The sequence below is a fragment of the Bidens hawaiensis genome, unplaced genomic scaffold (genome assembly GCF_021521415.1).
Source record: "Bidens hawaiensis isolate Kalapana, Puna unplaced genomic scaffold, B.hawaiensis_p1.1 tig00010382_1, whole genome shotgun sequence".
In the NCBI taxonomy this organism is placed as follows: domain Eukaryota; kingdom Viridiplantae; phylum Streptophyta; class Magnoliopsida; order Asterales; family Asteraceae; genus Bidens; species Bidens hawaiensis.
Window position 1 is genome coordinate 171843 of NW_027491787.1, and position 64986 is coordinate 236828.

A 64986-nucleotide genomic window follows, 5' to 3' on the forward strand; every position below is an offset into this window, starting at 1 on the left:
ACTCGCCAGCAGTACTCCTATCGTCGGCTACAGCTTCAGCATCATGAGAAGACATTTTTGCAGAAAGAAGAGTGATTTCGGGAAAATGCTTGCCTGAAAAAGGGGAGTATTTGCCGGAAATCACTAAGAAGAAGAAGAGAGGTGAAAGTGTGAATTGCAAATAACCCTCTCCCCCTTTATATAGTAATCGCAATTAATGCGGTGAATTTAATGCGGAGGAGAGAGAAATCGACAGTGCAATGAAACTATGACACGCGGCAAAAAGCAAGCTGGCAACAGCTGTTGAAAGGACGTGCCAGTAACTTTGCGGCCACGCGCCCGAAAAAACACGCCCACGCGCCTGAAAAAGCGACTGGAATGACCATGTTCTGTCACGTCACCATAACTTCCTGCACGTCCTGACACAGTCAGAAGAAACCGTCACACGACGTTTCAGATGTTTGGATTGTTCTTATCCTCACCAACCTTTCGAATTTCAAAATTCAAAATTCAAAAAGATTCAAAAGTAAGCGGGAAAATACCCCTTACCTTGGCAACCAAGTAACCATAAGACGTATGCGGGTACAGTGTTAAGGCAAAACCTTCCACATACCTAGCACCCGCAGGGAATTGAAGCCAAGAATACCCCGGCAACAAAGTAACTATAAGACGGGTGCGGATACAGTGGTGAGGCAAAACCCTTCACGTACCTAGCACCCGCAGGGAATTGACGCCAGGAGTACCTTGAAAGTAAAGTAACCGTAAGACGAGCGCGGGTAAAGTGTTAAGGCAAAACCCTTCACATACCTAGCGCTCGGCAGGGAATTGAAACCAGGAAGGATCTTCTGGGCAGTGCTTGTGGAAACGGAAATAACATCCCCGCATAGCGGGAACGTCGAGAACTACATTGTTTGAGGCTCCAGGATGGAATTGGTGGTTTAAACATAATTGATCACTATGTTCAAAACCACTAAAACCTCAGGGAGAATCCACACAAGTGGGACTCAACGCTCCTGACTTGCGAGAAGGTTACATACCTACCCGCATCATACCCAAAGATCAAGCAAAAAAATCGGGAATTTTTGCAAGTGACATTAGGAAACCCGCGGGAAGAATCCCCACGGAGAACCTTAAAACTAAACCCTTTTCAAAACCCCTTGCTTAAAGTCCAAAAGTTCACCTCACTTTATTAAACATTCGTGAGAAGAACATTGGACTGGGGGGACTTGAAGAGGTAGGTCCCAGCAGAGACCAGTTGGTCCCGCAAGACTCACCTTGAACAGGGACGTCTGCGCAAAGGCCATCTGCTCCCGCAGGACCCACCATGCTCATAGAATCTTACGCGCAGTACGCAAGCTGTACACGCAGGGAAAGCCTCCCAATGGTGAAGTACCCCGCCTGTTCCCGCAGTTGCGGATACAAGCCATCAGGGAAGGCTACCCGCAGACAGCAGGGCTACACGCACAAGACACTAGCTACTTCAGCAGTCACGTGAAGGAATGAGCAAGGCGGGAACAATCCCGCCCAAATGAGCCAGTCTGATTCTGAAAGATCTTTTGTACCATACCTACCAAGGTATGGATAGGACAGACGATCTGACCAGAACAGCCCATGAGCCAATCACAGGGTGACAGCTCACCGACAACAGTGCGAGGAGGAGCACCCTCTAGTACTGTTTCACTATTAGCCGCTGCCTACTCACCAACCCTTACTGTGGAGCATGCGCAGCCTACAGTTGGTGGAATAGTGTTACTGTTGGCCGTAACCTATTCACCAACCAGCATGGCCTGCGTTCAATCCACAGTAAGTGGAACGTGCATAGTCTACAGTTGGTGGAATAGTGCAGCCGACTTTGTTACTGTTGGCCGTAACCTACCCACCAACCAGTATGGCCTGTGCGTAATCCACTGTTGGTTGAACAGGAATACTATTCACCCGGCTATACCTTCTAGAAAACCTACCTTCGGCTATAAATACCCCAACATATTGGAATGGTAAGATCATCTGCGATCCAGTTATCTAGCAATCTCTTAATATACACTTATATTCAGAGCAACCTAGTCTGATTCTCACGCCGGAGGGTGGTCACAAGGAGGAACCCCCCCCTTCTCAGTGACGAGCTTACGGTGTTTGTTTTGCAGGTCTCCTGAAGAACAGCCTTCTCAGCTAGACCTCATTCGTGGGAAACATTACTTAACCCCCCAGATTATCTATAATCTGTACCGGGTCGCTTAGTGTTTCTTCACTCTTAGATGCTAATTCATTCTTAAAGCTTCAAAGACAGATGATTACAAGTCCAATCAAATAGAAATTAGAAGGAAAATAAAATAATGAAACCAAAAGATTTTATACCATCACTTCATATTTATTATGTGGTGGCATGTTGCGTTAAGAACTTGAAATACAACCAATCAAACTAGATAAAAAGTAAAAACTTGAATAAAGTCTACTTATGTCACATATACTTCAATTATAAGAGACATGTTGCGTAAAGAAAACAATCACATAAGTAGAAAGTAAATAAAAACGTCATAATATCAATTTTGGGTTGAAATTGTACCTTGTTGATTTCAATAAACACATTAGCGCGTCTTTATGACGTTATGAGATGCACGTAAGCTGGCAAAACATACTACTCGGGGTGAGTTGTGTGTGTGTGGGGGGGGGGGGGTAAACTAAGTTTTATGTTTACTAAAGTAGTAGATTTTTTTTAGCTTATAAGACTAATAACTTTTTATGGCTCGATCTTTCTCTAACTCATCTTCACTCATCACGATTATGTTAACTAATCCCACCAAATTAAAATGTGATTAAAAAAATAATTTAAAAACACGTTTCAACACATAGCAAGTTCAACTACAAGTTTGTTGTCCGTTTATCCACCTCTCTATAATTAAATCTTTTTTTTAATAAAAAAATCAATAACAGTTATTAAAAAAAACTACAAGCTAAAATGAATTTTTAAGGAAAAAAAATTATGTATAGTATTGTTACCAAAATCTCAATTTTCCAAATCAGAACATTTAACTTGTGGTATAAACAAAAATCATTTGAGTTTGAGACCATCATATGAGAGTACACTCAATTAACTAACAATGTATTTCAAATCATATGTTTGTGTTAATATATGATTTGAAATATATAGGCGATCAAGTTCAATGGTGAGTTAAAAGGTAGGGGTGTGCAAGAAACCGAAAAAACCAATCTGAAACCGAAACAAAAACCGACGGTTTGGTTTTATGTTTTTGTAAAAACCGCACTAACGGTTCGGTTTTGCATGTAACAAAGACCGCGAAAACTGAACCGAACTGAATTCCTAATTTTTTGTTTTTTTTCATATTTTATATTAAGTTAAATTTATAAAAATTTAATAAATATGTAACTCCAATATTTTTGATCAAATGTATAATAGTATATTATTTAAAAATTAACAAAATTATTTATACCTAAATTCATTATTTTTTGTCTCCTTTTTTTCGGCCTAAAATTTTCAAACTCAAGTGGCAAAAACCGAACCGAAACCAAAACGAAATCCGAAAAACCTAAACCGAACGGTTTCAAAAACTCCAAAAACCGAAGTTTTGGTTTTAGCCGAAAACCGCACCAAACAGCACCATGCGCACCCCTAGTTAAAGGACACGAGTTAATATGGAAAACGAGGTACATTTTGCAGTTTTCGAACTCGAGTTATATTTGGGAAAAGTTTGTTGTTTTATCTGCTTACGAGTTTGTTTGCCGAAGGGGAGTGGGACGAGAGGAAGAAACGGGTTGCGTTGGTTGCGTGTCGAGTGTTTGATAGAACGTCTCTTAAAGAGTGTTCGGTTAGGTTCGCGTTTAGTTTTGCTTCAAGTTTTAGTTTAAAGCGTAGTAGTAGACTAGTAGTACATCTGCAGAAGGTGTGCATAATACTAGAAATGGTGTTATATGTATGGTAGGTTGTAAGCATACGCCATATGACAAGTTTCAAAAGAAAAGATCATTAGACTGCGGACTCGTGGTAAACATTAACTTCTCGCATTGAACTCGAAAGACGCGGGAATGGTTCACGGGAATATTAAAAGCACCCGACCCGCTTATACAAATCCGTTTAATATATAGCGCTGTGAGAACCGCTTAAATGTTTGTATTGTTACTTTGTGTACGGTACAAAAAATGTTAGAAGTTGAAAGTTGGTTATGTATTAAACACGTTTGCCCAGTTTTCCTCATTGTTGTGTATCGATCGCCATATAAAACATACAATCATTATGAAATATACACATCAAGAAAAAGATGGCATTTGGGCTGTACTAAATAGAAGCCAAATGATAGTTCACCAAAAACATACCATTCACAACATCGTTTGCCATTTGAGTTTGATTTGCATTCATCATAAAACTCTCCCTTGATTACCATGGTTGACTTGAGGTGCTTGTTGTGGATGTGGAGGTGGTGCTTGGATTGCTTGGATGGGTTGGATGAGTGGTGCATTGAGTTGGGGAATTTGGGGTTGATAGGTTTGGACTTGGTAAGCTTGGGTTTGGTAGTAAGGTACGGTCATGGTTTGGTTAGCAAAGGTGAGGCGAGGGCAATTGTTTCGGAAATGGTTTGGATCTCCACAATTGTAACAAGCTCGTGGTGGTTGGGGTTGGTTTGGTGGGTAGGGTGCATATCGGTTTTGGGAATTTTGGGGAAAAGTTCTTGGTTGGTTTGGTTGGTTAGGTTGGTTGGGTTGGGTTCGTTGGGCGGATCGGCAAGTGGTGTTGAGATGGCCAAGTCGGTTACAAATGGTACATTGGCGACAATGCGAGTTTGTTGGGTGGTGAAATTGGCAAGCGTTACATAGCGGGTAAGGATCGGTATAGGGTCTTCGGTTTTGGGGAGCTTGGGTTTGTTGTTGAGGTTGGGTAACGGCAAAGTTGTGGTAGTTGTTTTTGGGTTTCTTCTTGTTGTTGTTATTGTTGTGTCGGGAGGAGTTTGAGTAGTTTATGGCTTGTGGTGCGGGGTTCAACCTTGGCTTGCGGTGCGGGCTCGGTCTTGTCTTTCTCACTTGCTTTCTTGAGGGTTAGGGTACCCGCCTTCACGTGATTTTCCGATAGCCAACCGGCTAACGTGATGGCTTCCTCAAGGTTCGCGAGCTTGCTACTCATGACCGAGTCCCGGATTTTCATCGGTAAACCCCCAATATATTTGTCAATTTCACGTTTGGGTGGGGTAACCAGGTGAGGTACAAGAACGCTTAGCTCGTGGAAACGGAGCGAGTAAGCGGCGTTATCACCACTTTCTTGTTTTAGGTTCCAAAATTCTTCCTCAAGCTTTTGGAGCTCGTGTTTGGGACAAAATTTCTTCTTCATAAGTGCCTTGAGCTCGGCCCATGGAATAGCCATGGCCAAATCCGTACCTTGGAGGTGCATAACACTACCCCACCATGTTAGGGCGGTTCCCCTAAACATGCTTGAAGCGAAGTTTGTCTTTTTCGCTTCGGGGCATTCGCTGTGTAAAAACACATTCTCCACAGATTCGAACCATTGCAACAAGGTAGTCGCACAGTTGGTTCCAAAGAATTCGGACGGGTTGGCACTGGTAAATTGTTTAAGCAGGTAGGATGCGGGTTTGGGTTCAATAGGTGCAACAACGGGTGCGGGTTGGTTTGCTTGTATTTGGGTCATAAGTTCGGGAATCACCGCGGCCATTTGCTTGGCGACGAGAGCGGCCATACGACGGGTGGAGTAATATCGCGGTTGGCGTCTTAATGGAGGCATGCTAACATTTACAAAGAAAATGGGATAAGTTTTGGATGAAAGGAAATGAATATAAAGGTGTATAAAATAAAATGAGATTTCGATTTTTGATTTGTGAATCCTAGAGTTAGTATGGAGAAGATGTTAGTGTTAGATAAAATATAAAACTTTGTTTATAAATAACAAAACCGTAAACAACACGTATATGATTTATTTTTTTTTGAGATAGTTAAGGCTTGAAAATTTGAGATTTTGAGATTTATAGAGTCTGAAGAATTGCACATGAAATCACCATGACTTGATATTCCAACACTAAATAAAAGGTTTTATAAAACACCACGTTGGAGTCCAAACATGTGCACGTAACCACCGCGACTTTTTCATGTTTTAGACTCAAATAACAATGATAACACAATAAATCGAGATACAACGTCATGCCAAAACACTAGTCCACGAAATCACCGTAACCCTATTGTTTTAGCACCGAAAAATTAGGATGGCGACCGGAACGCTCGCATTCGACTACTTAAAGAATTAACATTTATAACACGGTTTATGGCCTAGAAAACGAGCATTATAACTCAACCATCCCAGGTAAGTAAATCATCTTCGATCCTTGGAATCTTTTTATCAAATGGTCATTTTATAATATCTCGTTTTCTGTGATGGCTACAAACCGATATAAACGCAACCTTTAAGGGATTTGAAACAATGGGATCCAAGTTAATCTTGTAATCCATAAAACACAATAAAAATCTACTTTTTGTGTTTTAAGGTAAGGATACATTGGAAATACTATGAAAGTGTGTGTATGTGAACATTTAGGATATTGGTGAATTTTAAACAAGTTCATAAATAAACATGCGATATGAACAATAAAATAGAGTAAACACGTATGAACACACGTATAGGACCCTAAGCATAACAATTCTAGGTCGTTACGTCTAACCACCTATCTTAATTGTCATGGCTCTGATACTAATCTGTCACACCCCGACCAAAGGCGGCGGAACATACCGAGGTGTAACGATTGCCCATAAGCGTATGACACTATTTAAAGCGACAATATTTAACAAACTCATTTCATTTCACAACATCGAAAATGTCACATAACCAAATATTCATAAGCCAAATACAACAAAATATAGCAAAATATAACAAATCAAATATTGTTCATTTTTGCTAATATCCTAACGGTATTTGTGTCATTTTCTTCACCGAACTCCATAATCAACCTAGATGCAAACCTGTAACATTTCATAAAATAAAGTTGTCAACACAAAGGCTGGTGAGTAATTCATAAGTTTGAACAATAGATATATAGTATGAAAAGCCACAAAACTAGTATACAAAACCATAAATAATAGCTATAAACTTGGATAAATTGACAATCGCTAATAGAATTACGTTAGCGCCACCTAGCTACAAGGGATTGCCAAGTAGTCTAGGATTTAATAGAATATCGTTAATTGCATTACGTTAACGACACCTTGCTACAAGGGGATGCCAAGTAGTCTAGGATTTATAGATTCCACCAACCGAAAGCGATAAACACATAGGCATATAAGCATAGAACACCAAATCGAGCAATTATTCAAGTAAAGTATACAACAACGTTTGTGGTTTAAGACTCAAGTATAAAGCATTTGATTTGAATGAGTATGAAATGTCACCCCAAAACAAAAGATAGAAAACAGGGTATGAAGTTACTCACGTTCAAGTATAAAACTTGATCGGTAAAAGATGAATAACCGGATGGATGAAGTTTAACGAGCAAGGCCTAAATGACAATAAAATCTTGGATTTAGAATGGTTGTCTTGAAGATCTTTAAATAAAATAATTGTTGCAAAAAGTAAACAATTAAAGTTCAAGGTTTAAATGTAACTATTTAAGAATTTATAATAACAATCCTTTAAAAATGTAAGTTTGCTCGAAACCGGGTTAAAGTATCTAACCTTAATATTTACTTAACCAATGTTAAGTAATAAGGTGGGAAAAATGCTAAAATGCAAGTTCCTTTGGGACAAATATACTAAAACGGGTTTTTAACGAGTGTTCGGGTTGTCGATTCGGGTCTTGACAAATAATCAAACCCAAAGTCAACTTTCCAACATATTAATTGTTATGAGATAACTCATTAAAATATACTAACACTTAACCAAGTATGTAGATCTATTGTTTAGAACTAACAACGCACGTTAAGCGAGTGTTCGGTTTTGTCGGTCCAAACTACGTGATGAGATCAAGTTGGATCCAACAATTCCAAGTACTTAATAAAATAATTAAAATCAGTTTGTAAACTATTTTTAAAGAAATATACAAGTCTTGATAGCTAAAAACACACTTGTGTGTCTTAAGCGAGTAAAAGTCGGTATAGTTCGGTCTCCATCTCACAAATAGTTCAGAGATGGTTTCTACATGCCCAAATATCATAGAACTTGTATATTGGTTTATAAATGAAGAAAACTTAAATTTTACAACTAAAAAGTTAACTACAAGTCTTTTAAGCAAAAGTTTCGGTTTAGTTCGGTTTCCATCTCCCAACGAGTTCATAGATGGATTCCATATGCTTAATATCAAAGAACTTGTAAAAATGATTTTTGAAACTCAAATATAGCAATAAACATGTTTAAACAACTATTTTAACAAAACTAGTAAACAAAAGTTCGGTTTCCGGTTTGGACTAGTTTCGGTTAAACCGAGGTTAGTCTTATACAAACCCACACCATGGAACTTGTAAATAAGATGAACAAACTAAAAGGGTTAGAAGTTAGTCATAAGTGATATGTATAATAAGTTATGTGTGTGTGTATATATATCAAGAACACGAAGTCCTCCATGAAGCCTTGCCTTTTGACATTCGAAACTTAACCAACCGGAGTCGGTGAAGTAACAAATAAAGGAAACAAGGGGTGTGTATTATATATATGTTGTACCACCATATTCAAGTGTTAGTAATATTAGATGAACAGGTTAAAATGAAAGACTATAGTTAGTTGACCTTAAGAAATCAAAATAATAAAATGTTGAAGATAAATACTTGGATTTGAGAGAGATTTTGGAGAAGATGAACAACCAAAATGGTGTATGGAGCCTTGCTTTTATAATGGTAAGAGTATGGTTCATACAAATAGGGTAAAGATGCATGTGATGGTTGAAATGGTCGAACAAGTTTTTGGTAAATGGCAATAATAGTCCCCAAAGTTTGGTTTAAGTCATTTTAAGGAGTTTTAAGGACCAAAAAGAATGTTTTCAAGACCCAACAAGTGTAAACAATATTGTAACATAAAATCCATCATTTTGATTATATCATAAGCTTTGGTTTACAAAATGGGTCGGTTTACATGATAAACGAATACAAAAACGAATCACGATAACTCTTGACAAAAACTCTTCCTTCCTTCCCGGAACCCATGGAGATGTCGGCATAGATGTGAACGCTTCGCCTCTTCATCGGAATCTGTGGCCGTGATGGAGCGATTAACAGGTCCTGCCACCACCGGATTTTGGACTTGGCGGAGCGGCTAATAAAACTCGAATACCATCGGTTGATTAGGCCTTACCCTTAGAGCTCACAGAACCGAACGTTTACCATGCTCTAGCCCTTAACCTAAAATTTTTCAGGTAAGTATTTTATTTCCATCTTACTTTTATGATTGTTTTCTCTGTTTGACAATCAATTACTATTTGTGTTTCCTTTCATTCAGTTCAATATTTGTTTGTCGATTATATGAATTTTAGCGGTAAATTAATGATGCTGTGAATAGGGACTGATTTTATATATTAGCAATGAAAACTAATTAGTGATTTATGAACATGGGTTGTTTGATGTACATTAGAAATGATAATTAGTTAGTGATGCTATGAATACAAATTACTTCACTCAATTTTAATCCAATTATAAATATACAATCTTTATATATTCCGTTCAAAGTCAAACTATATAGTATAGTCAGGTAACACCACTTAGGTTTCGATCTCATAGATTTTGCATTTAATAATCTAAATGGTATGTCATGAGGGCTAATTTTCAGTTTACTGTAGCAATTTAAACAGTAGTCCATCTGATTGCTCTTGGATAGTTTGGTGAGGGTATCTTTAAGGTAAACACCTTTTTTTTGCTGGGATTTTTGGTATTTTAAGTTTAAATTTCGCCAACAAGTTTCTTTTTTGTTGGGTCATTGGGACTGTGAATTAGTCAAAACATGTAGTATTTGGAATGGGTTGGCTTGGATTGATCTGAAAGGCTTTTGTGTCGATTGACTTCATGTATATTTCTTTTGAATAAACTGGTTTGAGAGCTTATACACATTTAAAGTATACCTTAGTTGACTTTCAACCCATAACCCTTTTGACCCGTTTGGTATATTGTACAACCTAAATTGACCTGTGCAAAAGTTGTTCTTTAATGTGGTTTAATCTCCTCATCCAGCATGTTGTTGGTATTTTACAGAGAGTTAATACCGATATGTGGAGGGCACATGCTCCCCTATGGCTCCTATTTTGGTGAAAAGAAATATATATAAAACTGGTCATTGTTGTATTTTTTATTTTTTTTTTGGTTTATATAAAAACAGTGGTTTCTGCTTGCAGCCAAAGGCCACAGACAAAATATCACTGGCTGAACGTTGTCTTAAATACTTTACCCCTAGAAAGGTATGCATATTTTATAATCCAAATTATTATATTAGGGTGTAGCGTAATTCATATCAAACGCAATCGAAATTTCTTAGCTATATGTCTATGGCGTGAAGATGAACTGGTTGCTGGCGAAGGCGGTGAACATGCTCAACGGAAAGTATGACTCTGGCAAAGCGACCGCCATGTTCTTTGTCACTCTCGCCTTTAATGCCGGCAATGTCGTTGCTAATTCTTGAGGTTGGTATTTAAATACATGAACAGGAAGGTCATTGACTGCCAAATCATTCAACTTTTAGCTAAATATTGGCCCTCTATCATACAAGTATTGAACTTTATGACTCATATTCATGTGTTTTGCCTCTCCACTTTAATTCAAAATACCATTACAAACATATAAGTTTTGAGTTGTTATGCAGGTGGACTTGATGGATTGTCATGACTCATGGTGGATTTTGACCAATTAACCTATCTGATGGGTGCCATGAACTTGAAAGCTTAAATGACTGCATTTAGTTGTAAACTTCAACATGGTTATTAATTGTGAATTCAAACAACTGTTCAAAGTTATTGAAAATATGATGTTTCAAAATTGTTTGCCACTGAGTATTTGTTATCTTTGTTATCAAAATTCTCTCCTATTGGACTTTTCAATGATATTAAAGTTAAATATTATATGGTTTGTGGGTTGCTAAATTAGACTTTTTCTTGGTGCACACCGTGTTTTGTTTTTGTATTCGGCTATGGTTTCACAACCCCCGCAACGCGGGCATTTGAAATACTAGTTTACCTTAATAGTTAAAGCAAACTAAAAATAAAAATAAAACAATCCAAGCGGATTAGAGGGATTATAATATAAATAACCACGACCCAAATGTTCAGACATTACAACCAATGTTTTCATAATCAAACCGATCATCTAACTAGTTCATTAATCAGACTAGTAGGACCAAACTCGAAGACCGAAAGAGAGTTAATTTCTGAAAATATTAAAGTTATTACACCAACTGAGATTTTAATTTAAGCATTTTGTTATATTAGTTAAACTTGTTTCTTAAAAGAAAAAGTAATATGTAGAATAATATAGTAACTCTTTAAAAACAAAGGAGATTATATGAATTAAGAGTGTATATTTAACTCTTTACAACATCAATATTTTTATATTAGTTAAGCTTGCAAAAAATAAAAATTAAAAACCGATTCAACCCACCGGATCGAACAAGGGAATGGTTACAGGTAATATTGTAAGGTCATGCATAATTGTTAATGTCTCTTAAGATCATTTTCGATCACATCATCGTCACTCTTTTTAGTAATAAACATGTATAATGGGCTACGCCCGTTCAATCATTAACACTTCAAGACACAATATGATTATATGAAATAGAAAATCTCTTTACCGCCAGCTAACATGGTTGATCCAAAATAATGTATGACTTTCATTGCATAACGTACAAATCACTATAACGTAACTCTAGTGAATAATATAACATAAGACACAATATCCCCATAAGAGGAACAACAATAACTTGTAAAATGAAACATGTAAATCTTGTAACAAGAGTTTATGACTATGTATTGTAGTGAAATAACTAAGCTTTAATAGAAACCAAATGAAGAACGTTGTTAAGGGAGCAAAGTATGAGCAAAAAGTAAAGGATAACCGCTACGAAACCAGAGATTAATGCTGCCGTAACATGGTGACAGAATTTAGGAACTTGGCCACATATCGGTAGCCACCCGGCATGTGTGTTCCCTTCCTTCCCCAGTTGCCCAACTCCAACCGCAGCCGAGAAACTCGATATTAAAAACGCCATGATAATCTACATAGAAAAAGAAGAACAAATATTATACATGACCATTAAGTGATTTGAAAGTTTTCCAGTAACGAATTCTCATGATTAAAAAAAAACAAAAACAAAAAAGAGTTTTAAATACCACATCCAAAACAAGAACATGACGGCCCAACTTCTTTGGAGGAACAAAGAGTGCCCCGAAACTATAAATTGTCGTGATAATGCTAACGACCACAAAGTACCTAACACCAAATATATTCAAGTCAGTATTATACGTTATACAACGACATCAATAACGTATCAAGTAAACATAACAGAGTCGATAAATATTAACTGAAAGACCACGATATATTTTGTTACATTTTTTTTAAATATTATGTCACAAGAGTTTTAAATGTCTAGAGAATTTGGTCACTTAAAGGTCCCTCTAGTTTCATCAATGCATGTAAATGCTAATATTTACTATATAGAACATATAAGTGTAACATCTAAGCTTGTAGCTTTAAATGTTTAATTTTATTCTAAGACCATGAGTAGTCAAAACTAGACACACTAGGACATTTTATGTCATGTGGCGCTTAATCAGTTTTTGGACATTTTACAAAATGTGGGTGTAGTGGGAAAAAGACCCCAAAACGCCTCCCCCTCTCTACCTTTCACTCACAAAACCCTCAAAATTTGTGCCATATACGTTTTGTAGGAAACGCCTAGCCAAAATGAGGGGGGGGGGTTTGCCTCCCGCGTTTTATTCCCAAAACGCCAAAACGCATGCCGGGTACGCATGGTCTAAGCAAGTTAGCCAACTCATTGTGGGCTACCAGGCCTAATCTTGAATGACTCTTGTATCATCTTCAACAATTATAATTTTCAAATGCGGATTCAAAAAACTTGGAAGATTAAAGTTTTAATGAACACCCAAAAAAAGGGTTTATGTTGAGAGACCCTCGGCTCTAAAAAAATATGTTTGAGGGGATACAGGAGGAAATTAAAGTTTAACAATAATATAATTAGTAATAGCCTGGAATAAAATTAGAACTACTAATAAATAAAACTATATAATATATGACATTAAAATAGCATAATGGTGTGCGACCAAGATAAGGTAAACAGTAGCTCCTTTAATAATTCATATCGCCCTAAAAATCCTTAGCTTATTATTCTTATTCTGTCAGTGAAATATTGTCAGCGATACTCATTTTTCTAGTAGTGACGGAATTGACTTACTTGAGTGTGGGTGAGTTGCTATACTTGGCTTGAAAGGTCATGCCCAAGACTTTAGCCGAGTCATGGCTAGTGACCATGAGAACCGCGGCTACAAAAGTCGAAACCATGGCTATGACCCTTAGGCACACAACAGGGATCCATTGAGACTTGTTCATGGAGACAAACACACCACCCCTATTAAATCAAAAAGATTATGAGAGTGATATTATAAAGAGAAGACTGAAATTTGTTAAAAGATTCATAAAATGTGCATACATGTTTAGTGATCTTTATAATAACCTTTGGTTGGTCCACTTGCTGGAGTCAAAACTGTTAAATACAGATTAATATACAATTTATGATGCATAAAGTACAAGTTTTTAATAATATTATTAATGCTTATTGTGAATCGAATAAGGTAGATGACAGGTAGGCAAGGTTGGTACGTGTGTTGATCTTTGGTGACCTAATAACTTGTTTAGTGCACACATATGATGTTTGCTTGATGCTTCCATGTGTTTTATGAAAGATATTAATAAAAATCTTAGTATATAAATTTTGTTGCTATTTTATAAGTGTGAGTCTCTCTGTCTCTTTTTTTTAACTAATGGGTGGTGTGCTATTGACAAACGCGAAATATTTATAAGCGGGAGTCTCCCTGTCTGTTTTTTTAACCAATGCCCTCGTATGAATTATCAATACGCGGTAGTGGTCTTCTTCTATGTTTCTCCGTGTCATAAAATACCAATATGTGAACAAAAACAATCATGTGTAAAAACAGACAACTATGGTTCAAATAATTTTTATTTTTCAAATACATTGTGTGAAAGAATAAAACAATTTATTGTTCTAAAGTAAACTATGTAACATATACGACATGTTGCTGCTCTTTTTAACCAAACGGTTTGTTATCGTTGGGATTGTAGGGACTTGAGCCACCAGCTCTTTTCGCCCAAAACAACAACAACGTCAACAACAACACCAGCAACAACAACAATAGGAACATCAACAACAACAAAAGTGTACATCAATTGTTCGTTAACTTGCATATATAGACGGCGGAAATTAAAAGAAATTTGTTATTAAAAAAATTGTGTATCTTTCTCATAAAAAATTAAATATGTGTTGAGTATGTGTCAATTGAGATATTTAGAGAGAACCCATCAAAAGTTTTATACGTTCTTTCGGCTTTATTTTAATTATGATTGACATAATTGTCCATTACAATACATAAGAAAGAGAAATAAAAAAATAATAATATATTTTGAGGTTATGTACATAATTTTTTTAATACAGGTCAAAGTAATGAAGAGATTAATGTTTTTTTTCCTTACATATCTTTGAGTTTTGAACTTTTGTGACATGATAGCATGAAATATTTGGATTAAAAGAAGAAGAAAAAAACCCTCCTATGACGAGGCATTTTTTTTGTGACACACTAAAGTTTTCATATTTTGTGCATCAAACTAAATGTTCATACATATATACGTAATTAGTGTATCTGAAAGCTTAAATATATGGGGCAGATATGCCTCAAACCCGACCGGTATTGAGTTGGGTATAGAATTAGATTAAAAAATTATCACGTGCATAGGGAGGATATGAGATTAGGTCGTATTCGACCCGATTACTCGAACCATATACCCAGATTTATAAAAAAAAATATTCCCTTAACCATGTCTACCAATACATCATTTTAGTAGGTTCATCATAGTTATTTACTTCAATTTCCGACCTTAAATTTGAAAACCGCTTGTTTTGAGTTTTTTGTGTTTTATTTCCTTGTTGCTTGCAATCCTGACATCCCGACTTTACGTTTTAAGATGGTAAAACTCTCATTGATAAAGTGAGTTTGGGGTATCAAGCCAAAGATGGAGATACATCATAGTTAAAGTCCCGGCCAAGAACACAAACCCATCCTCTTGTATGTTGTATCTTGAGGGCCTGCACTCACTCCGACCTCAGTTGGTGACAAGGCGACTTTCTCTATTTCCTGAAGCCGTCATTTTTAAGATATGATTTTTGGTTGTAAATCAATGTAAGTAGCCTTACTTTCCCCGCTTTTAGCTATCTTTCTATTAATAATTATTGATTTTATGGGCATGTATTTATTGATATTGCTTATATTTTGTATGTTGTAAAGTATAAACATAAATTTATAATGTATCATATTTTAATTTGCATAGTTGATATATAAATATAACGATAAAAATGTACTTGAAAATTCCAAAGGGTATACCCAATACGGTCGTGGTTATGTTCAATAACTGACGAGTAATTACCCAAACCGATGAGTAATGGATCAAGTATGAGACATGATTTTACACTAAGTATGAGACTGAGATTATCAATACCTGACCCGAGCTCAGCGTATTGTCATCCCTAGCTACCATGCATTTTATGATAGATTAAAAAAATCTAAATATTTAAAATTTTAAAATGTTAGTCTTTTAACTCTTTTTGTTAGTGTATTTTTTTAACAAAACTTTAAAACGTAAATAAACGACTTTTGTCTTAGTCGACATATTTAAAAAGTATATTAAACTTTCTTCCTTTGTCAAATTGATAAGAAAAATAATTTATTTTACTTATCACCTCAATACGAGAACGAGTAAAAAATATATTAAAAAAGGCCGTCATAATGTATTTAAATAATTAAATGTTATGGGTAAATAGAAAATTATTTTTTTTAACGGCGGGAAATAGAAAATTAATTGTTGAAATTAAACAAATTACAGAATATAAAATTAATCGTCGGGTACTTTTGTTCATGTCAAATCTATAAAATGATAGGTGTTGAGGACTTTTTGTATATAAAAATAAGAAATTTAGATCACAGCACACAATACATGCCTAAAATATTATTGAATCCTACTAAAAATCGGTCTAGTAGACACTTGAAAAAATCTATAGGATGTTAATGTTTATATTACTAGAAAACTCCAATAAAAAAATATGATTAGAGAAATCATCAGGTGTCTGGTCTATTGGTACCGGTCTGAGTCTCTAGAGCGTCAGACCAATAATTGATGGTTGAAATTTCGTCTCAGATCTCAAACTCGAGTATTGAGGATTGGTAGTCCTAAGGCTTACCGTAAACGCCATAAAAATGAATGAACGTTTATATGTATTTACTTATTTCATGGTTGTTGTCATGAAGCAGCTTCTGTTCAAGTCTTCCAACTCGTTTGTTTCGTTTGTTATGAAATGGAATAACTAGGTTTCGATTAAGGTCAACATGCATGATTGGAATGCGGAAATTGATAGGTTGTTAACCCGGTTTCCCTTACAATTCAGAATATAGACGTGGGCCCAGGGAATTGCTATGTTTATGAAGAATACGAGGACACTGGTGGCCATCTTTTCACCTCGTGTAGTTTTGGCAATTTGTTAGCAATTGGTGTCATATACCTCTAATTTTCGCTTTCTCGGTCCGAGACTTGCTTAAATCAAGCAATTTTGGGTTACAAGAAAAACAAGGTGATATACACGATCATCTTCACGACGTGCTGGTGTATATGTAAGACATGTAACGAAGTCCTCTTTCAAAACAAGTCGGCTAGCTTTTCCAAAACGGTGGATGACATAAAATATTTGAGTTTCCTTTGGATTAAAAAATTGTATTCCTTTAAAAATTTGCTTTGGAATTATTAGTGTAATTTCAAGTTGTATATCCTTTGTTGTTCGGTTTCTCGCGTCTTGCTTGCTTTTAAAGAAATTTGTTGTTAAAAAAAAATAAAAAAAACTCATTGGACATTCTTACTCATGGATTGAGAAAGTTGCACCAAGTAATATCTACTTTCATTGCATTCCCATTTCAGCAAAATATTATTATTTTTTTACATACAATTACAGTTATATAATATAGTGGCATGATTTAGGAGTTAGGACTAGTGGACCACTGGCATGCGAAGTTGTGCAAGCTATGTTTACTTGATTTGCCTTTTCAACTCTCATTGGTGAAACAGTTAAATGTCACTTTTTAAAAATATATATGTAAATTGAGTAAAAATTAGTTACTTTCACCTAATGTTACTCACATGTGTTTTTATTTTCTCTTTAAATGATATATTACTTGACATAACAAATATATTAAATTAATTAAATTGATCTAATAAAAATTGGGTCACCCAATTGATAATGATAAGATTATAAGAACTAAAATTGTTACTAGGATGATCAGTATAAGAATAATTTTTTAATAGTGTGTTTATTTATTCTGAAGAATTTTGATAGTAGTTTGATTACAAGGCAAAAGAGTTTTTTTGTTAATCAATCAGCTAATAGTTATATACTAACAATATGTAAACCACAATTTGAAAATAGTATAAGATATTAAGATCAAAGATAAATGCAAGTATTTTCCGTGTTTCGGGTGGAAATTAAGTAATCTATCTTACGTCTACTCGTTTGTCCTTCGATAAAAAGTTTGTCGTGACTCGTTATCACCAACAACACATGTATATGTACTATTGGAACGAGTTAGGGTATGATGATCAAAACATTGTTATATGATCGATCCAACATACATACAAATAAATGAAATGTCTCCTTGGTCTTAATGTCTTAACGCAATGGTTCATGTCTGTGTGTGTATTATTTGACTCAAAACTGATTGTAAAATCATAGCTCATACTCGTTGGTACTTGGTATGTTTTTCGTAACATAATAACCCTTCTAAATTTATAATTATTTATCCAAATTCTAGACGACTGAAACACCAAAAAACACAAATGTGACTTTTTCAGTTTTAACTTTTCCGTAAAAAATGTGTTGCCCTTCATTAAACATGCATGTAACACTCGATAAGCATGGTACAAAACAATACCTAAACGTATGATAAATGAAGACTATATAAGTATATATAATATAACACATAACCAATAGTAAGTATATATTATATAACACATAGCCATATTCATTGCATTCGAAAATGATACAATTCTTGCATTCTCACTTTCTATTGTCTATTCGTTCTTAAGTTTTATTATACCATAAAAATCGTGTTGATTTGTTTTCGAAATCTATTGTCGGAATCCCTCAAATTCATATTTAATGCTCGAATAAATCTAAATAAGTTTAAATTACGAAATATGACTTGTTTGTAGTTTATTCTCAATATATAAAAATTAAAGTTTGAGGTAGACATGTACAAGTTGGGTTTTATGGTTGGCCAACTATCGGTCAAAAGTGGGTTGAAATAATACGGAACAGATTGAAAACCGGTTTGGAGACAAGACTGTTCAGCACTATCGAACCGGTTTGGGAAGGAAAAAATGGTCTTTTTGGCATGTTTTATCGTATCAGGTCGAAACCGGTTTCAAGTAATGTGATGACGAAATGTGGTTTGGTCTATACTCGCCCGAGTGCATGGGCTTTGTTGAGTTTGGCCCAGCAACAACCAAACGGCTTACATTAGCTATAGGTTTATCATTGATGAAGCTTAATACTAGTTTATAATCTTAAGATATTAAAATTTATGGATTTAGATTTTTCATTTTGTAGTTTATTGCCGAATATTAACATTATATAACTCGATCTTTGATGTTTATTTTACACTCATCAAAAATCACGCGAGACGACTTTTATACGTTTTATTCTTTTATATTTTATGTCAAACTCACTACTTTGAGTGTTGATATCTTGTTTATCTTAGTTTCATTTTAGACACAATTTAGCCACCTACAAACTCCCATTACAAATAACAAAAACCATTAACTACTAACTAGACAACTCATAAATACTTACAATTAGTTGTATGTAAAGTAGGTGAAATTATTTTCAACTATATTTCTCTACTTGTATTGTTTTAAAAGCTATGAAAGTTATTTAGTACATGTAACTACGAAAATCATAAAATGTTGACGAATACATAGATGGTTTAAGATTGATTGGTCAAGTAATTTTTATTCACACTTTGATTTTGTTTATGTTATATGTTATATTGTTATAGACTTATTATAGTTATAACGCATGGGCCGGGTCGCTATAGAGTATGAATCCATTATGACCTCATGCTTTAACATATTATGTTATGCTATAAGATGTTATAAGAGAAATAAAAGATTTGTGTGACAAAAGTCTATTTTTGTTTAAACTATAACTCACTTAGAGTCATCGACCTTTTTGCATGAATATTAACCCGATTTCAGATTTAAATCACTAGATGTCTGGGCCAAGATCTCTTGACTGTTAAAGGAGTTGTCCGTGCTAAAGACTAACATTGTATTTTAAGTCATTTATTTGAATCTGGATTTTATTTGTTTTGTTTCTATGTTTAAATTCTGAATGTTTGAATGTATTTGCTGCTACAGTTTATTTTATCACAGTATCAATGTGAATAACGATTTTTACCGAGAAAAAGTTTAGGGTCTTGCATCACTAATATTTTATCCTAATTATTATGGGTGAATAACCATTTTTACCGGGAAAAAGTTTGACGATTACTATTCATTTTGCTATATACCAATGGTTGAATGCCATTCAACGTTGTGTGTTATAGCATACGTCATACAAAATTGACATCATTTCATTACTATTCAAAGTCATGCAATTACGACTTTACAGGCCGAACACAACGTTCAAGTCTAACTAACAACAAGTTTCAAATTTACCCGTCTAACCCAAACACGACCCATATACCTGTCCGTACTCTATCACCATTACATCTAGGTGTGCAAACGAGCTGAGCTGCTCGCGAGCTACTTGAGATCGGCTCGTTAACAAAGCTCGATCGAGCCAGAGCCAAAAAATAAACTCGTTTAATAAACGAGCCCGAAATCAAGTTTCACTTATCAAGCTCGATCCGGCCTGCAAACCTTAACGAGCCTGTCATATATATAATTTTTTAAAATATATATATATTTAATAATTATTAATTTACATATATAATGCTATGCGAAAATAGATAAAAATATATAAAAATAGTTATAGTTATATAAAATATAATTAATAATAGTAAACGAGTCGAGCTTGAGTTTAAAAATCTACTCATGAGCCAAGCTTAAACTTTAAAAATAGAGTTTAAAATAAGTTGAAGCTCTTTGTAAGTTAAACGAGCCAAGCTCGAGGTAGCAGCCTGTACCGCCATTCTCAATAAACCCCACTATTAACATCCAGCCGTCTACACACATCTTCCACTTCTAACAAACTCCAATACAACTACTGGATACTTGATCTAAGTTAGGGTTTCTAAACATCAATCAGTTAACCAATCAATGGATTTGGAAGAAGAGTACGATCAAGGATATGATGATGACGAAGAAGATATTACTCAAGAGGATGCTTGGGCGGTTATCAGTTCGTACTTCGAAGAGAAAGGCCTCGTTCGTCAACAGCTCGATTCGTTCGATGAGTTTATCCAGAATACTATGCAGGAGATTGTAGATGAGTCTGCGGATATCGAGATTCGGCCCGAATCGCAGCATAATCCCGGTCACCAGCCTGATTTTGCAGAGGTTTGTGGTTAGTTAGGGTTTTGAGTTTGGTTAGTTGGAATTAGTAGTGGTATAATTGTAATTGATACGTGGCAGTGATGGCTTATTATTATTGTTAGTGGTATTGTTAGTGTTATTGTTATTATTCATTAGTGATGATTTTAGGGTTTAACAGTGGTATGTAAGGCCTGTAGTTGATTTAACTTTAACCGAACATGAATACTAACATATAATTGAGCAATTTTATGTGTTTGTGTTGGTTTATTAAGAGAATGGGCTTTTTCATGTTCGTTCGATTAAATCCTGGACTATTAGTTCACTAACAGAAATGGACATAAACAAAGAGAAACGAACACAAATGAGCATAATTGACCAAAAGGTTCCGTTTTGACCAGAAGTTGTTTACGATCGGTTGATGAGTGGTATAATGCTATAGACATGTGGCAGTATTGGTTTATTGTTCGTTAAAAATAAAATTTTAGTCTTTATAGGATTTAACAGTTAACACTAGGTATACAAGCTAGCAAAGCTATGAAACAAGTATAATTCAATACTTTACACTTGCATAGCTTATAATGTGAATGTCTTATCATGATTCATGACCAGTTCACCTCTAAACTTAGGTTTTCATTAGTTTATACTTTATATGAATTTGGTCATGTACTTGCTGTTTGGAACTTGGATTGAGTTGTCACACTAATTTTACATAGTCACCGTCCTGGTTTTAAAGTGCGCGCATAATATGCGTGTCATATGATGCGGCGATGAGTTTGTATTGTATGATGCAATTCCATGATGCGCACATCATGTGATATGGCTCAATTCAATTGCATGTGTGAAGCGACACCTTATGCTGTTGACTAGTATTTTAATACATCGGATTATGGATTCCATTGGATTTGAGTTTTTTTTTTCTTTTTTCTTTTTATAATTCTGATTGGACAAATCTGATCATTGATTATAGACCACTTAATTGAACAAATTTAACAAAAGATGATAAAAATATCTTGTATTTTAGTGTTTAAAAGTTAACAAGTTAAAAAAATGTTCATAAATGATTTTGTAGTACTTTTTTGATAATGAAAGCCTTGCATACGTGATGCGCACACTTTGCGCATTGTGCATCACACATCGGATTCTGGGATCAAAACGCACTGCCACCGGTCGCCATATCGCTTTTTAAAACCAAGGTCACGATTGAGTCATAAGTCATTGACCCCCATGTACCCAAAACCATCAGTACGAGTTTTATAACTGTCCACACTAGATTTTGGATTTAAAACACTTTGGGAGGTATCTATGATCATTCAAATCCATTGTTGACCCTATTTGGTCACCAATTAACAAAAGTCATAATTTAGGAATTGGGTCTCGTTTTAAAATTTGGTGGATTTGGTTTGTTGACTGAAATTACGATTTAAAAAGTTACAAATTAACTAGTTCTTGGATTACATCCAAGACACTTTCAGTGATGATTATAATCAGTTATTAGTGTATAAAAGTATAAAACTCACTTTTCATCAAAACTCCTCAATTATGAATATGCAACATCAATTTTGTTGTAGTTATCAAATTTGACATGTAACTGCTTATATATCTGATATATTCATCTTAATTCTCCTGCAAACTATCTATAAAATCAGCTTTGGTCAGATTTATCTGAGTAAACCCATGATGACCGAATCGGACGGTGAAACCGCCACGTTGTTTCCAAAGGCAGCAAGGCTGAGAAACCTAACATATTCTGCACCATTATACGTCGATGTAACAAAACGCGCTATAAAGAAAGGGCATGATGGTGAAGAAGTCACAGAAACTCAGGATTTTGCTAAAGTTTTCATTGGAAAGGTACTTAAAAGTGAAATAATTTGTATTTTACAGTGCCAATGTGGATTTATCTAACCATCTTTTATCAAACATTTCAGGTTCCTATAATGCTACGGTCTAGTTACTGTACGTTATTTCAGAATTCTGAAAAGGATTTAACCGAGCTTGGAGAGTGCCCTTATGATCAAGGTGGATATTTTATAATAAATGGAAGTGAAAAAGTGCTAATTGCTCAAGAGAAAATGAGCACCAATCATGTTTATGTATTTAAAAAGAGACAACCGAACAAATATGCTTATGTGGGAGAAGTTCGCTCAATGGCAGAATCTCAGAACAGACCACCTAGTACCATGTTTGTCCGGATGCTTTCTCTGGCTAGTGCCAAAGGGGTATGATGATATATTAATCCTGAAATAATATCTTTGATTAGTCGATATATTTTAGGCAGTATCATCCTGTTTATTCTTTGTTTTCTGCACTTGCAGGGCTCTTCGGGTCAATATATTAGGGCTACACTTCCATACATTCGAACTGAGATTCCTATTATTATTGTGTTTCGAGCACTGGGATTTGTTGCTGATAAAGATATATTAGAACATATTTGTTATGATTTTGCTGATACTCAAATGATGGAGTTGCTGCGGCCTTCGTTAGAAGAAGCATTTGTTATACAAAATCAGCAAGTACGTTTTTGCTTCTTTTATTTGTGTAAACAGTTTCCTGATCGTCATGTATAATAGTTATGATGTTTCTCTCTAATTGCAGGTAGCATTGGATTACATTGGTAAAAGAGGTGCTACTGTTGGTGTCACAAAAGAGAAGAGAATTATGTATTTTGTTAATAGTGTCTTAAGTAAATTAAGTATGTTTCTTGTCCATAGTGTCATAGGTAATGAGGTTCTCATAAGTATCACACGTATATATGTGTATGTATGTGTGTTGTAACCTTTTTAATTTGCAGGTATGCCCGTGATATTCTTCAAAAAGAAATGCTTCCTCATGTGGGAGTTGAAGAGTACTGTGAAACAAAAAAAACTTACTACTTTGGGTAATCTTATTCGTTTTCATACGTGCTGGCTTTTGATATCATCTGTTATTACTCTTTTTTTGTTTATATTTATAAAATCAATTGATGTTTCTTTACTCTCATCAGATATATTATTCATCGTCTTTTGTTATGTGCTCTTGGTCGGAGGGCTGAGGATGATAGGGATCATTATGGCAATAAGAGACTTGATCTTGCTGGTCCTTTGCTAGGTGGCTTATTTAGAATGGTGGGTTTAATTTATTTATTTTTAGTTTTAACACTTACTAAATATTAGTATTTATCAAGTTGTTGCCTCTTGTATGAATGCAGCTCTTTAGAAAGTTAACAAGAGATGTAAGAGGATACGTGCAAAAGGTAATTACAAATTTAATATTTTAAATGCATATTGATATCACTTCATATTTTATATTAGAATCTTGTTGTCAATTTGCAGTGTGTGGACAATGGGAAAGATGTTAATCTGCAATTTGCAATCAAAGCAAAAACAATTACCAGCGGCCTTAAATACTCCCTTGCTACTGGAAATTGGGGGCAAGCGAATGCAGCCGGAACAAGGGCTGGTGTTTCACAGGTCTGGTTGTTTAGCGTTGCCTTTTGTTGTTATTACTTTAATGCCATTCAAGGAGACGGTTGGTTAAATTTCTTTTTATCAAATGTATTATTTATGAAACTTGCAGGTGTTGAATCGTTTGACATATGCATCTACTCTGTCACATTTAAGAAGATTAAACTCTCCAATTGGGCGTGAAGGTGAGTTTTTTTAATTATTTTATTTGGATTTTTGATAATCTGGGATATCATAGATTGCTACCTTTTGTTTTGTTTTCTTGCTCGATATTTGTTTCGCCTAGGGTTCTAATCAAGTTTTGATACGTGTAAACAGGAAAATTGGCAAAACCAAGACAGCTGCACAACTCACAATGGGGAATGATGTGCCCTGCAGAAACCCCTGAAGGACAGGTCAGTATATATCTATATCTATTGTATGTATTTGTTATACATATAAGCAATCTTATCTGGCTGTTATTATAGGCATGTGGGCTGGTGAAAAACCTTGCTTTGATGGTTTACATTACTGTCGGGTGAGCCGCATACCCAATTCTGGAATTTTTGGAAGAATGGGGTACAGAAAATTTTGAGGTAAACATAATTAAGCATTTTCAAATAATTAATGTTCCCATCTTTTTCTCCCTTTTTATAATATTTGTTACACCTATAACTTCTGTTTTAGGAAATTTCTCCTGCTGTCATCCCACAAGGTACAAAAATCTTTGTGAATGGTCTGTGGGTGGGAATTCATCGTGATCCCGACATGTTGGTTAGGACTCTGAGGAGATTAAGAAGACGAGTGAGTATTTATATTAATAATCTTATCAGTTATCACTCATTGGTCAATGATTTGTGCACATTTAGGTCAAAGCTAAATCTTTGATATTTATCATTTTAAACTTTTCAGGTTGATGTGAACACTGAAGTTGGAGTTGTTCGTGATATTCGTTTGAAAGAACTTCGAATCTATACTGATTATGGCCGTTGCAGTCGCCCACTTTTCATTGTTGAGAAGCAAAGACTTTTAATAAAAAAGAAAGACATCCAAAAGCTGCAACTAAGGGTATAATTAGAAACTTCTTGTTTGTAGCTCATAGACTTATAGTTTCCTGTCTTATAAAGTTATAACTTGATTTTATAATTAGTAACTTTATGTTTGTTTCTGTTATTTTTTACAGGAAACCCCTGAAGATGGTGGCTGGCATGATCTTGTGTCTAATGGTTTCATTGAGTATATTGATACAGAAGAAGAAGAGACTACTATGATTTCCATGACCATCAATGTAAGTTTATGAATTAAAAATGGACTTACTGTTTAGTTTATTTGTTCAATAATTGTATATTTTTAATTTGTGAAGGATCTTGTAAGCGCGAGGCTAAATCCAGACGAGTCTTATTCTGACACCTATACACATTATGAAATTCATCCATCATTGATCTTGGGTGTTTGTGCATCCATCATACCATTTCCTGATCACAATCAGGTACGTTTTTACATCAAAACTGTAATTTACTTTGCACAATGATATTTTTTTTTATTATGTTTTGTGTAAACAGTCCCCACGTAATACATATCAGTCAGCCATGGGTAAACAAGCTATGGGGATTTATGTCACCAATTTTCAATTCCGTATGGTATGTAACAAGTAACAACTAACAAAATTTTTCTTTCTACAAAAATATATGTCATGTTATTTTCTTACTGTTTTGTTGCAATTATGTTTGTTTTAGGATACACTGGCGTATGTTTTCTACTATCCTCAAAAACCACTTGTGACTACTCGTGCAATGGAGCACTTGCATTTCAGACAACTTCCAGCTGGCATTGTAAATATATTAAATTTATATAAGATTGCATTGTTTTTTTTATTATTGTTCAACCACAAAATCGTCTCTTGAGTTTCTATTATTTTATTTTTTAGAATGCAATTGTGGCAATTTCTTGTTATTCTGGATATAACCAAGAAGATTCGGTTATTATGAACCAATCATCAATCGATCGTGGTTTCTTCAGATCCCTTTTCTTCCGATCATACAGGTGCGCTTGGTTACCCAAATTGACTTTTCTGTTTTGTAAAGGTGTTTGGTCTCTTTATAAGTAATATATGCATACGTTTTATATAGGGATGAAGAAAAGAAGATGGGGACACTAGTGAAAGAAGATTTTGGTCGCCCCGATAGATCTAATACCATGGTAACCGTCATTTTTTGCTACCTGTTACTGATGTGCCCGTTTTGCCACCTATTAAGACTGTTATTTTACTTTTCCTTTGTTTTTACAGGGTATGAGGCATGGTTCGTATGATAAATTGGATGACGACGGTCTAGCTCCCCCTGTGAGTGGTCACTTTTATTTATCGTAGATGCAAAATTCTTTCTTAGCGTATTCGTATCTTTATATAATGTTTAAATTGTAGGGAACAAGAGTTGGAGGTGAAGATGTGATAATTGGAAAAACAACACCCATCGCTCAGGACGATGTGCAGGGTCAAGCTTCGCGTTACACTCGTCGTGATCACAGCACGAGCTTACGTCATAGCGAAAACGGAATGGTTGACCAGGTACTGCTGACTACCAATGCTGACGGGTTAAGGTTTGTTAAAGTGCGGGTTCGATCTGTGAGAATACCCCAAATTGGAGATAAGTTTAGTAGTAGACACGGTCAAAAAGGAACCGTCGGTATGACTTACACGCAAGAAGACATGCCATGGACCGTTGAAGGTATCACCCCTGATATTATAGTCAACCCACACGCTATCCCGTCCCGTATGACCATTGGTCAACTTATCGAGTGTATCATGGGGAAAGTCGCTGCTCATATGGGCAAGGAAGGAGACGCTACTCCCTTCACCGATGTTACTGTAAGCAATTGTATTATTAATTTATTGTTATTGTTATTGTTATTGTTATTGTTGTTATTATTGTTATTGTTATTGTTATTGTTGTTAATTATTATTATTATTATTATAACTGATTTAAAAATCAATGACGTGGCAGGTGGATAATATTAGTAGGGCGCTACATAAGTGTGGTTACCAGATGCGTGGGTTCGAGACCATGTACAACGGTCACACGGGCCGTCGGCTTCCGGCTATGATATTCCTGGGACCCACATACTACCAAAGGTTAAAGCATATGGTGGACGGCAAGATCCACTCACGTGGACGAGGTCCGGTTCAGATTCTGACTCGACAGCCAGCTGAGGGACGGTCACGTGACGGTGGGCTTAGGTTCGGTGAGATGGAACGTGACTGCATGATTGCTCACGGTGCTGCTCACTTTCTTAAAGAACGACTGTTTGACCAAAGCGATGCGTATCGGGTCCATGTTTGTGAGAAGTGTGGGTTGATCGCAGTTGCTAATCTCAAAAAGAATTCTTTCGAGTGCCGAGGGTGCAAGAACAAGACAGATATTGTTCAGGTGCATATCCCGTACGCGTGTAAACTGTTGTTTCAAGAACTTATGTCCATGGCGATTGCGCCGAGAATGCTTACTAAAGATATTAAACAAGCAAAAGACAGCAAGAAGAAAGGTGGTGCTTAAGTTAAGACTATACACTTACAGAAGTCTGTTAACTTTGTATTTGTGGAATTTAAGTTTTATTTGACTTGCTTTGCTATGTATTAATAATAATTAAAATGATATAATCGTTTATGCTAAATTGGTTTGTAGGAATAATATTATTTGGATGTATTTTTGCTTGATGATATGAATTTTCTTTTGTTTTGTAATGGGTTGCATTAAATATTAATTGTGAAAAAATAGTTATGGTAAGAACGATCCAAAAAATTGTCTAACTATGGGTTAGACATCTAAACACATGGTCAAAGAGATGTGTTAGACATTCAAATACATTGTCAAATATGTGTTACGCATTCAAACACATGGTAAAAAATGTGTTTACGCATTCAAACACATGGTAAAAAATGTGTTTAACCTCTTGTTTAATTTTTTAATATTATATTATCATAACTAATTTTACTTATATTTGTTCTTTTATAACTTTTATTATATGCGTTTTTTACTCTACAAAGAATGATAATAACAAAAATAATGAAAATTTTATACTACCTATTCATTTAGCAAGATCGAATTTTGGATATGGGTAGACCCATTATATTCATTGTTTAGTTGTCACATAGGTCATAATACAACAGGATACAACACAATGGATTTTTCTAAATAATGGTATCATTGGGTTGATTGATAATATGCAATATCGTGACCATTGTATTCTATATTATGTTACTAACTATTCATTGTTTTATTTTTTTAACGACAATCTTCGGCATAACTATAATTGGTCGCAGGTTGGCTTACGCCTAAGCCCAATTTGAAAGCCCCTGAAAGTTTCTCCCGAAATGCATAACCCATGGTTCCCGAGTCTTTCTTGCGTCCTTGGAGAACCCTTCTCCCCTTATGCCAGTTGACACAATTTGTGCTATCACGAAAGTCAAAATAATCTGACATGACGCAGACAAAATAACCCCCCTGGTCACTCGAATTCGAACCTACAACTTCCTAAAGAAGGCATAGTTCTTATATTGATTGACATAACCAATTGAGGGCTTATATTGATTTTGTAAACTCAGTCGCCTTAACGCTCGAGTTTGACAACCGTCGGATTTATCAACGCTCGAGTTTAGCTGACCAATGCCTTCCCGTTATTCCACTCCAACTTTTATAAACATTTAACTATTCATTGTTTTGTTGTCACTTGTCACCTATCATGTCCTTTTTGCTAGTGTTATAAATTATACACACAGCATTCATCGATCAGTAGAGTGAAATGACAGAAGAACACGACGCCGTTTCACCACCGGAAGAAGAAGAACCAACGGAGCATCATTCTGAAGAAACTGAAGATGACGATGACGATGACGTCAGCCACTTACCGCCGTTGTTAGACATAATCGAGTTTCCGCCGGCGTTAACGTTACCGCCTACTCCGCCTTTTCCTTGTTCTCCTACTGGTTATAATTTTTATATTATATTATTTTATATTATATCATATTAACCTAGTTTCATTTGTTTTCGTACTGTTTTTGTTAAATAGTTAGTAGTTGATTCAGTTGTATCTGATTTTGAATTGATTGATTCAGTTGCACATTTATGCCTAATTGTAATTATAATGATCTTTTGCCTGTGTGTGTGTGTGCGTGTATATATATATATATTATGTGTGTGTGTGACTCTTTTCAGAATCGGTTTTATGTTGAGAACTGCGAGAACCACGTAATTTTAGCTTATTTTAACCTAATTTCATTTCCATACTGTTTTTGTTACCGATTTAAATGCTTAATAATTATATTTGATTTGGATTTGATTCGATTCGATTTGCACGTGTATGCCTAATTGTAAACGCCTATGGTTGGTTAATGTGGACGAAATTAAACTGTAATTATAATGACCTTTTGTCTCTGTGTGTGTGTGTGTGTGTGCATTATATATGCGTGTGTGATATTGTTTTTGGAACCAGTTTTATGTTGAGAATTGCAAGAACCGCATAATTTTAGCTTATGTTAACCTAGTTTCATTTCCGTACTGTTTTTGTTACTGATTTAAATGCTTAATAGTTATATTTGATTTGATTTGATTTGCACATTTATGCCTAATTGTAAACACGTAGAGTTGGTTAATGTTGACGAAGTTGAACTGTAATTATAATGACCTTTTGCTTGTGTGCGTGTGACATTCTTTCAGAAACTGTTTTATGTCGAGAACTGCGAGAGCCGCATAATTTTAGCTTAATTTAACCTAATTTCTTTAGATACTTAATAATTATATTTGATTTGATTTCATATTTATGCCTAGTTGTAGACCTGCTTATGAAATACTTGAAATTTAGGGTTAGTATTGAGTAATTTCGAATTGAGCTTCAATAATCTGCTTTATTAGGATTCAGGGAAACTATCTAGTCTACGGTCTACCTGCATCTGTAGTTTTAATAACTTTAGCATATGTATTAAAAAAGAATAGTGTGTACATTAGGGCTATTAGTGAGCTAACCGAGGGCTTGTTCGTGCTTGGCTCGTTTACAAACTAAAATAGAAGATGACGATGACGTCAGTCATTCGCGCTATTATACATGATGGACTTTCCACCAGCGTTAACGTTACCTCCTACTTCACGTCTTCCTTGTTCACCTAGAAGTTGATTTTAAACGATATTAACCTAATTTTATTTGTTTACTGTTTTTTATTGTTTAAGATTTAGTTGTTTCTGATTTGGAATTAATTGATTTAGTTTCACATTTATGCCTAATTGTAAACACCTGTTTATGAAGCACTTGAAATATTATGGTTAATGCTGTGGATATTTGAATTTAGTTTCAATGATCTGTTTTATTAGGAAAACTATCTACCTGCATCTGTAATTTTAATAACTTTTGCCCTAGTAATTTGGAATCTGAACTCGTTTTGCCGAGAATGATTGTTACGTTACACACACGGGACAGAATCATGAGACAACTCACTCTTTGTGAGAGAACTAGACAACTCCATACTGCATATATGCAGTATGGAGTTGTCTAGTTCTCTCGCAAAGAATGAGTTGTCTCATGATCCTGTCCCTATATATATGTGTGTGTACATATGGTCATGGGAGTATGTGACTGAGTAATGAGTATATATATGTGTGTGTGTGTGTGTGTGTGGATTTATATATGTATGTATGGTTTAGAATATTCTCTTTTGGTGTAAAAAATTAAGAACTGTTCACCTTTGAAGCTCAGATTTGGAAATGGAAGAACAAGACTCGGATGAAGATGATGGACCTCCGCCTGGATGGAATAACAGATATCAGCTAAAAGAACAAGCGGAACAGCTTGTAACACTTGCAGACACCTCAGCAGTTTCTTCAGGTAACTTTCATTTTGCATATTGCTTTCTTTTGTATTTTGGTTTATGTGTTAAATAATCTCGTGAAAATAACGTTAAAAGTGGCAGAAGGTTAATCAGGCATCATGTGGTGGCGTTGATAGCCGAAAGACAATGGTACATGCACCAATCAGCAGGTGTCCCGATGATTGAGTGCTATGTGCCTTATGTCCAAGGCTTGATGCAAAACTACTATCGAGCCGGGGGTCTCATCGGAAGCAGCCTCTCTATCCCTATGGGGTAGGGGTAAGGCTGTCTACATCTTACCCTCCTCAGACCCTACCATAGCTTGGCTATTGGTGGGATATACTGAGTACGATGATGATGATGATGATGTGTTAAATAATGTAATTCACATGTCATATGTGATCTACAGTAACATATAGAGCTTGTATATAATTATGATAAGTTTAGTGTCTCTAGTTTGATTTCATTTTAAAAGATTGAATTAAGTTCAGTTTTGTTATCTACCCTTAGAATATGTGAAATTTGTTAAGAAATGCTGTTTTTAGTTTGTTGTGGATTTTCAAGTGGTCATTTTGTTTCTTCATCAGATATTCATATGCAGACGGAGAATGCCCGAAAAGATGCACACAATGAAGAAGGTGAACCACTATCACAGGCACATCCTTGTCTACCACCAGAAGTGGCTCTATCAGGTGAATACAGAATAAATGTGTCATTACTTTAGTACCTCGGCTTCATTTTAAGGACTTATCATAACCTTTTATTCTATCTATAATATGCATGAACTAATGTCTTATGAATATGTATACAAGTGGAAGAACAAGACTCAGAAGATGATGGACCTCCACCAGGATGGGATTCCAAAAGTCAGCATGAACCCAAATTACAAGAAACTCTTCAATCAGGTCATATTGAGAACTTTTTTATATAACTGGTTTCAGTTTTTTCGGTTTCATTTTGGCTTTTTTAAATATTAACTTATAAGTATATAATATTACATTATAATAACATTAGATATGAAAATGGAGGATGCACCACAAGATGCCCAGAATGCAGAAAGTCAACCAACACCAGAAGCTCCAACAGGTGAATCTTTGTTTGTCAATGTTAGTATTATAACCCTAATAAGTTGATGATATTCAAAATCTAATGTACTAATAGTGGATCAAGAAGAGTCTGAAGATGAAGGACCTCCACCTGGATGGGATTCCAAATGTCAGCTTGAACCCATGTTACAAAAAGCTCATCAATCAGGTTTATTATTTATTTAATTTTGGCTTCTTGGTTTTATTCGCTTTCTTTTATTTAAAATTTTTTGTATTTGATTAGATTATTCAGATATGAAAATGAAACAAGATGGCCCGAATGATAATGGTCCTCAATCACAATCACATTCATGTTCTAGCCCAGTACCAGAAGTAGCTCCATCAGGTGAAACTTTTTGTCATTACTGTAATTTCTAATGCTTTGACTTTCTTTTTGTTATTATTTTAGTAATTGAGGTTTATATGTGAGAACTCAGATATAAAAGTGGACGAACAAGACTCAGAAGACGGTGGGCCTCCACCTGGATGGAACTCAAAATGTCAGCCCGAACCCAATTTAAAAACGGCATGTCCAACAACTCCTCCATCAGGTCCGTCAGTCATTTATAGAAATCTTTCAATTGAATCATTTTTCTTCTTATTTTCTCATTTTTGACCAAGTTGTTGACTTTCTAGACTTTAACAATGAGGAAGATAAACGCCATGCACTAGATAATGAAGGCTTCCCTCCAGGTTGGGAATCCACTCCTCAACAGCAACCGCACGTTCATTCAACCTTGCCGTCACCAATAGTCCAATCAGGCAAGTATTTATTTATTTTTTTTAATTTTTATTTTTAAACTCATTAGAGGTGACATGTGGATATGTTGAGGTGCAGGAATGGGTTTTGAACCAATTAATAATGTCAAAATTATTGAAGAAAGCTTTCAACCACCTTCAAGGCAGCAGTCCATATATCCAACCAAACCACAAATATCAGCTCCAAAACCACCTATGCCAATGAATAATCCTGGTTAGTGTAATATTATTACTTTCGTTGGTCTCTTTGTTGTCAAACAACCTGTTTCTTTAGTTTTAGATTTTAGATTTAATAACGGTTTTCATTTGTGGCGTAAAATGATTATTTCATGTAGAAATGGGACAAATGGTGTGTGGTTCTTGTCGCCATTTGCTAAGCTATCCAAAAGGTGCTCGATATGTAGAGTGTGCTTGCTGTTTGGAAGATAATTATGTTCTAGAAGGTCAATTACACTCTTTTTATCTATTTTTTTTTTCTCTTTTTGTTTCTTATTTAATACCCTTTTGACATTAATAGCGTTTTGCAGAACATGAAGTAGGACAAGTTGTTTGTGGTGGTTGTAATGTGCTGCTTATGTATCCTTACGGCGCACCAAAAGTAAGATGCGCGAATTGCAGAGCAGAAACAGAAATTGGGGTATGTTTATATTTTATTAGATGAACGTATGCATCTATGGTTGGTAAAAATAATGAAAGCATCAAGTATGTTGTTTCCGTTAATTTTAAAGTACGCTGTTGAGTTGTTTCTGGTAGTTTCCAAAGGATGTTATTACGAGTAAAAAGTGTGAAACTGGTTATTTAGTCGAGTTATTCTTTAAAAATACACTTTAGACGACTTTTGATCTGGTTTGACTTATATATACCATAATAACCGTATTAACTAATTCCATGTACGTGTGTAGGACCAAAATAGACGTCCATCACTCTTTGAACACAAAAGGCGGGCCAGGCAGCATTTGAGGCGTGTGCACGCAGGCTGAAATATATGACCACTGTTATGCTTGATATCATATAGTTTAAATGCTTCACCATCACAAGAAATATTGATTATGAAGCATTTTTTTGTTATTTATAAAAAAAATGGACTGTCATACATGCTGTAAAACCTTATAGGTAATGTGCTTAGTCACTTTTCGGTCATTTGCATGTTCTAGATAATTATGATGCGCGACAGTGGACGTTTTTTTTATCAAACGAGTTTGCATGTAATTGCAACTGGTCTGTTATTACATGAAGGCTAATAAATGGAAATTTTTAATGATCTTACCTTATGAAATTGTTTCTTGTATAGTCTATTCGGTCACGTATTGACTGTAATAGTAGATATATGTTATTCTGTATCTATAACAAATGCTAATCTTCACCTGGTTAATGATAAATTTGACAAAATCATTTAAGTAGCTGTTTTTCTATGTTTTTATTTCCTCTTGAATCGATCTAAAGTCATGTGATACACGGTTCAAGTTGCATATCCTCTTCGAAAATCCCTTGTGTTGCAGATTGCGGACATTGATTTCGTGCATATGGAGTTTTTTTTAGCTAAATTACAGAGATAATGATACATAATTGGTTTGGGAGTAAAAATCTAAAAGCACTGACATTAGAGTCCCTCTCTCCTTCCTCATCTTTGAGTTTTCTTAATTATCTGAATTCCCATCTTTATCTCTAAATTGCAATAATGAGTCTTTATATATAGAGATTGATTATTCACATATCTAAAATTTAAACATTGTATATTAAGCAATTCGATTTATACATTAAGTATTTGGGAAATTTCCAAAATAGCCATGTTGACCATGTGGTTTCCATTTCTAGCCATGGTTTCGAAAAAAAATCTCCAAAATGAACACTCAAAAACCGTTGAACCGAGGAATCTTGGCCGGTCATCAACGGTTTGCTTCTGCCATCCGACGAAACTCGTGGGCCAATAAGATTGCGCAACTTTGATTTTCACTTGGACCATTTAACGAACATTTGGATGAATGGAGGAATCGGGGCTTTAATCCCGACTTCAAACCCGACAGGGAGAGATGAGTTGCCGATTCCATCTGATTCTGGCGTATCAGAGGGGGTACAGTCTCACGACGGTCGATGAGTCGATCTTAGAGTATTTTTACATGTGAGATTCTTTCCCGTTAGAGAAAAACTATGTAAAAGAGTAATAAAATTCAGTTTTATCTTTTCAAAAGTTAGTAAATTAAACCCATTTAAATGCAAAGTTTGGGAAATATCTAAATAATAAAATAAAGAATAATTTTTTAAAATAAGACTTGATATTGTATAAAATATTTTAAATAATAAAATAAAAAGAAATTTCATTATTATTTTTTTTAAAATAGAACATTACTAAAATTATTTCCACACAAACAGCCTTTTTTTTCTAGGGTGTCCTTAGTGTACTTAAATTATGTTTTAACATTCTCACAAAACAAAATTACCCAACTTATTGAGTTTTTACAAGCTTCTGTCCATCATCAGAGTGTCATAGAAGGATTCATTGTTTTCTGCATCAAAGAATTAAAAGGTTTGTTTATCTTTTAAGAACTTGGGTTTAGTTTATGAAAATAAATTATATAGGTTTTTTGCTTGACTATGAATATTTAAATTGCATAGACTATATAGGTTTTTTGGCTTGACTATGAATATTAAATTTGCATAGATTATATAGGTTTTTTTGCTTGACTATGAATATTTAATTTGCATAGATTATATAGGTTCTTTTTGCTTGACTATGAATTAAATTTGCATAGAATATATAGGTTTTTTGCTTGACTATGAATAGTTAATTTGCATAGATTATATCGGTTTTTTGCTGATATTTAATTTGCATAGAGGTTTTAGTAATTCTTTAAGGTATAACTTCCTGGTGATTTGTATATGTGTTTGAATTCCACTTTGAATATGTTTCCTTGAGGACAAATGTTTTTATTTGACAAGATCATATATCACCATTTTAGTTGAAGTTACCTCATTTCATGGTTCGATTTGAGGCCGTGAAACCGTCCAAACCGATCATTTGTTCGGTTTCAATGTTGGTTTTTTTTTCTTTTTTTTGGTTTGCGTGTTTCAAATATTTTAAATTGTAGTGAACCGTTTGGTTTACGGTTTATACCGAAAACCAACTGTATAAAACCGGACCCGGCCATATGTTAATTTTTTTGAATAAAGTTATTATATATATATATATACATACATGTGTGTGTGTGTATACAAGTATATTAATATTACTAGACAAATTGTTATAGTGTTAGTGTATATAATATATATTACTAAATATTAACAGTATTTAATAAAAATAGCTAAGCCCAAAGTTTAAATGCAAAAACCAGACCGTAAACACCTCTAATTTCATCTATATTGGCTTTCTGTTTTTTTTTAACTTGAAAAAGAAATCCTGAATGTTTTTTTTTGTCTCATGCTATGAATATTGTATGCTTATATCTTGAATACATGTAACAATGTTATTATGCCATAAACTATATATTATGATCTTACATATTACTTGTTAAACTGCAGTGCCTGCAAAATGAGCATGCTTGCTTTTGATCTCAATGATGTACCACCACCACTTGATAACAACGAGCCAGAAGGCGGTCCAAGAGGCAGTTGGTAGCCTGTTTTTCGTAACTATGCACAAGGGGGGCGTGGACAAAGGCGAATGAACATGTTTGATGTTGATCTCAATGAAAATGTTTCTAATGACAACGAGCTTGACTTTGATCTCAACGAGGATGTTCTTAATGACGATGAGCTAGAAAGAGGTCCAACTAATTCTATGGATCAGGTTGGACCGGTCTGTTTAGTAAAGATTTATCATATCTTTATATGTTTGTATCGAGTATTCGGATTGCATATTAACAAGTATCTGTCTGTCTGTTATCAGGCTAGCAGTTTTCTCATCGGTGGTGAATGGGATGGTGTTATTAATCTTGATTTTCTTGCTGATTTATTTGCATCATTTGAACAGGTTTGTTTATTTAAAATTTACTCTTTTTTTCGTATCAAGTATTTAGATTATATATAATTATATATGTATAGTAACAAGTATGTGTCTTTTAACAGACTAGCAGCGCGCAATGGATTGATTCGGAATCAAGTAAACACTTGTTCTAGTTTTAATGAATAATGATACAGTAAAACCTCTATAAATTAATAATGTTGGGACCGGGATATTTTATTAATTTAGCGAGATATTATTAGATCGATGAATTAATAAATTATTAATTTAAAGAGTCCATAGCAAATTGCTTTCGGCACTGCAAAATTCGTTCGGCTAATCCAACCGGCTCAAATGATTTAAATGATGTAAATTCTGGAGAAGACATTCGTGAGCTTGAGAACTTGATTACGGGAATGAATTATCGGCACAAAATGGATGTGAATGAGTTGTTGGATTATCCAGGTGAAAATAATGAATGTTACTAGGTTCAAAGTATTGAAGAAATTATGGCGGATATTGTTAGACTTAATCGTTATGTTCACAGGTTTGTTAACATACGGGTGACGAGTCAATGTTTAGGTTAGTCAAAACAGTAGTTCGGTTAGACTTCTGGATTAAGTAAATGGATATTTTGTGTAAACAACTTGTGTGTCAAGTTGTTATATTAGGATAAGTTAAAATAATGGAGGTTAGCATATCTAGGAAGATAAGGTTGTAACTTGCAACTAGTTATGCAAGTTGTTTTAGATTATGCAGTTTTTATGTTTTTGTTTTAGTATAAATAGGTGACTAAAGTATTCAGTAAAAGTGTGGTGGTTTAAGCCCTTTAATACAAAAACAGTTTTGTGACTTTTGATTGCCAACAGATATTGTTCGAAATCCGGTTGATGATGAAGTTGATGATGATTCAGTACCTTTGGAACCAGTCACTCGGAAAGAAGCGTTGCTAGCGGCAACAACTCTTCGCAACTTTTTGTTGCAATACGAGAATACAGTGCCTTAAGTGTAATGGAGAGATTTAAAGATGAACTCAATATAGATTTGAAGTTTACGAAAAACAAGTGACTATACAGATTCATTTTTTACTAGACAATCCTAGAATTTTGGAATATTTTAGTAATTATTAATTTATAGTTTTGCTATGACCAATATATTTACATCGGGATTTCAAAAAATTTATTATTTTATCTACTGGGGTCCAAATATGTACTAGTCCTAAGACCAGTATTAAATTATAGAGGTTCTACCATACTTACAAAGCATACAAAGTGCGTTATCCGTTTAAAACAACGAATATCTTTTAATTATCTTATATTTTGTGATTTGTACAAAATGACAGTAGCTGATAATCACCAGCAGCGCAACGTAAGAAGGAGAGTCGAGTCACCAGAGCCACGGGTCGACATCAGTGTGCCTATGGTATTATGCATTTTACCAACATAAAATAGACAAGCATATACATATATTCATTGGTTTATTTTTATTACTGCAGGCACCGACTACCTTGGAGTGTCCGATTTGCATGGGACCGCTAGTTGAACAAATGGCTACCAAGTGCGGTCACATGTTTTGTAAAGGCTGCATAAGATCCGCAATTAGTACTAAAGCTAAGTGTCCGGTCTGTAGGCGCAGGGCCACCCACCGTGAACTCCGAAGGATCTACTTTACTTGAATGTTATTACTAAAGATTTTAACCTTTTACAAGATTTATTTGTTATTTGATATGTACTAATTTACATATGTAGTGATTGTTTTGAAACATGTAAATGATGTCGTGAGTCATGACTATAGGTAACTTATTATTAGGACTTATTTTCATCAAATAACCATTTTGTATATTAGAAGGAAAAAAAAACTTGTTTTTCATGTTGTAACGAACGGGCAACGAACTTGACATGATCCAAAACCGATTTTTTTTTCGTGACATGGACTGGAAAGATGTATCCGGTCCAATCTGATTTCGGTTCAATTTGCTACTTTATACATTTAGATTTAACTATGCACACCCTTAATAGGAAAGTTCACCTATGTTTGTGGATGTCACAAACGAGCTGAGCCACTCGGGAGCTACTTGGGCTCGGATCGATAAAAAGCGTGAAATGAGCGGAGCGTTTTCAATCTCGAGCCAAGTCTGAGCCTCAAATCGAGCTAGAGCCTTGTGCATTTTTTAAGTTTTACCCCTTATTATAGTTCTATGTATTAAGTTTACACTACATTAGAGCTCGAGCCGAGCTTTGGCTTGTTTAAGGTTTATATCCAAAATCCAAATATATAAAAATAATTCATAAAGTATAATTTAATTACTAAATAATAAACGAGTCGAGCCTTAGTTTAAAAAAAAACAACTCATGAGCCGAGCTCAAGCTTTAGAAAAAATAGTTGCAAATGAGCCGAGCTTGAGCTCTCGTAAGTCAAAACGAGACGAGTTGGAACCTGGTCGAGCTCAGGATCGACTCGGCTTGTTTACACCCCCAGTTCGAATGTTTAATAACCACTTTAAGTGATCTATTCTTAGAAGTTAGCCCAAAACATTTATCGCCCAATAGGCCCAATAATGATGTTATTAGTATCTAAGCCCATAAAACAATTATAATCTTTTTATATCACCAACTTTAATTACTTGTTTTTTTATATAAAAAATACTTCAATCTAAGTTTTTATGTTAAATTTCTTGGTTTTATATATTATAAACGTACATATGAATTTGCTGAAAAATGACTTCTTACCTATTAAAGTAGTCAAAATTGAGTAACTCAGGTGACAAGCGTATAAAAATGACTTCTTACCTATTCAAGTAGTCAAAGTTGACTAACTCTTGTTAGAACTTAGAAGTGTAGAAAAATGACTAAATGCTAGCATTTTGTTTATTTAAATCATTAATATATTTTAAAACAAATACCACTTGGGTAGTTGGTAGGAGCTTATGCTTCTTGACGTTACAGGTTCAATCATTGACCATGACACTATTTTAGAAAAAATGATGTAATTTAGTAGTAGCGTAGTTTTCTGTTAAAAAAAAAGAAAAAAAATCGCAAACTAATAAAATATATTATAACTCATATTAATAAAAGAGTAGGCTGCCTCAACTTAGCAAAGAAAATATAAATTGTTGAGTTAAAAAGACCAACAAACGAGAACATCTTAATAGAAGAGCAACATCGTTTCTTTGTGCAATAAACATAAACATTGCAGTTTCAAGTTCTTTAACATTCCAATGTAATCAGTTGTTATTTAATTTGTTAGTTTGTTTTTCATTTTATCGTGTTATATTATTTTGTACTCGGGCTCCTAGTTTCTTGCTTGGAGGTTTCCTCGTTTGTTTTATATATTTGTCTTTTTAAACAAAATTTTAAAAGACCAATATGGCAATATGTATGTATTTATATGTAGCCTACTATCTATAACTATATTCTATTCTATATAATAATAATAATGTAACTCATTTTGTTCACATTAGGAAGATGTGTCGAACTTACTAATAAGAAGACACAATGAAGCTTCCTAAAGAGTTATGCTTATGCCATTCTACACCTACCAATCCACATCATTAGATTCATATGCTTTTATTTTATTTTATTTATCACACGTCATTTTATTTTCTTAATGACGATTGCTTGATCGGTATTATTTTATCTTTCATTGTTGTGAAACGTCCTATTCACTAAACGCACACTCAAATAGTCGCTTATTGAATGTGTTGGGATTCAATGGTGGTTTGAAACGAAAACGGTCAAACAATTTAAACCCGTTTTAGAAATTATTTTGTTTCGATAGATATTAATCTTTATTAATATACAAATATATAAACGAGATATAAAAACGCAGCGGATAAATAAACGATTAAGCGAACCATAAACCGAAACCCAAAACCCGGATCCGATTACAACGTAATACGAGCACGATTAATAAATAATAAACAACCATAGACAAGTATTCGATATACCTCGGTTATCGAAACCGGGAAGACACCGAGGGCTAACGAGATGAGCTAGATGACACAATCAAACACCCAATCCAAGATCCGGCGACGGCGGCGGCTAGCGGCGGCGGCGGATTCCGGCAGTGGATGTGGCGGCAGCTTAAGGCGTCGGAATTTGTAGGACGGCAGTGAGCGACAGCAGACGGCACCAAACAACAACACGACAGCAGCAGCAAGTCACCGAGAAAATGGATTCACCGGATTTTGAGTTCGCCGGAAAAACGGTTTGAGTGTTTTAACGGCACCGGAGCTGGTATATAACTGCGGTGGTGGTAGCGGTGACTAAGGATCCAAGGTGGTAGCTGTGTGGTGTATATGGTGGTCGGAAAATGTTCGCCGGAAAACCGACTGGCCGGAAAACGGCGCCGGATATAAGGGGGCAGCTAGGGTTTCTTGTTTTGTTAAGGTTATCCATAAATAATAATATCTTATTGTATATATAGTATTATTAGTAGGGTTTAATCAAGTTAAACCAATTTGGGCTTGAGCCCAATTAACAAAACAAAGCCTAGTCCATCATCTTGTCCATCTAATTAATTATATCGGGTCTAATTAACATTTAAATAGGCCTTTATCTCGTCACCCCCGGTGTAACTCAGTCCGGGTCACATTCGGGTCGGTCGCGTTGACTTGACCCGAACCAACCATTAAATCCAACAGTCTCTCACTTGGACGAATTTGGGTCAGGTATCACAACGCTGACATCCAGAGGCGTTCTAGCTACACATAGCTGTCCCCAACCGAATATAACATTTTAAATCCATAACCAAAATATCTTGGAATACCTTATTGCAAGATAATGAATTTATAGTAATCGTTGTCATCTATCCTTTTTGTATAAGACATTAATTGAACAATGAGACATGGATCATATCAAACTCATATAATGTTCAATAATTGTAATTCTCGATATAGAGTCAAAGTGGTCCATTCAAACACACAGTAAGTTTGGGTGAGGCCTCACACTTTACCAGTTTGAATCAACGAGGGCGCCAATATGTCTAACTGTTACATTTTAATGTAAGAGTACATAATCCCATATTGACTACATACAACTCCCACTGAACTCTAGAATATTCCCAATCAATGCCTTTATGGCTGGAAGTTACGCAACAGCGGTTGACATGGTCAAAGAATGTTCCTCGGTAAACGAAAGTTCTAATATGTATCTCAGGTCTTAGGATACTAAATGAGCATACTATTGTCAAAGCATCTTATGATCAAGATCCATGAAGATGATTTGATGCGAGTTACATCCAACGTCATTCAAAATGAGGTCTGAGAGTTTGGAAGTCAACTGCTTAAGTCTAAAGTCATAATAGTCTTGATTCAGAATCGCTCCCACGAGTCTGACCGACTACGGATAATTTAGAATACAATATTCACGGATTAAACGTATTAAAATGAACACAGTTGTATTATTCAACGTTTGCATTTAACCATTAAATCAAAAGTGAACAGAAAAGTACAACTGGTTAAACATTCAAACATCCAAATACTAAATCAAAATAAATCACTAGCAAGACTAAGCCCGATAGCATCTCTATGCTGATCATGCTTGTCCTGAGTCATTGGATTAGTGAACGGGTCAACTAGATTTTGATCTGTGTTTACTTTGCTTATCACGATGTCACCTCGTTCCAATATTTCCCGAATAAGATGGAACTTCCTCATAATGTGTTTGGTTCTGTGATGAGACCTTGGCTCTTTGGCTTGAGCAATAGCACCTGTGTTATCACATAATATCTCGATTGGTTTGTGAATACTCGGAACCACATCAAGATCGGTGATGAACTTCTTCATCCAAGCAGCCTCCTTAGCAGCATCTGATGCAGCTATATATTCGGATTCGGTGGTAGAATCCGCCACTACACTCTGCTTGGAGCTCTTCCAATAAATAGCTCCTCCATTGAGAGTGAAAACAAAACCTGACTGTGAGCGAGAATCATCTCGGTCAGTCTGGAAGCTAACATCAGTGTAACACTTACAGTGAGCTCCTCTTCCACTCCCCCAAACACCAAGAACATGTCTTTGGTCCTATTTAAGTACCTTAGAATGTTCTTCACAGTAGTCCAATGGGCAATGCCAGGACTCTGTTGAAAACGACTAGTCATGCTTAAGGCATACGAGACGTCAGGTCTAGTACACAACATAGCATACATGATAGAGCCAACCGCAGAAGCATATGGAATTGCTTGCATACGTTTAGATTCAATGTCCGTTGCCGGAGATTGCGATTTGCTCAACACGGTTCCCTTAGTCATTGGAACAGCTCCTTTCTTGGAGTTTTTTATTGAGAAGCGTGCCATTACTTTGTCTTTGTAAGTACTTTGACTTAGCCCTAGAATCCGCTTAGATCTATCTCTATAGATCTTTATTCCCAGAATATATGCGGCTTCTCCAAGATCTTTCATTGAAAAACAAGATTCCAACCATTGCTTAACTTCCTTAAGCATAGGAATGTTGTTTCCAATGATCAGTATGTCATCCACATATAAGATGAGGAATGATATAGTGCTCCCACTAGCCATTCTGTAAACACAAGGTTCATCTTCATTTTTGACAAAACCAAACTCTTTGATTTTCTCGTCAAAGTGAAGATTCCAGCTTCGAGATGCCTGCTTAAGTCCATAAATGGACTTGTTCAATTTGTAAACCCTATTAGGATATTTTGGATCGAGAAAACCTTTAGGCTGAACCATATAGACATCTTCAGAAAGATGTCCATTAAGGAAAGCGGTTTTGACATCCATTTTCCATATCTCATAATCATAGTATGCAGCAATGGCAAGCAATATCCTAATTGACTTGGTCATAGCAACGGGCGAAAAGGTTTCATCATAGTCAACACCTTGAGTTTGAGTGAAACCTCTCGTAACTAGCCGTGCCTTGTAGGTTTGCACATTTCCATGCATGTCGGTTTTCTTCTTGAAAATCCATTTGCTCCCTGCTGCCCGACTATCGGGGGGTAGCTCAACCAAGTTCCAAACTTGGTTATCATGCATGGATCGCATCTCTGTGTTCATGGCATCTTGGCATTTCTTGGATTCCGGATCCAAGATAGCAGATTTGTAGTTAGTAGGCTCGTCCCCAGACTCGGCTACTAATAAGACTTCGGGACCATCTAGATGACATAAGTATGTAGAGTTTGGTACGGGAGTCCTACTACTTCTGCGAACGTTTGTGTTCACGTCTGATGTATCAGCAACAACAACTTGTTGATCAGACTCTCCAACTTTCTCAGCGGTTGGTTGTGGTTCTTGAATTTCTTCAAGATCTACAATGTTATCTCCAGTTCCTCGATTGAGAAATTTCTTCTCAAGGAAGTGGCCTTTCCTCCTGACAGAAATCGTATTTGTATCAGGATGAAAGAAGTAATAACCGCTCTTGTAATAGTATCCAACGAAAATAACTTTTTCGCCGCAGGGATCAAGTTTGTCATCAGACTTACTTGTGATACAAGCGTCACATCCCCATACTCTAAGATAAGACAATTTGGGCTTCTTTCCCTTATGCCATATCTCATATGGTGTTTTGTCTATCTTCTTAGTTGGAGCTAGATTGACAATGCGGGCGGCGGTCATAAGGGCGTATCCCCAAAAGGAGTGAGGCAAGTTAGTTCTACACATCATCGATCGGACCATGTTTAGCAAAGTTCAATTCCTCCTCTCGCTCACGCCATTAAGTTGGGGTGTACCAGGTGGAGTGAGCTGTGAAACAATTCCATGCTCTTTTAGACGAGTGATGAACTCTGAGCTGAGATACTCTCCACCTCGATCTGATCGAAGTATCTTAATGGTTTTATCAAGTTGTTTTTCCACTTCGCTTTGAAACTCTTTGAACTTTTCAAAAGTTTCGTGCTTGTGTTTCATAAGATACACATAAGCGTATCGACTATAATCGTCGATAAAAGAAACGAAGTATCTTTCATGGTTTCTAGTCATGGTTCTGAAAGGTCCACATACATCAGTATGTATGAGTCCTAATAGATCACTTGCTCGTTCACTTTAATTAGTGAAGAAGTCTTTGGCGAGTTTGCCAGCTAAGCAAGATTCACAATCGTCAAAAGAGTCCGGTCCTGTGGATTCAATAATCCCTTCGGATTGGAGTCTTTTAACTCTTGTCTTGCTTATGTGGCCAAGTCGGCAATGCCATAGATAAGTATCATTGAAGCTAGTCTTGATACGTTTTGAAAGATGATATACGTTATTATCAGGTTGAACATCAATCTCATAAATACCATTTCGAGGTTTAGCCTCAAAATAAAAGATATCATTTAAGTAAGCAGAAATAGTCATGCCATTAAGAACATACTTAAATCCTTGTTCAAACAACAACGAAACTGAAATGATGTTTCTGGTCAAGCCAGGAGCATACAAACAATTATTTAAAGGAAAAACTAGGCCAGATGGACAAGTAAAATGAAATATTCCAGTTGTCAGAACTGGTACTCTCTTCCCATCTCCAACGATGAGTTCCATGCTGCCTTTATTCAGTTTCCTCCACTTCTCAGGCTCCTGCAAGACATTAACGATTTGGTAACCACATCCGGTATCAAATACCCATGTGTTGCTAGAGACAGTGAAAAGTTCAATAACGTATATGGAAATACCTCCAGAAGAGCCTTCACCATTGGCTCTCTTCTTCTTGATCTTAGCAAGGTATTCAGGGCAGTTTCTCATCCAGTGCCCCATTTGGTTGCATTTGTAGCACTTGCGCTCTTCAAAGGGCGGCGGCTTTGGCCTTGCAACTACCTTGTTAGTGTTGGTGGCAACCTTGGCAGCAACAATAACTTTCTTCTTGCCTTTTCCCTTAAAACCCCGATTCTTTGGTTTTGGCTTCTTGACACCAGCAGATCGAATCTCAGAACTTGATTGGTCCTAGAAGGAATGTTCATCTCAACGTTCTTGAGCATGTTATGAAGCTCCGGCACTGTCTTCACCCAACCATTCATGTTGAAATTCATTACGAACTGGTCGTATGAGTTGGGGAGAGAGTTGAGAATGAAATCAGATGCCATCTCATCGGGCATGGGATAATCAAGTTTCTTGAGCTGATCGATGTGCCCCTTCATCTTAAGAACATGCGCACTGACTGGAGACCCTTCTGCCATCTTGCAACTTATGAGTTGTTTCATGGTGTCGAAACGTTCTTGACGGGCTTGTTTCTGGAACATGCCCTTGAGTTGCTCAAGCATCTCATAGGCACCAAAGTCTTCCAAGCCTTTAGCAAGCTTAGAAGTTATGGTGGCTAGCATAATACAGGAAACCTCAGCCGAGTCATTCTTATGCTTGTCAAGAACTTTTCGTGCAGCGGCTGTGTTGTTTTCAGGCTCGGTTGGAACAGGTCCATCGAGAACATACAGGCGCTTTGCCATGGTGAGAACAAGTCTCAAGTTGCGGTGCCATTCGATGAAGTTGGTACCGTTCAGTTTATCCTTCTCAATGATAGTCTTAAGGGCGTAGGGTGAGATTTCGTTTGACGACATCTGATTAATTAAGCAAAAGTAAATTTAATTAGTATTTTCGATGTTGTAGTCCTATTATTAATGACCCAATAACATTAATTAATTAGGAGTATGAGAATCTGGCTTTCAGTTATTAAAGGCAGCTGTAGCACACAACATCAATAAGTGGTTAGGCAGACCGACAACGATTGCCAATTGTGAATAGAGCACAATTCTCGGTTATGAGGCCTATAGAGACAACGATTGTCTGTATAGATACGTTTAGCCTCATCTTTGCCCACTTTAAGTCTCCAGACAGCTTTAGCACGTAACAGGAGAGTAAAGTAATAGTTGTCCTAGTACCTTGACGTGTGAAAGGGCCGGATATGTCAACGAAGCGCTTTCACCTTGATGGCATAGGCTAGAAAACAAGTGCGGTGCTGTAGCTCCAAACACTCGAAATTTCGCAGTATGCCTCAAGTGTTACTTGTAGTAGGATTGGCATAAACTATTGGTTTTAAATTGGGATTAATTTAAAAATTACCAAATAGAGTAAAAGTCAAATTTTACTGTATTTATTATCGGGACGAATAGATGAACCCTTTCATCTCTCAGGACACTTAGTTTTAGATAACCTATTAAAAACTAAGTTTGTCGCGATATGACTAACCAATTTTAATAGAAAACTATTAAGTTATAAGTTTTGGAAATCAAAACGCTTTTAATTTGCAAAACATAATTGGTTAATAAAATGTTTATTTTCAAATTTATTTGGTATTAGATCGGTGATATTATAATCCTATTATAATCAATCCAAGCAATCACAATAGCAAATAATAATAATATGTAAATCCTTATGGCCAAAAGGTGATCGGTCTCGCTAGAGCCAATTAGGGAGACCGATCAGGTCAAGGGGTTCACTACACAAAACAACCACAAGGATGGACTTCTTCATGCATCCCGTCATCTTGGCTGAATTCCCACTAACTCCAAGAAGTCCATGAGCTCGTCCTCGGTTATCTTCGCGTCTTCTTAATTACAAATTTATAAACTAACAATAATATGTCCTATTACAAATTTGAACCATCTTTATGGCCAAAAGAAAACCGAAAAATAAATAATAACCTTTTACAACTTTTGAACCAACCATATGGCCAAAACAAGCTCAAACACCAAACACAACCAAACAAACATAGGTCGGGGCCGGATTTACATATTCAAAATAAACGAATTTCGGGTCGTTTTGACTTGGTCAAATAAAATAAACAAAACTTTGACCAACTCAAAATCACCCGAAAATAAATCTAGATCTATAAACTTTAAACGATTTAAAGTTTAAGATGTAGATCCGGTTTAAAACGAACCGGGATCGACTCGTACGCTGTAACCACGGCTCTGATACCACTGTTGGGATTCAACGGTGGTTCGGAACAAAAACGGTCAAACAATTTAAACCCGTTTTAGTTAATTATTTCGTTTCGATAGATATTAATCTTTATTAATATACAAATATATAAACGAGATATAAAAACGCATCGGATAAATAAACGATTAAGCGAACCATAAGCCGAAACCCAAAACCCGGATCCGATTACAACGTAATACGAGCACGATTAATAAATAATAAACAACCATAGACAAGTATTCGATATACCTCGGTTATCGAAACCGGGAAGACACCGAGGGCTAACCAGATGAGCTAGATGACACAATCAAACACCCAATCCAAGATCCAGCGACGGCGGCGGCGGATTCCGGCAGTGGATGTGGCGGCAGCTTAAGGCGTCGGAATTTGTAGGACGGCAGTGAGCGACGGCAGACGGCACCAAACAACAACACGACAGCAGCAGCAAGTCACCGAGAAAATGGGTTCACCGGATTTTGAGTTCGCCGGAAAAACGGTTTGAGTGTTTTAACGGCACCGGAGCTGGTATATAACTGCGGTGGTGGTAGCGGTGACTAAGGATCCAAGGTGGTAGCTGTGTGGTGTATATGGTGGTCGGAAAATGTTCGCCGGAAAACCGGCTGGCCGGAAAACGGCGCCGGATATAAGGGGGGGCAGCTTGGGTTTCTTGTTTTGTTAAGGTTATCCATAAATAATAATATCTTATTGTATATATAGTATTATTAGTAGGGTTTAATCAAGTTAAACCAATTTCGGCTTGAGCCCAATTAACAAAACAAAGCCTAGTCCATCATCATGTCCATCTAATTAATTGTGTCGGGCCTAATTAACATTTAAATAGGCCTTTATCTCGTCACCCCCGGTGTAACTCAGTCCGGGTCACATTCGGGTCGGTCGCGTTGACTTGACCCGAACCGACCATTAAATCCAACAGAATTTGTATTGATGTATTGACTATCAGGCTATGCGTAGTGGAGGGGCTACAATTTAGGGCATTTTGCGCCGTGTGGTGCCCAATCAGCAAATAATGAGAATTTGTTTTTGGGGTGTAACGGTGTAGGGGCTACAATAGTAATATAATAATAATAATATATATATGTATATGTATATATATACCACACACATATTAGTAAAATATTAATATTCTTCAAACCTTTTCAGGCGACAAATAGTCCCCGCCCCAATTTCGCCCAGGGGGCGGTGTTCCACCCTAATTTCGCCCCAAATTCTCGCCTACTACGTTTGGCCTCAATATATGTTTATACTATTAATATTTTTTGTCTTCTAGTGTTTGAAGCTGTTGAACTGCTTAGTCTTGTTTAACATATTATGTATGATAATTTTATGACCCTAAAATTTATAAATGTTGTATTTAAAAGACTTAGTTTCTTTATTCGAAAAGAGTTTATTGCCAAGTTTCTTTATTCGAAAAGAGTTTATTGCCCGTTTGTATTCTATTTCGATGTAAATAATAAAAGAAGAAATATTGTATATACTAACACAAATGGAATTGGAAACTTATTAATCAACAGCCATGTGATGGCAAAATAAGATATTTTCAGTGTCACTAAAGTCAACAAACGAAGGTTTATAAATAGTTAAATAACACACTCTTCACATTCACTAAATAACATTCACCCGTCTATTTTTTATATTAAATACATTAGATAATAATAATGTTTTCAGTTAACCATTATATAACTGTTAGTGAATACATTTATGTCTACGTGACAATGACATTAATCGCCTTTCATAACACTCGGTCTTGAAACTATGTAACTGAAACACAACTATGCAATCCTTACTAATTAGGACAAACGGATTAACGTGCTATAAACTAGTTGTAATAAAGCTGTAAGTGGGTTAAACATGTTGTAAACGATTTGACGTGTTCAGCTTATCATTTATCAACATATGAAACTATTAGGATTACAGAAATATCAGTCTTAAGACTTATATACGTTTGTATCGAAAACTGTCACATATTCATATCACCGGTTAAAAAAAAAAGAAAAGAAAAGAAAAGAGAGAGATAATAAAGTATTGATTTAATACATAATAAATAAATATAAACCATAAGTCGACACGTAACTTTTAAATAGTTTCGAAGTGTTTTAACTTTTATTATTATTTTTTAATAAAGTAATATGTTCGATGGAGGTTTCTTGCTTTTTAATGATTTTTAAGTTTACTCATTGATAGCAAACGAGTTGCACTGTTCAATTGTCACTTATCAAAACTTATAATAATAAATAATATCATTGGTTCAGTGGTTTATGATTGAAAATATCTATTTAACAACGCCAAAATCTAAATATTATTATTTTAACAATTTTCACAATTAATCATCTATAACTAAGTGTTTATTTTTATTATTTGTTTTAAACTTTAATATGCATAAATGGTTTAAAATAATATTTATTATTATTTAGAGGGAAAGAAACTTGGTTATTTTTTACATGAAACCAGCCCGGGTACATAACGTGATGGGGAAGTAAAACCGTTAAGTTTCTTGTCATGAGAGGGATGGAGTAATTTCGAATTTGTATTGTAATAATTTGTTATGTGCATGTGACACTATTTGTAATAATAGCATACAAGTTGCACTCTTCTATTTATCACTTATCAAAGCTTTATAATAATAAATTGAGTGAATTGTTTTTTTTTTCCACTGGTTTACGTCTCATAACCCATTCAGCTTAAAATGAAACTTCTGAAAGAACGAATTCTGGTAGTTTAAATTTAATTGCGGTTTCATCTTCTTAAACTAAGTTCATTTATTATCTTCGGATAAAGAATGAAGTTAGCTCAATGAGTCATAGAGTAATGAAATTTAAACGGCAGAACTTTATCGTCTAAAAGTTTCATTTCAGACTGAAAAGGCTATAAGACGTAAACCACGTAAAAATAGTTTCATTTCAGACTGAAAAGGCTATGAGACGTAAACCACGTTAAAAATAGAAAGAAATTTACTCTAATAAACTATCCTTGGTTTAGTTATTTGTCTTTTTTTAGAACAATTGACTTTTTTTGTGTTTAGGACACCGTACTCCCAAAATTAGAGAGCCTCATTGCGCAATTAGAGCCAGACTATATTGTCTTAGCCTGGTCCACGCTTGCTTCAAAGTTTGTCTTTGACATTTCCTAGAAAACCATATCACCGGCTGCCACTAGACAGTCATTGTACCGCCACAAAAGCAAAACTCTTTGGCGTACACATGATGGGACGAAAACCCACGTAAGCTTGAAATTCAAACTTACTGTCTCATAAATTCTTCACTACTATAGGCCACCAAATTGACACAAATAAAAATCAAACTTATTGACACAAATTATTTAATTTCATTTCATGGTAGAAACATAGATATTACATCAACATAGCAGGTAGGCGGGCAACAAGCTGCGCCGCCACCCCTTTCTGAATTGCAAACCCTAACCTGCTAAAGACATACCCCTGTCCCTTTGGAGTCGACACATTGCTATGCACAACCCGTTGGACCCTGGTTAAGAAACGGATAGCTTCCGGTGCCAATGAGCCAAAGGTATCAAAAGCCAGAGGGACAAAAACATGTTGATTCTCTTCGCAGGCTTTAGCATGTTTCTCCACATTCTTCGTTTCAGCCCTTTTCATTGCTTGCCCAGCTACAAACCCATTATCCCTCAAACCAGCTAAAGGAGATACCCCTGTGAGGTCAACACAAGCGTGTTTTCCCCCGGCCCAACCAAAGACGAGCAAATCTGCCGGTCGTAGAGTGGATCTCCCTTCCGTGGGGTCTGTAAGGAAGTTTACGGGGGCTTCCTTTTTAGCTGATATCCCAGCTCGCCTTAAGATGTCCCAAAGAACGTCCCGCACCCAATCATGTTGGTATTTGAACCCAGGCATCTCCTTGCAATGAACCGCATGCTCTCCGAATTTATCCAGGCAAGCCTTACGGCATATCAAACATGTTTCGTCTTCTGGGTACATTGGGACCATCAAACGGTACTTAAGAATGACCCTATACTCGACCGCAGACATGCTTTGGCCCAAGCCATCAATCGGGATAACGGTCAGAAAATCTTGGGCATGAGGACCTTGTAAACATTCAATAACCGCATTCTGTCGGGGGACAATTCAAAAACTTCTCCCAGGCTCTGAGCGATTTTGCCAAAAAGGGCATTCGCCAGAGTTTTTTGAGGCTTTGGTGGGGCGGTGTCCTTATTAGAGAAACCGCCAATGTCAAAGTCTGGGAGAGCGCCATTTAGGCATTCCAGGGCCTGCACGTAATCTGAGTCCAGGTCGACAACTCCGCTATTCCTTAAGATGTGATTCTGTAGCTTCCAAGACTGAGCCCTCGACGCTACAAAAGCGTAAACCCCAACATCATGAGCCGAAAGAAGGCCTAAACCCCCCAAGCGCATCGGTAAAGATGCAAGTCGCCACTGAAGATCACCAAAGAACGGGCCTCCACATACAACTATGTCTTCGATGGCTTCTCGAAGCCCCTTATCAAAACAGGATACCGCACCATCCATCATATGGGGGTGGCATGTTCGTAACCCAAAAAGAAACTTAGCAACCCCCATACAAGACCTAAGCAGGAGGAGTTCGATCTGGGGATTCCTAAGGCAAGGTAAGAGTTTCATAAGATCAACCGCATGAGATGCTCTCCGCCTCGGCAACTCCTTAATAAAGTAGGGATCTCGACTAACATCCCCTCCAAGGAGCTTTACCCCTCTCTCTGGTCTACCAATCCCACTAGGGAAAAGCCCATCTTTGACTTTCACCCCATTACACGCTGGCCAAAAAACCTCGGTTTTCTTAATATTAAGTTGCAGCCCTAATGATGGCCCTTCCGAGCTGATAATGTCTAGGGCTTTAGCGACTTCGTTGGCACCACCAATAATAGTCCCATCATCCAAGTACCAAGCATGAAATGGGAGGTTACAATCACTTTGTACCCGGAGAACAAAAGGGTGTAATGCTAAGGCAAAGAGGAGGGACCCAAGGGGGTCTCCCTGCTAAACCCAGTAGTAGCTCCTATACAGTCATCACCAACGTACACCAACGTACAACCTAATCGTACAACCAAATAAAAATCAAACTTAGGTTTCTAGTGAATAACCCAAACTTTCCTACCACTAACTCACAAACGAAGATATAAGTGGTGTGTGATTGAAAATATATAATATTTAATAATTCCAAATTCTATAATAACATATTAGTTATTTAAATATAAATTTTGTATCTTATGGTTTACTCATCTTCTTATCCTCACGAAAAAGTCGTCTTGTAGTTTTGTTTACTTATAAAACCCCCCAAAATCCCACTCATTCTTCATTTCTTCTCCTCAATACGCCGCCGTTTAACCTCTATTCTCCGATTAACCGGTAATTACTCCGATCACTACTTTTTAATTTTTTTTATTTATCAATTCCGCTTGTTTCCGTTACCGTAATTAACGCTATATTGTTATTATTCTTATTATTATTATTATTATTATTATAGGTTTGAATTAAAACTGAAACTGATTGAATTGAGACGAGTTTGACCTAGTTTTATAGCGCCTAATTATTCATAATTTAGAAGAAATTAAATTAAATTAAATTAAAATTGTAGGTGCGTAGATATTATATTAATTAAGTAGTTAGGTATCGATTAGAAGCAGCTTAATATCTATTGATTTTTGTTTTATTTGCTATATATATATGACATAAGATTTTGTTAGGACTAGTAGGCGTGTAAATGAACCAAACAAACACAAACGAAACAAAGTTTTCTTGTTCGTGTTCGCTCATTAAGAAGAAAAGCTCAAATCGAGCCGAGCTTAAACGAGGTCAAGCTTTACTTATCGAGCTCGAGAGCCTAGCCGATCCTTTTATTTATATAATTTTTATTTAATGTATATTTATACTTATATATAAAATTATGATAGAGGAACTAAATAATATGTTTTATGTATGTTATATATGAAAATGCAATTAGAAAACACTATGTAAAAATTAATTATAAATGTATACAAATTAATTAATAAATTGTAAACAAGTCGAGCCCGAGCTTTAGAAATAGAGCTCGAGCTTTCTATAAGTTAAACGAGCCTAGTTGAGCTCGTGCTCGGCTCGTTTACACCCCTAAAGTTATATGAGATAATGACCAATTTAGGCTTGTAGGAAGCATGCTATTATATATTTCTTAGTTATTTATGCTCACTAGTGAATTATGTCAGCTTTAGAGGCTTAGGGGGTGTTTGGCTAGCTTTTTTAACAAAGCTTATAGCTTTTTAGCTTTTTTTTACAAAATAAGCTTAACTTGGTGTTTGGTTTAGCTTTTTAAGCTTATGCTTATTAGCTTATATAAGCTAATTTGAAGATTGTTTTTTAGCTTATTTGAAGAAGTGTATTTGTGTAAGGGTGTAAGTTTCTCATTTGCCCTCAAATGGTGGTGGATTAGTAATTATTGAAGCAACTTATTACTCATAACAAATTAAAGAATGGTGGATTTAACAAGTTCTTAAGACACATAATTAACTTGTAGAATATAAGCTAATCCAAACACTTAAAATTGCTTATCAAATAATGGAAAATAAGCTATAAGCTACTTTAAAATCTAAGCATAAACAAAAAAAATAAAAGCTTAATCCATTATCTATTTCTTAAGTTTTGATTATTTTATGATTTTAAACTATCCTTGTGAACAATAGGTAATCTATGGGCAGTTTGCTGGTTTTCATTTGCTGTTTTTTATTTCCTTAAGTAAATAAAGACTAGTGATATACTGATAAGATATTGATGTTGATATATGATATGTATAATAGCTTTTTTTAGTAGAAAACTTGTCCTGAAATTCCAAATAAATGCACTTCTTGTGCAGTTGATAGTGATGTTTCAATAACCTTATAAATTACTATATGACATGCCACCAAATATGCCAGTACACATCCCATCTTTATGTGATATTGTAAGGTGAAAGCATAAATAAAAACACAAAAATAAAAGCATAACCAATTTGACAGTTGGACTGTGTGCCCACTTAGTTATATTTCTTGTTTGATGTACCTTTCAATCTATACAAATTATGCATTTCTATTTTATACAAATTGAATTTAAGTCCTTTAAATGCAATTCCATATTTCAGGAATAAACAAACTCACATTACAAGCAACTGAAATCACAATGGAATTTGAAAACTATATTCCAGACGAATTAAGTCCCGTTTCGTCACATGAAAAATCTTTACCCTGCTTCGACTGCAGTATCTGTCTCGACTTTGCTAAAGACCCTGTGGTTACACTCTGCGGTCATTTATATTGCTGGCCTTGTATCTACAAATGGCTATCTTCTCAAACCGATTCAGACAACAACCCGTTATGCCCTGTTTGTAAATCCGAAATATCGCACACGTCAGTGGTCCCACTCTACGGGCGGGGCAAAACATTACCCGAAAACGAACCCGACACCAAAACATCAAACACAGTTATCCCACCTAGACCGCGACCGCACACGCGTCTGTTAACCACACCCAATCCCACCAGACAGTTTGCTTATGGTAATTCTCACCAAACACCGTATACAAGTTACAATCACAATTCCACCCCTGGAGTTTACAGTCAAGGTGGTTACGATTCGAACGTTTGGATGTATGGAGACATGATTTACGCTCGGGTTTTTGGGAACTCGCAGAGGCTATACGCGTTTCCGAACTCGTATCATTTAGCTGGAAGTAATAATCCAAGATTAAGAAGGCAAGAGATGCAGGTTCACAGATCTTTGAACAGATTGACCATTTTTCTCTACTGCTGCTTATTTTTGTGCCTTCTGCTGTTTTAGGGGGCAGGTTAGTCTTTTTACATATTTTGTGCAGTTATGTATGCTTGCTTATAGCATCATGTGTACATTTTAGATTTAATAATTATATATATGGTTTTGTATAAATGAAATTTTGCTTTTTTATTTATTATTAATAATATTTTTTCAAGTGTAATCATTGTTGCAAAAGTCGCTAGGCGCTCCCAGAGCGGTCGACTGGGGAGTTGCGAGTACTCGGTTTAGGCGGAGAGTACTCGGAGAGTACTCGGACGTGGTAAATTACAAAGAAACTATTTTTTGGGGGCTTATATATATATGTCAAGTATCATAAATCTACTAATATTCATAAAAAAATACGTGGATATCAATATAAATAAAAAAGATACATATTTAAATACTAAAGTATCTAGAATTTGAAAATCGTTAATTAAAAAATTGATAGCCATTCTTTATAATTATAAAATATGAATTATGTTAAAAAATTTTAAAGTCAAAATCGGCTCGAGTTGACCGACTAGATCCGATTGTGGCGGAGGTTGACCACTTTTGATCGATTCCGAGTAACTAAGCGGAGTTAAAGAAAGTCGCGTCGGCACCATGACTTGTAGCCATTACTCAGCGAGTATTCGGAGCCTAGTCGGGATTTTTACCACCCGGTTTGAATTGGCCGGTTGTGGGTCCACCGGTTTGAATTGGTCGGTTGTGGGTCCACCGGTTTTACCGGCAAGCAGGAACTTGTGGTTGGACCGGATATTTTATATTTATTTTCCAAAGTCATTGAGCTTTGACATTTTGTACCATTGTGAATTCGCGATATAAGAAGTTTCGTATTCTGTTTTAAGTTAGTTTAAATACACACATCCGGTTTTTGAAACCCCTTCGACCGGTTCGTTAACTGGTTCGATTATGAAAACGTTGTGTTTGTATAAACTTGTGATTCATGTTTTATTAAAACAAAAATCGTTTAGGGTACAGTTAGTTAACCAAGTTTGACCGGCTTTCTCATACATCTGCATGTGCTTAGTTGGTCGAGTTTGACCATTTCAATTTTCGAGGCGATTTTCGCTCTTAATATTTTATGTATAAATTTATGGTTTTTGCATCTTTCTTGGTACAAATGAAACTGATACAATACCTGTATTTGCACCCGTATTTAAAACCAATAAAAATGAGTATCAAGTGCCTTATCAAATTTATTCATACCCCCACTACGGATGGTGTAATAGGTTGTGCATAAAAAACTTGAAAAAAAAGTATAATGTGTTAGTATGAAGTTAATTAAATAAATACAACTACCTCATTTTATAATATATCTTAAATAATATCTTATCATATTATATTTGTTAAATTATGAAGAAAACTCCATATTTTTTTATATAGAAAAATAAGTACTTGATATCTAAATAAATTTAGCCACTTAATATATATTATGTTTATATATAAAATTATAATTAAAAAAATACATGAATAACAATAAATGAGTCGACCTCGAGCTTGAAAAACTACTCACAAGCCGAGTTAGAACTTTAAAAATAAAATTTTAAACCAGTCGAGCTTTAGCTCAAACTCTATGTAAGTTTGAGGAGCCTAGTCGAGCTCGGGCTACACCCCTATAAAAAAAATCAACCTCCATGATGTGTTTGGCCGTATCTATTTTAAAAGTGATCTTCAATTATACTAGAGATAGACATTTGGGTCCCTTGATAGCAAATAAAGAAAAAAAGTTTTGATTAAATCAGGTTTGTCATTTAAAAAATGGTAACAAAGAAAAAAATATATATATTTGATTTACAAAGAAAAAAAAATTAATCATAAAAAAAAGTTATTAATTCTCACTTATCCTACTTATAAATTAGTTTGATTGATTGCTTATTATAATATACATGTATGGGGAAAAATAGTTTGATCATTATTTATATACCATAGCATACGCATATCTGTATAAGAAAAAACAAAATTTGAAAATACGAACCATTGACAAAATTCCCAAATAAAAAAAATAAATAAACAAATAAATAAATGTGAGAGGTAATCCAGAGGGCTTTAAGACTATACCTATCGGCAATAATTCAAGATTGCAAACCCTCAATTATTTTAAAAAAAAAGAAAAGAAAAAATGGATTTAATTAACCAATCGGTTCGGTGGCTCAAACGAGATTGTAATCTCAAATTTGGCCAACTTGTGACCACATGTCACAATGTGAGTGGGTGTAATTTTATTTTCTTTTTCCTTTTTTATTCTCACCAATTAAATATATATATTTTTTGATTTTTGTTTTATAACTTGTTATATGTAACTTTAAAAAAAATATATAAAAACATAGTCTTACTTAGTTTTTTTATGAGCATTCCGGCATAAATTTCGTTAAAATGGAGTTCTTTAAAAAATCGTATATTTAAAATAAAATTAAAATTTTATCTATTATTGAATTATTTTCTGGATAAGATTTACAATCTAAAAAATCAAACAATATCTCATTCAGAAAAATAAATTAAATATCTAAATTCGTATTTTAACCTTAAAAATATTATAAGAACTTTCATATTCACTTACACCGTCCATATCTATCTGATTTCATATTCCTATCATGAATCATCAATTTTGAATTTATTTAATAAAAAAAATATAATTACTTAATTATATTTATATAGTTAATCAAAACTAATTATAAATTGAATTTATTTAATAAAAAAAGGATGAGATTGGGTTGTTAATGGTAGTAAAAGATTGGAGTGGGTTAAATTTTGTAGATTGAAGAGAGAAAAATTAATTTTATAATGTAAGATTGAAATTGTGAGATTGTTGATGGGGATAGTCTAAGAGCCAATGGTATTTTTGTCCATTTAAATACGCAACTTCTTAACACCATATACAAGTAAACTTAGCGCATCATATACATATCAGGAAAGGGTACATGCGTAATCAAAACTCGTTACTTGGACACGTAAAATGTTGGGTGCGGGAAGAGTTTCACGCGTATACACTCTGCTCTCAATTTATGTTGCGGGTTTTGTAAGAATTTATTGAAAAATATTAAGTTTGGTGGTGTATCACTATAACAACCAACCAATTTGTTTTTTTATTGATAAAAAAAATAATATGGCATGTTAGGTCACAATGGCCAAAACGTCACCAAACATTTTTTCTACCTTTGGATAATGATGATGACAGTTTAGAGGATAACATATCATAACATCAAATGCAATTTAAGATATGATTTATTATTAACACGCATTGTCTAACATTCATGATTATAAAAGTATCTTGACAAAGATGTGTGTACATGTATACAAATGGATGTTAGTTGATCAGTTTTTGTGGGACAAGTGAGGCAAGTTAGGGGTAAGCGGGTGTGTTGCGGTTGGCGTTAACTCTTTCGGTTTTGATGCAATCGATGTAACTAGGGATGTAAATGAGCCGAGCTACTCGATCGAGACCGAGCCTAAAAATAAGCTCGTTTAATAAACGAGCCCGAGCTTCATTTATCGAGCTCGAGCCGGCTCGCGAGCCTAAACGAGCCTGTCATTTATATAATTTTTTTTAAATATATATAATGTTATGAAAAACAAAATAAAAATAACTAAATAATATATATTATTTTATACATAAAACTATAATAGAAAAAATATTATAATTAAATAAAAAAATAATTGATAAATAGTAAACGAGTTGAGCCCAAGCCGAGCTCGAGCTTCAAAATCCACACACGAGCCTAGCTCGACCTTTGAAAATAGAACTCGAAACGAGCCGGGCTCGAGCTTTGTGTAAGTTAAACTAGTCGGGCTCGAGTCTAGTCAAGCTCGAGCTCGGCTCGACTCGTTTGCATCCCCAGATGTAACAAATGACATAGAAGACCTAAAATGTATATTTAGAGGTGCACAAAAAACCCGAATATGGAACCAGGCCCGAAAAATAAAACCCGGAACCGGGTTTTTACTACATGAACCCGTACCCCGACCCTACCGTAGGGAATGAATAGGGTATGTATTTCAGTACTAAAACCTGTACCTGGAACCGGACCCGATTCCCCAGTATTGTCTGAAACCCCAGAACTTGTTCCATATCCAAAACCGGGTTTTTCCAATACCCGAAGCCGGGTTTTCAAATACACGATATATACTCGAAATTCCCCAAAAATGTGCAGCCCCTTATAAAACCCAATATATACCTGAAAAAAAAACCCGAAAATTGGGTCCTTTGAAATACCCGAAAATAAATATTCAAATTCGTGGTTTTATAATACCCCACCCTAATCAGGTGCACAGGATATGATTTTTTAGAGACATTACCCGTCTTTAAAGATCCTTAACTCTAATTCTAAGTCTCCAATATCTTCTATCATAGACAATAATGAACACTCCAAATCCATTAGAAAAACACAAATACTAAATATTGGTGGCAATTACTATTCATAGCACTTATTGCAAGAAGACACCAATATTGATATAAGATACTTTTGCATTTTTACCGGTAAATTTAAGATAATTAGATCTAAAAAATAAGTTTGTTACGTGATAGTAAAACTAAAAAGTGGAAGTATATTTAATCTGATATATCACGTAACAATTATATCATTTATTTACTGCTTATAACAGTATTTAATTTATTTTCTATATAACTTAACTAAAAAAGTACTTTATTGTTTAATTTAGCAATGCATATTGGTAGATGATAACTTCCTTGTCAAGTTATCTGAATTTCTTGGGAAAAAAGAAAACGCAATATATATAAAACATCTCATCTTACTCTTACTTCATTCATCTTTATTTCCTTCAACATCTCAATCTCATTCAAAGAATAGGTAAATAAATTTACTGCTTGAGCTTTCATTCATTATTTGACATGCATACATAAGTTACTTTTATATGAAGCAAACGGGTTCATGTCATATGAAGAGAGCCGTTTAAAATAATATCAAAATACTTCACTTTTTATATTCTTTATGGCCACGCATCAGTTTCTTGTAATTTGTTCTAAAAGACCCAAATAATATTAATAAATGCAAATTCTCTTTTTCCCAAATCTAACATGATGTATTTATTGTAGCCACCTGTTAATTAATTGTTTACATGCTGACATATATTTTGATCTACTTACCAGTTGAGTTTAACTTATTTTCATAGTTTAAACTATTTTGTATATAATTTTTTTGTGTTATTATTTTGTATGTTATTTTTACTATTATTCTATATCACTTTTTGTATTTATTTATTACCTTTTATTTTACTATTATTATTATTCGTAGTATTTTTATATTTTTATACTTACTAAACTTAATTTTACTTATTATGTGTTTATTTAGTCTTAATGTTAAATAATAAATTAATTTAAAATATTTTTTTCTAACTATTATTGTATAATACCATTATCACTACCTTTATTTATCTATTTTATTATGACTAATGTTTATTATTATTATTATTATTATTATTATTATTATTATTATTAATTGTATCTAGTATTTTATTTCTCCAAGATCTAAATATGTCCTGTTAAATTCTGTCTTTTTATATTATATAATGTATATGAGTTTCGGAGCCGAGGGTCTCTCTGAAATCAACCTCTCTGTTCTTTGGAATAGAGGTACGGTTAGCCTACATCTCACCCTTTCCGGACCCTGTTTATAGCATTGCTATTTATGTGATCTTACTGGGTATGATTGTTGTTGTAGATGTGGCTAAAAAGAGAGAAGAAAACAATGAGTCCACAAACAGAGAATACCGAAAATCATACGCCTGACCAGATACCAGTACCCATGGTTGATACCAGATATTGTACAAGGAAGAGATCCAAGGAATCTAAGTTCATGGACAATGCAAAGGAAAACTTTAACTCTTTCTTTCATGCCTCTCTTGATGAACACAAGGCTTGCTTTAAAGCAACTTGGCACAAGGTATGCGTTCTTACAAACCCAAGATCATTCATTATATTATACAAAACCGACTCGTTAGTCTTATTTGATTTCAATTTGACAGATGACTGGGAAATTCCAAAGAAAATCTGAGGGATTGGAAGCTCAAACGAAGAACTAATCATTTAGTAGTCGGATTTATCATGTTTCGGTTATTTAACAAGTATATTTTTGGTATTCAGTAAAAACAAGTATGTTACATCTTAGTTCGTCATAATAATTTGAGTAAACTTTTAACTGTTCGGTTTTCTAATAACACCTCCCAAATAATTAATACCGCTTACTTGCTTAGCCCCACAGTATTGATGCAGATTTTGAGATAGTTTTAGTATGTTAATTTACTTAAATAACCTTCAAAAATAAATACATTGACTATTATTGTTTTGAGTTATGTCCATGCTAGTAATTTTGTACATATTTTTAAAGCTTCAGTTACTTTGCTAAACATATAAATATATCTAAAAAGCTACAGCTAACAGCTCATTCCAGCAACCAGCTAGTTGTGCCAAACATACCCTTAGTTTCTACAACTTGACCACCAAGAATCATTTCATCTAAGATGGTATGCATCTGTATAAATTAATAATAAAAATAAAAATATTAATTAATAGGCCAAGTAGTATATAACCGGGTTGTTATCGAATTTCTGATGTGACACTTGGTGAAGAAACACTAAGTGAACCCACAGGCAGATTATAGATAATCTGCCTGTGGGTTAAGTAATGTTTCCCACGAGGATGAGGTCTAGCAGAGAGTTGTTCTTCAATGGACCTGCAAAACAGACACCGTAAGCTCGTCATTGAGAAGGGGGGGTTCCTCCTTGTGACCACCCTCCGGCGTGAGAATCAGACTAGATTGCTCTGAATATAAGTGTATATTAAGAGATTGCTAGATAAGATTGAGATATCAGATGATGTCCTTACCATTCCAAGGTGTTGGAGTATTTATAGCCGAAGGTAGGTTTCCAAGCAGGTACAGCCGGCTGAATAGTATTCCTGTTCTACCAACAGTGGACGTACGCACAGGCCATGCTGGTTGGTGGATAGGTTACGGCCAACAGTAATAAGGTCGGCTGTATACTGTTCCTTTACTGCCGGCTACGCACTGTTCCACCAACTGTAGGCTGCGCACGTCCCCTCGTAAGGGTTGGTGAGTAGGCAGCGGCTAATAGTGACAAAACAGTACTAGAGGGTGCTCCTCCTCGTATTGTTGTCGGTGAGCTGTCACCCTGTGATTAGTTCACGGGCTGCTCTGGTCAAATTGTCTGTTCCGCCCATACCTTAGTAGGTATAGTACGAAAGACCTTCCAGAAGCATACGGACTGGCTCATTTAGGCGGGAGTATTCCCGCCTTGCTCATTCCTTCATGTGACTACTGAAGTAACGAATGCCTTGTGCGTGTAGCCTTGCTGTTAGTGCGGGTAGCCTTCCCTGATGGCTTGTATCCGCAACTGCGGGAACAGGCGGGGTACTTCACCATTGGGAGGCTTTCCCTGCGGGTACAGCTGGCGTACTGCGCGTAAGGTTCTTTGAGCATGGTGGGTCCTGCTGGAGGGTCATTGCGCAGACGTCCCTGTTCAAGGTTAGTCTTGCGGGTCCAACTGGGCTCTGCTGGGACCTACCTCTTCAAGTCCCCCCAGTCCAATGTTCTTCTCATGAATTATTAATAAGTGAGGTGAACTTTTGGACTTAGCAAGGGGTTTTGAGAAGGGTTTAGTTTTTCGGTTTTCCGTGGTGATTCATCCCGCGGTTTTCCTGATGTCACGCAGAAATTCCCGACTTTTCTGCTTGATCTTTGGGTGTGAAGCGGGTAGGTTTGTAACCTCCTCGCACGTCAGGAGCGTTGAGTCCTACTTGTGTGGATTCTCCGTGGGGTTTTGGTAGCTTTCAACATACTGATCAATTATGCTAAAACCACCAATCCCATCATGGAGTTTCGAACAATATAGTTCTCGACGTTCCCGTCATGCGGGGATGTTATTCCCGTTCCCGCCAGCATGGCCCATTAGATCCTTCTTGGCTTGAATTCCCTGCAGAGTGCTAAGTATGTGAAGGGTTTTGCCTTGACACTGTACCCACACTTGTCTTACGGTTACTTTACTTCCAAGGTATTCTTGGCGTCAATTCCCTGCGGGTGCTAAGTATGTGAAGGGTTTTGCCTTAACACTGTACCCGCATCCGTCTTACGGTTACTTGGTTGCCGAGGAATTCTTGGCTTCAATTCCTTGCAGGTGCTAAGTTTGTGAAGGGTTTTGCCTTGACACTGTACCCGCACCTGTCTCACAGTTACTTGGTTGCCAAGGTAAGGGGTATTTTCCCGCTTACTTTTGAATCTTTTTGAATTTTGAATTTTGAAATTCGAAGAGTTGGTGGAAAGAAGAACAATCCAAAACTCTGAAACGTCGTGCGACGGTTTCTTCTGACTGTGTCAGGACGTGCAGGAAGTTATGGTGACGTGACAGTACATGGTCATTCCAGACGCTTTTTCAGGCGCGTGGGCGCGATTTTTCGGGCGCGTGGCCGCGAAATTAATGGTATGCGTCCTGTCAACAGCTGTTGCCAGCTTGCTTTTTGCCACGTGTCATAGTTTCATTGCACCTTCGTTTTCTCTCTCTTCCGCATTAATTTCATCGCATTAATTGCGATTAGTATATAAAGGGGGAGAGGGTTCTTTGTAATCCACACTTTCACTTTTCTCTTCATCTTCTTTGCGATTTCCGGCGAATACTCACCTTTTCAGGCAAGCATTCTCCCGAAATCGTTTTCTCCTTTCCTTCACAAGATGTCGTCTCGTGATGTTGAATCCACAGCCGATGACAAGAGTACTGCTGGCGAGTGCCAGTGTGCTCTGCCTGGCGATCTGTACCGGTATGCCGTCAGGAAGTTCATGCTCGAGTCTCTCGAGCCTGAGTTTCCTGAACCCCATCATACTGTGTACGATGCCCCCAGAGGCAAGATCGGGGTTTATGCAGCATTCTTTGTTTATGGGAATCTTAGGTTCCCATTGACAAAGTTTGTTTACCGTGTCCTTGAGAGGCACGGTGTTCATTTGACCGAGTTGCACCCCATGGCGATCGCTAAGATTCGCCACTTTGAGTGGGTGTGCCGGATACTGGGCATTGAGCCCTATGTTGACCGCCAGATGACCTTCTACACTTGGAGGTGCATCCAGGGGTGGTACACGTTGACAACCCGGATTAAGGGTTTAAAGATCTGCGCGACCGAGCGCAGTCTTCGCTCGTGGAAGCGGGAGTTCTTTTTCATATCCGCTCGCGCCATCCCCATTGCCATGAAATTCAGGAACGGGCAAGCACTTCCCAGCCTTCACGCCTCCAGCTACCAGGAGGCGGAATGGTTTGCGAAGATATCTCGGGTCCAATCTCCGGTTTACCGGTTTGCGGAGTCCGGGATGGTGATGCTGGGGATGAGCCGGGTGTGGAAGGAGGCTGATGCGCGCAAGATTCCGATCGTCCTCGAATACGGTTCGAACTCTGTTCCTTACGGTATGCCTTTTTCCCTTTTGTTGATTTTGAATTTCTTCTAACTTCTTTCTTGTTTATTTCACAGGGGAACGACTTGCAGTCGCTCCTGAACCCGCGGGAGGCTGACGGTCCCGCACGGATGGGTACTCGCGC

General features: G+C 35.8%; 3 protein-coding genes and 1 pseudogene across 6 annotated transcripts; 3 read left to right on the top strand and 1 right to left on the bottom strand.

Moving 5' to 3' along the window:
• Positions 1 to 11896: 11896 nt before the first annotated feature.
• LOC143534951 (CASP-like protein 1C2) lies at positions 11897 to 14010 on the bottom strand. The gene is made up of 3 exons (XM_077029314.1): positions 13358 to 14010; positions 12276 to 12375; positions 11897 to 12160 (listed from the first exon to the last, which is right to left on the bottom strand). The coding sequence occupies exons 1-3, from the start codon at positions 13510 to 13512 to the stop codon at positions 11930 to 11932; spliced, it is 486 nt and encodes a 161-aa protein (XP_076885429.1). The 5' UTR covers positions 13513 to 14010; the 3' UTR covers positions 11897 to 11929.
• A 6485-nt stretch (positions 14011 to 20495) lies between these two features.
• On the top strand, positions 20496 to 27878 carry LOC143534942 (DNA-directed RNA polymerase II subunit RPB2-like; annotated as a pseudogene). The gene is made up of 23 exons (XR_013135630.1): positions 20496 to 20793; positions 22399 to 22620; positions 22698 to 22988; positions 23085 to 23282; positions 23365 to 23429; positions 23561 to 23647; positions 23753 to 23873; positions 23957 to 24001; positions 24081 to 24218; positions 24325 to 24397; positions 24531 to 24607; positions 24680 to 24787; positions 24879 to 24995; positions 25104 to 25259; positions 25375 to 25479; positions 25555 to 25680; positions 25754 to 25831; positions 25928 to 26023; positions 26119 to 26234; positions 26321 to 26390; positions 26479 to 26532; positions 26614 to 27057; positions 27194 to 27878. The product of XR_013135630.1 is annotated as a DNA-directed RNA polymerase II subunit RPB2-like (transcript).
• A 1076-nt stretch (positions 27879 to 28954) lies between these two features.
• Positions 28955 to 34106, top strand: LOC143534943 (uncharacterized). Of its 3 annotated transcripts, none has more exons than XM_077029309.1 (13): positions 28955 to 29169; positions 30930 to 31058; positions 31629 to 31733; positions 31854 to 31946; positions 32056 to 32127; positions 32215 to 32295; positions 32371 to 32472; positions 32564 to 32677; positions 32763 to 32892; positions 33011 to 33099; positions 33221 to 33328; positions 33413 to 33522; positions 33788 to 34106. In XM_077029309.1, exons 1-13 carry the CDS (start codon positions 28986 to 28988, stop codon positions 33863 to 33865), a joined length of 1395 nt encoding a protein of 464 aa, XP_076885424.1. In that variant the 5' UTR covers positions 28955 to 28985; the 3' UTR covers positions 33866 to 34106. The 3 variants fall into 3 exon arrangements, with proteins under 3 accessions (XP_076885424.1, XP_076885422.1, XP_076885423.1); XM_077029307.1 differs by having other exon boundaries at positions 32203 to 32295; positions 33788 to 34105; XM_077029308.1 differs by having other exon boundaries at positions 32203 to 32295; positions 32380 to 32472; positions 33788 to 34105.
• Positions 34107 to 54799: 20693 nt separating this feature from the next.
• Positions 54800 to 55602, top strand: LOC143534915 (E3 ubiquitin-protein ligase RMA1H1-like). The gene has a single exon (XM_077029282.1). The coding sequence runs from the start codon at positions 54808 to 54810 to the stop codon at positions 55459 to 55461; it is 654 nt and encodes a 217-aa protein (XP_076885397.1). The 5' UTR covers positions 54800 to 54807; the 3' UTR covers positions 55462 to 55602.
• Positions 55603 to 64986: the final 9384 nt, after the last annotated feature.

Bases quoted from the DNA above. Each gene is read 5' to 3' on its own strand.
- LOC143534951 (XM_077029314.1), bottom strand. From the start codon at position 13,512: ATGAACAAGTCTCAATGGATCCCTGTTGTGTGCCTAAGGGTCATAGCC. The intron at 12,376-13,357 runs GTAAGTCAATTC...ATTTGGTGTTAG, and splicing joins AGCAACTCACCCACACTCAA to GTACTTTGTGGTCGTTAGCA. The intron at 12,161-12,275 runs GTATTTAAAACT...TTTTCTATGTAG, and splicing joins ATGTTCTTGTTTTGGATGTG to ATTATCATGGCGTTTTTAAT.
- LOC143534943 (XM_077029307.1), top strand. From the start codon at position 28,986: ATGACAGAAGAACACGACGCCGTTTCACCACCGGAAGAAGAAGAACCA. The intron at 29,170-30,929 runs GTTATAATTTTT...TTTGAAGCTCAG, and splicing joins TTTTCCTTGTTCTCCTACTG to ATTTGGAAATGGAAGAACAA. The intron at 33,329-33,412 runs GTCAATTACACT...AGCGTTTTGCAG, and splicing joins AGATAATTATGTTCTAGAAG to AACATGAAGTAGGACAAGTT.
- LOC143534915 (XM_077029282.1), top strand. From the start codon at position 54,808: ATGGAATTTGAAAACTATATTCCAGACGAATTAAGTCCCGTTTCGTCA.